The following is a 54,220-nucleotide window of genomic DNA, read 5'->3' as shown; positions in this document are numbered from 1 at the left end:
GCCGTGGCTGCGCTTCCACCCACCAACCGTTAGCCAACGTTCGCCAACGGGGATTAATTAATCTTGTCAACAACTGCAAGTCATCATCAACAACAGCAACAATAACACCAACAACAACAACAACAAGAACAACTGCAACTGCGACAGTGCATCAAATAGTCAAATTAATTTTCTTCACACTTTAATAAACGATTATACAAATACACAGTGGCTGCTAGATACATGCCGCCCTTTGGGCTGCTGCTGCAGCTGCTTCTGCTGTAGGCGGTTGAAGGTGTTAAATGTTTTGTTGACATTGCCAGCAACAACAACGACAACAACAACGGCAACAACAACACGAACAACTCGCATACCTTTCCACAGTTTGCCGCCCCCTTTGTGTTGTTCTGTGTTGTTCGGTTTTTATGTGCTGCGCGTTTCGGGGAAGAAACATTTTTCACAGCTTCCTTTGATTTTAGCGTGAAGTTTGTCGCTGACTTCGGACTACCAGTTGTTGTTCTTCTTGTTGTTGTTGTTGTTTGTGTTGTTCTTGTGGTGGTTGTTTGCGTGTTGGCTGTAAACAACTTGTGCACTTTTCCAAATCACTGAATTTCTTTTCAATTTACTTTCTGAATGCTCGAAATTGTTGGAACATTTTTGTTATGCTTTTATTATGGCATTTGGATTAGGGTAAACGGGCAACTGTGCTGGGTCTTTGTTCAATTTTGGTATATGCTAAGTCAAGGGGTTAAATGTGTTCTTTTTACATGCTTATAGGGGCGGGGGTGTTGTTGGAAGTGAATTATAAGAGAAGGAAATGATAAGAGCTTAAGAATGGGATCTTTATATTCAAGACTGATTGACTGAAGTATTGATTGATTGACTGACTTAAGTAAGGCAAGTCAAGAAGTTAATGAAACGTTTAACTTAGCAGTGGAAAGCTAAAGCTAAAAAATGTATATGCATGACAATCTGTGCAGACTGATTGACTGACTGACTGACTGATTGCTTGACTGAGTAAGCTAGGAAAACCTTAGAAAAGCAAATATAATAATATAATTACGGATGGCAAGGTGACTGATTGACTCACTGATTGTTTGATTATGCTACGGCAAGTAGACTAACATCTTACATAAATGATTGACTGATTGACTGAATGACTAAGTGTCTAATTAAGCTAGGGCAAGTCAAGAGAGAGGTTAATTTACTGAATAATTAAACATCAAATCTTTGCATACATGTCTGATTGTGTTGATTGGTTGATTGACTGACTGATTGATTAAGAAAATAAGCTTGGAGAACTCAAGAAAAACTAAATTTATAAATTCAAAGTGAGTTAAAGGCTTAAGGATCTAGCCTTTGTGTATGATGGATTAACTGACGGACTAAATGAATAACTGACTGATTAAGTTAGTCAAGAATCAAAAAAAGTGACACCTTTGATTTAATAGAGAGTAAGAAGGTTAGGAATCGAATCCTTATATGCATGACGGATTGTGCTAATTGACTGACTGATTGATTGATTGACTGAATACGCTTCAAAAAACATGGTATTCATTTTAAGCAAGTGACCAGCTTTATTTTTAAATCTCTGTATGCATGACTGATTTACTAACTGATTGACTGACTGACTGATTGATTGACTGACTGACTGCTTCAGCTAAGGCAGGTCAAAATAAGCAAAGATACTTATTTTGTAGCGAGAAGCTTAAGGACACGTCCGATTGACAGACTGATTGACTGATTGAGCTGGGAAGCTGAACTTCTCTTATAAGTTACATTTTTGCCGTAAGTAAAGTTTAAAGTTTAAAAATAAATACTCTTACGCAATGTATACAATTTATGTATATGCGTCTGATATGCGTCAGACTTACAAAGATTTATGCAATAATGAAGGCATTGCATGTTTTGACAGCAAAACAAGTGGATGAACGGGTTCGCAGCTCGACGGCCTACAAATTATTCGTTGTGAGCAAGGCAACAACAATTAATAAAGGAATTTTTGTAACTAAAGATGTTGTTAGTTGCATTTAATTAGATTAAGACAATAACGTAGTATAGTTACGTTGATTTGATCTAATTATTATTTGCAGTTATGCCAAAAGTTGAGGTAGCTTTTCTGATTGTATCTCATTTTTACTCTGGCTAGCAGAAATTGGACTGAGATGTATTTTAATGGGCAAAGTTCCCAAGAAGTTGGCTCGACAGGTTGATCTCTCTAATCGAGTTAATAATCTATATAATTTATGGCTCACTCCACAAGCAGACGCATTATTGATATATACAATTCGTTTGGGCTTTACTCATATTCTCGATTTAAATGGAGCACATGGCGAGCCGAACTAATTGCCGCTGGTTAGCTGTAAATTTTGCATTACAAAGCGCATTCATCTTGCATCAAACGATCCCCTTCTCCTCGTGCCACCAGCTACAGATACAGATACAGATACAGATACAGAGCTGTGCAAGTGTCGACATGATGTGAGTTCGTCAAATGAAGCACCTGCCGGCAGCGCAACGAATGCGACCACAACACAAGAAACACCTTGTCCTCAGCTCCGGCTGGGACACTTTTGCCAGCCACTTCCTTTTGGAGCAGGGCAATCCGCTGCCTCCGCTTCCTCCGCTCGCCCAAGCTCCTTAATGCCTGAGCCGCGCAGCCGTAGCTGTGAATAATTTTCCCATCCGCTCGCCTGCGTCTGGTTGCCCTGCTCACTCGCTCGTTTGTTCGGCATCATTGCTAATGATTCCAACGCTTCAATTTATGCTGCCCGCTCGGCATTTATCATCAAAGACCCGGAGCAGACGCTGCCCGGGCCAGACTGGAGCGGGCCATGTAAATATGATTTGTCTCACTGCGTTTTCACGATTATCAAACACAATTTTTATACCCAAGTAGAGGATATTCTATTTTTGGCACGAAAGAAAATAAATAATTCTGATTGTATTCAGTATATATGTTATATATGTAAATATATATATTCCTGATCCTGATCCTGATCAACGGATGACTCGATGACTCAATGTATCCCTATTTGTATCTGTATCTGTATCTGTATCCCTATTTGTATCTGCATCTGTATCTGTATCTGTATCTGTATCTGTATCTGTATCTGTATCTGTATCTGTATCTGTATCTGTATCTGTATCTGTATCTGTATCTGTATCTGTATCTGTATCTGTATCTGTATCTGTATCTGTATCTGTATCTGTATCTGTATCTGTATCTGTATCTGTATCTGTATCTGTATCTGTTATCTGTATCTGTATCTATCTGTATCTGTAATCTGTATCTGTATCTGTATCTGTATCTGTATCTGTATCTGTATCTGTATCTGTATCTGTATCTGTATCTGTATCTGTATCTGTATCTGTATCTGTATCTGTATCTGTATCTGTATCTGTATCTGTATCTGTATCTGTATCTGTATCTGTATCTGTATCTGTATCTGTATCTGTATCTGTATCTGTATCTGTATCTGTATCTGTATCTGTATCTGTATCTGTATCTGTATCTTATCTGTATCTGTATCTGTATCTGTATCTGTATCTGTATCTGTATCTGTATCTGTATCTGTATCTGTATCTGTATCTGTATCTGTATCTGTATCTGTATCTGTATCTGTATCTGTATCTGTATCTGTATCTGTATCTGTATCTGTATCTGTATCTGTATCTGTATCTGTATCTGTATCTGTATCTGTATCTGTATCTGTATCTGTATCTGTATCTGTATCTGTATCTGTATCTGTATCTGTATCTGTATCTGTATCTGTATCTGTATCTGTATCTGTATCTGTATCTGTATCTGTATCTGTATCTGTATCTGTATCTGTATCTGTATCTGTATCTGTATCTGTATCTGTATCTGTATCTGTATCTGTATCTGTATCTGTATCTGTATCTGTATCTGTATCTGTATCTGTATCTGTATCTGTATCTGTATCTGTATCTGTATCTGTATCTGTATCTGTATCTGTATCTGTATCTGTATCTGTATCTGTATCTGTATCTGTATCTGTATCTGTATCTGTATCTGTATCTGTATCTGTATCTGTATCTGTATCTGTATCTGTATCTGTATCTGTATCTGTATCTGTATCTGTATCTGTATCTGTATCTGTATCTGTATCTGTATCTGTATCTGTATCTGTATCTGTATCTGTATCTGTATCTGTATCTGTATCTGTATCTGTATCTGTATCTGTATCTGTATCTGTATCTGTATCTGTATCTGTATCTGTATCTGTATCTGTATCTGTATCTGTATCTGTATCTGTATCTGTATCTGTATCTGTATCTGTATCTGTATCTGTATCTGTATCTGTATCTGTATCTGTATCTGTATCTGTATCTGTATCTGTATCTGTATCTGTATCTGTATCTGTATCTGTATCTGTATCTGTATCTGTATCTGTATCTGTATCTGTATCTGTATCTGTATCTGTATCTGTATCTGTATCTGTATCTGTATCTGTATCTGTATCTGTATCTGTATCTGTATCTGTATCTGTATCTGTATCTGTATCTGTATCTGTATCTGTATCTGTATCTGTATCTGTATCTGTATCTGTATCTGTATCTGTATCTGTATCTGCATCCCACAGTACCTGTTTCGGAGCTCGTCTTTTGCTTAGACTCGGGCTTATTGACCACACCTAGTCGGCGAAACTGGTTTCTCCTATGCCAAGGCGCCAAGTGACCCATATAATACCCCCACAATACACTGCGATAACGAGCCAGCGACGCAGTCAGTCAGTCAGTCAGCCAGTCTGGGTTTTTCCTGTGCGTTTTCCAGCGCCTGGCCCTGCCATGCCCCTTCCGCTGGGCTGTCTCTGAATGCATCAATCTCCAGGCTCAAAGCCGCACTCGTGTTTGCAATTGCATTGGCCCCATTGGGCCCCGAGGGGTCATTTGGTGGGGGCAAAATGCAGAAAATGCGTTTTTAAATGGCTTTTTATGTGCGTGGCGCGGGCTTTTGATGTTCTTTCTGTTCGACACCACATGCCGAAAATTCACAGCTCAAGTCCGTTGCTGCCGCTGCTGCTGTTGATTAATGTTTGGCATAAACGCGAATGCGAATGCGTTTTTAAGAACTTTGACAAGGTCCTGACTCGCCAAGGGCCGCCCATATGTCTGGCAATGAATCGGACGCCGACTTCGACTCGGACACGGACTCGATGTACGGCGAGTCATTTGTTTTGGCTTCCTCTTTGGTATTTGGCAACAGTTGGGCTAAGGTCTGGGCCTCCCATATGGTACGTATGTATGATAAAGTTATTACCAAAATTGTGCGCAGTAGGATTCCCTCACTCTCTCCCGCTCTCTCTATCGCTCTCTCTCTGTCTCGCAACTGTCGATGCCTGATTTTCGCTTGTCTCTATACACTTTTATATGGCCGGCTTGCCGGCTTTGATCTTGACGTGGCGCGGGGTAATGGGCCGGCCAAGAAAAATGCAACTTGAGCTCAATTAGTGCTCATCAAAAGCGTGCAGGTAACACCTTCAGTGCGTTGCTTTTGCACACCTTTTATAAGGCTCGGAGTATGCGTGTGTGTGCCTGTGTGTTCGTGTGTGTGTTGGCCTTTTAGCAGGCGAGTCATTCGCTGCTGCAATTTGCTCAAAGGTCTGTTCGGACCACCCAAACGTGTGTGTTTGCGGCATGCAGCCCCGCTGCGCGGGGAGTTGCGCGCAGTGAAAGCAAAAAAAAAAATCTGTTGCCACGCAAGTCGCGTTGGTATTTTGCGAATTTTTAATGGCCAGCTAGAAATGCAAATGCTTTATGGACACACAACACGCAAACTCATATTTCTGTTGCCAATTTTTGCTTAATAAAATATTTATTTATATATGCTTTTCTCTGTGTTTTCGAACTTTTGCGCGGCTCAAACGTTAATTAGCGAATTTATGCGAGCGCCAGCTTGTCAACTTGTTTGCTAGCCAAGCCCCAAGGCAGCATTTGTTTTTTTCCAAGCCTCGGATCGCGCGCTGTTAGAATGTGTTTTCATATTTGTATACCCTTTCCAGAAGGTATTACACTTGTGTCATGAGATGTGCAGCATAAGAAGAAGTTATATGAAATAAATAAGTTATTTAAATTTATATTAATTTATATGAAAGTTGTTTGTTTTCAAAGATCTTTCAGAAAATTTATTTTATATTATTATATTTTATATGACTTTAGATATTTTTATATTCTCTTTAATTAATTAATTTTTCTAATTCCTAATATTTGTTTTTCAGTAAATGCAGAAAGGCAGAGAGGAAGTCAAGCTGTGCTTTTATAATTTTTTTCTACATTTTTTTCTGTTTTTTATTGTGTTGCCTCTGTTGGGATAAAATGTATAAAATTATTAATTGAATATTTGTATCATTTTTTTTCTAAATTATTTTTCTGTGCTTAATTGTGATTTTTTTTTTGTGTGTTTCCTGTGTTTTTCGATGAAAATGTTTAAGATTTTTTGACAAAAAGAAGCTGTTGAAGGTAAGTACATCAATTTATTATTCAATTTAATGCGAAAATTCAATTTTATAAAAATCAGATGTATAATAAAAACAAATTGCTGTTGAATTTGAACTAGCGACCTGCCGTTTTGACCTAACTCTGACTTTGACTCCGACTCTAGTACATCTATAAATTTATTTATCAAACAAGCAATTATAGTTTTTTCATGGAAAACCTTTTATTTTTCTTAGCTTAACTCATCCTTTTGACCGTAGGGTATTTAAACTTCGGCGTGCCGCAGCTACGCATTCTCTCTTTTATTAATAATGTTTTTTTTTGTGTTTTTTGCGCCTGCAGTCATCTTATTAATTTTATTGAGGCAATCGCAAGCGATTCGCGGTTTTTACTTTGTAATTTTTATGGTAGCTTTTTGTTGCTGCTTTTGTTGTTGTTATTGTGTTTTTAGCCGTTTTTTAATGTCATTAACAAATTTTTGTTGGAACCGCTGCGCTGTTATTAATCATTCGAAATGAATTGTTTTTTTCTGTTTGTGTTTTCATCTGTTTATTGGATTTTCTTTTTGTTTGATTTGATTTATGTTTGGAAATTGGTGTTGATTTTTGCCAGCCTCGTGATGTGCTCACCTTTTCACGCTAAACATTTAAATTGAATGAAATTGCATTTGTACTCGAAGGTTGCGCCGTTAACGACAATTCCCTCAAGTGTTTTTTTTCTGATTTGTTTATAATTATGCCAAAGTGTTCTTGATCGAAGAGTTAATCAATTGTTTAATAAAAAAAATAGTTATTGCTTTTTGTTCTTAATCGGAGCGAATCGAAGCCGGAACTGAAATTCTTTCCTTAATATAAACTAAACTGTAAAAGCTGGTTCAAACTGGTTGAATGAAAAGAGCTGGTTCAAACCTCAAATTGAACCAACTTCGCAAATTGAACTCAAAGACGAAGTGCTGGTTCAAGCCTCAAATCGAACCAACTTCACAACTGGAACTCAGGCAAATAGCTGGTTCAAATCGCGAATCGAACCATTCTTTTATTATATTTGCTCTGTTTATATTTAACAATCTTATCAATCGAGCCGATCTTTTATTGGGTCTCGCTAACTGCTTATTAGCTTATCCAAACTACACACAATTTCCATAATAATTAGAGACAATCCACATGGTTTTTATCAAATACTGAAATGCGGGCAAATAATGCAACCGGAATTATAAATCAAATTGCCACTAATATGCCAGATATATATCGGGCTAATGTCCGTGTGTAGACATAGCTTCATGTTCTGTGTGCATAACATCAACATGGGCGTGGCATTTGAGGGGCGTTCGATAATCAGCGCACGCCATTTTGAATGTCACGTTGTTTTAGTCTGTTGTTTGTTTTTACACAGCACGAAATTTGGTTAACTTTTTATTATTATTAAATTGCAATCAACATTTTTTAATCTTGTAGTAAAAGTGGTGGACAAAAGTTTGATGCCAACTTATTTGAAAACTATTCTTTTTGACTTAAATTTCAATTTTGGACAGTGTATTCACACATATACATATATGTCGTTTGTATGACCATGCCTGCGTTTTGTATTGGTTACGTGTGAAACTAAAGGCAATTTTCCTCAGTCAACTGTCAATATGGAATTCCATAGACTATAGATAGCCGGCATAGTTGGCTCTAAGTCGGGCATTAGCTGGGCCTGCCAATTGCTGACGTGACTGAAAATGATATTGTAAACGATGTTGGTTAAAATCCAGTTTGCATGGCACTTAGCAAACGCAGCAGCAGCTCGACACGTTTGCATTCGCCATCTAATTGCAAATTTATGTCGAGCATATTATATCTCTATACACATTAAAGAGTTTGACTTGATTGATTGATTGACTGATTGACTGATTGACTGACTGGTGATGTTTACTGAAGCTTCCTGAGACGAGGTTTTCGAAAATTGGAGCACCAAGTGGGGGAAAAAGATCAATAGCACACAAGTGCCTAAGCGTCGGACTAACAAAAGAGAGGTCGCCGGTTCAAATATAGCAGCAGAGACAACTAGTCTCTCAGTTTAAAGCTGTTGTCATGAAAGTTTGCATAAGTCCCTCTTGCAGCACATATGTCGCAACTAACTGGATCGAGCCACTATATTTTATAGCTGCCATAGAAACGATAAGTCCAAAATGAGGTTCTTGTATGAACAAGTTTTTTGTTTTTCAAGATATCTTGACCAAACTCGACATTTATTAGTTTTACTTCGGATCTCACATATTTGCCAAATCCTATCAACATCGGACCACAATAGCATATAGCTGCCATAGGAACGACGGGTCAGAAACTAAGTTCTTGTATGGAAAAGTTTTTTGTTTTTCAAGATATCATGAGCAAACTCACCCTTTATCCTTTTTACTGTGTTCCCTACATTTATGCAATATCTTATCTACATCGGACCGCTATATCATATAGCTGCCATAGGAACGTGTGGTGAATAATTAAGTTGTTGTATTGAAAAGTTTTTTATTTTTCAATATATTTCGGCATTAACTATTTTCCCTGAGCTTCTTCGATGCTGGCAAAATATAATGGGAACTATAAAAAGGCGTGATAGAAGAAGATAGCCTGCTTTCTCGTGTTTCTTTTAAACAAATGATTGCAATAAATGCCTTGTGGTATATGTATGTGTAAAGCTGGTGCGTTTTAGAGCTGGGCAACGCCGGTTGATTTTCTCTGGTATATTGTAGTTAATATGCTTTTTGGCACCCTCTTGACTGGGCATTAAGTATACGTCTAGTTGAACTAATTTGTTGCAAGTGCCTCGCTCCCAGCCCGCAGCCCGCAATACGCCACAGAAGAGCGGCAACCCGCATGTTGTAAAATGTTTACACTGCTATCTGTCAAATCAACTGTCAACTCAAGATCTTTTCTTTGTTGTTGTTAATGTTGTTGTTGTTTGAGTTGTTGTTTTATTTGTGTTTTGTGCGTTTTGTGGCTCACGCTTGGCTGGGTCGCATCTTTGGCTGCCATTGCGGCTGCCTTTTGTCAAGTGGGAAAAGTTTTTCAGTAATTAAATTGTAATTAGGGCTGCATCCGCTGCACCCCTCTTCCCCCCCTCCCTTACTTTAGCTGTCTGAGCCAATTGTCTTGGCGTTTTATCAAGAAGCAGCCCGTGCCTCGGCCATTATTAAGCATTATTTTGGGCACATAATTGACGAACCCTAACGACAATTGCATTGTCTGAAATCGCAACAACTTTTCAGCCATTTTTACAACAATTTCCCCCCCCCCATTTTCTACCATTTTGTGACATTTTTTTAATTATTATTTGTGTACAGTTTTGTCGTTAGCTAAGGCTTATTTAGCTGGAGGAACAGCCTGCTAATTACCGCCCGGCTGCTCTGGAACGGAAGTTCCAGCGCAATGCTCACGAGCTGCGCCTTTTGATCAGGCTTCTATTAGCCAAGATTGTTGGCCAACCGGATGGCCTGGGCTGCCCTGGGAAAATCAGTTTGCGAAACGTGGCGGCGCCCCGGACTGCATAATCAGAGGGAGAATCATCAACATAATCAGATTCGTAATCACAATCATAAACAGAGTCGTAAGCGCAATCATATTGCGGCCGAGGAGTCAATGCCAGTAGCTGGCTCAGTTGTGGATGCCACAAATTGTGGCTGCTACGTGCGGCGCGTAAATTCAATTTCAGTAGCTGCTTTTTTGCTTCTTCTTCTTCTTCTTTATGCAACACAATTGAGTCAGCGGACGAGCTGATGGATTGCCAAGTCCTTGTCTCCCCCTCTCTGACTCCTTCTATCTGACTGCTGTCCGGCTGTCCGTCTGTCCGACTGGCTTAACGAGAAATCAACGCCGCTAAGCAAATTATGGCGAACGATACGCATGCGCCGATGCCATCAGAGATCAGTTGGAGGCAATCAATGTGTGGGGAAACAGCTGAAAACTGAAAACTGAGAACTGAAGCCGTGTCGGCTAATGGCTAAAATTGATTTAGCCATCTCGGCTCTGGCCTGACCTCAACTACTGTTTTTACGCCTTAAGCAGAATCTCATCAGGCAGCGAGTAAGAGTGCTCTAGTCTAGGGAGTGAACGACTAGCAGATGCCCTGTAACCAAACGACAAGCTGCCTTGACAAACATTCGAGTTTCTTTTTATACATAAATGGACATTTTAGCATTCCATTTGCTTCATAAAATATTATTATAATACTCGAGTTTTATATAAAGAAACCCTGTCTGGAAATCGATATTTATCGATATTATAAAAATCACAAAAACGATAAACTTGGTCTGCTTATGGGAGAATATAATATTCTAATTTTAAGTCCCAAGCTTTTGTAGTTTCCGGGATGGAAGCTTTTACACGGATGAATATACTTAGACATTCTCCAGATCAAGAACTTATATTCCTTATAGGAGATCTGGGATATAAAATGGGATATTATATGGGATATTGCATGGGAATATACTTAGACATTCTCCTGATCAAGAACTTATATTCTTTACAGGAGATATGGGATATAAAATGGGATATAGTATGGGGAGATAAGATGGGAGACACTTTCTTTTGCCTGTCACATATGCTCACACAAAACCCGTATACCCCATTCACACATTTTCAATGGGTTCAGGGTATAGCAATTGATCAAGTCGAGAGTCGAGGTAATGGCTGATGAGCTGCCGAGATGCTCCAAATCAGTTTATATTAAAATGTAATTTACTTGCGGTTGCGGCAACACTGGTTGTAACCAGAGTAGTTGGGGCAACACTTACCCTGCTCCTCGTCAAAGTTTTTGGTCGATAGCTGAAAGAGCGCATCGAGCGGCGTATCGGCGCCCGCTGCTGGTTTCTGGCCGGGATCAGAATTCTGTGCAACTATTTGCTTTGATTTCTCCTCTGGCTTGGCCTGGCCTTGGCGGGGCGTGCAGCAGTCGGTGCTGCCATTGCTGCTGCTGGAGCGCTGCGAGCGCTCCTCGGAGCTGCCATCCTCGGAGGGTATGGGTATTCTGGCGGGATCCAGGCTCATCTGGCGCAGCAGCTGCGCCTGGAAGTGCTCCTGCAGCTGGCGCTGATAGTCCCACGCCAGGCGCTGCTCATAGCTGTGCAGCAGCGCCGGCGGCAGAAACGGATGCAGTCCCGGATGCAGCATGGCCGGCGCCGCTGTTGCCACCACGGGCTGTGGCGCTTGCAGGCGCTCTGTGGGCGCCACAGCCGGGCGCTCCTCATCCGCCCGGCCCAGTATATCGGCTATGGAGAAGCTTTTGATGCGCTCGCCGGCGCCCGGCTGGCTGCACTTGCGTATGGTCGCCGGACTGCGCAGCATACGCAGGCGTTTCATGTTGAGCGGCATCGGCGGCGGACTGGGCGAGCCCACGGAGATTTCGGATACGGCCGGACTGCTGCAGCTGCGTGTGGCGCTCATGGCCACGGGACTCGGTGTGCGTTGCGGCATTTCAATTAGCTTCAATCAAGTTCAAAGGTATAATATCTCCGTTTAGTTCTTTAATTTCTGGTACACATTTTACACATTTAGATATGTTCGATTCGGGCCAAAACCGCGTCGGCAAATACGCGCACAACGGCAACAAAAGCGACAGCGACTGCGAACGTGCAACGTTCCACATTCAACACAGCAACGCGAGCGTCAGCCGCTGCGGCTCGGCTCTCGCCTCGCTGAAAATGGTTTTTGGCAGACTGTGCTCTCCCTCTACCTCACTTGCTCTCTCTCGCTCTCGTTCTTTGGCGCTGCCTGGCCCCTGCCCCCTATTCCCTCGCTGCCAACAACCAGTTTGGAGCGAACGAAAACCAAACGAGTTTGTGTTCGATGACGTCACAGCTGCAGCTGCGCAGTTCTTCTGCTTCTAATTGGAATTGCTGCCAAACAGAGGCGTGCATTGAGCTGGCCAATCAGCGTGCGGTATGCGCTCATTACCCGCTCTCTCACTCACACACACACACATACACACACACACACATACTCTCGCATTAGCTCAACGGGGCTGTCAACGTGCGAACGTCATCAATTTGAACAATTTGACATGCGCTCGTTCGAAGCTCTCGCTCACACATTTACCCTTTACGCCCGACTCTTCACGTTGACTCACTCTCTCGCTCTCCCTCTCCCTCTCTCTCTTTTGCTCATTCTTGTGCGTTTTGGTGTCGGGCTGCCTTTCCGCGCGGCTGACTGTGTTAATTATCGTAATTGCTGCTGCTGCAGTTTCTGTCCTCTTTACTCGCTCTCCACTCTCCACTCTCCGCTCTTCGCACACGCACTCGCGCTCCTCTTCTCCTTTTTCGTTAACTCCTGCCTGTCCAGCTGCTCGCTGGCGCACTCAATTGTCATCAATAATGATGTCTAGTTTCAGCCTCTGCGCTTGTACCGTTTTGTTTTTCTTTTCGCCTTTTCGCCTTTGTGTGAGCGCCTATTTTCGCCGCTGATGTATTCGCTGACTGCGGCAATTTGCGCAGTCTTTAAAATCAGCTTTGGGAAGGTGTCGCTGTCGACGTCGACGTCGACGTCGCTGTCGGCGTCGGTGTCATAGCCCCATTCTCGCTCTTATGGCGAAGTAAAAATATATATGTATATGCATGTGTATATGTACATAGATATGTGTGTTTGTAAGTGTGTGCATTCGTATATTTTGCTTTGGCACACATTCTCGTGCTCTTTGCCTGCTCTTCTTCTGCCTTTGTCATTGCCACACTCGCTGCCCCCCTCCCTCTTTCTTGGCCCACTCGTCACCCCAGGCCCTTGTTGCATTGCATTTAAATTGATTGCAGTAAATCACATTTGTCTTTTGCTCAGCTTTTGCACTGTTACATATACGTCATGGGTGTGTGTGCTCACTTGTTCATGTGTGTGTGTGTGTGTGTGTGTGTGTGTGTGTGTGTGTGAGTGTGTGTGAGTGTGTGTGTGTGTGTGTGTGTGTGTGTGTGTGTGTGTGTGTGTGTGTGTGTGTGTGTGTGTGTGTGTGTGTGTGTGTGTGTGTGTGTGTGTGTGTGTGTGTGTGTGTGTTTGTGTTTTATTCAATTTTTGCTTCGTTGTTTGTCCTGGTTTTTTCCGACATATCTTTTGCATGCAAATGTCTATTTAACTGCAATGCGCCCCCTCCTATCTCCCCCTCCTACTGTTGCACCCACCCACCCCTCGTGGACTTAGCTAAGTGAAATGATGCAACTGTTGAACCGGAATCGATAATACATTTTATGCCCTTCTCAAGTAAACATACCTTGGCTATGTCGGCACTCTATGATATAAGAACTTGGCATATTCCAGAGTTCCAATAAGAACGAGTGCACTTCGAGACAAATCGGAGTCATCCAAGAATTTTTAAGAAATTTATTCTCATATATTTTTTGCATTTTTCAAACTTTTCTAAGTTTTTCGAAGAACAAAATATATACTTACAAATTTAAAAGCAAAACAATGAAAGTCACATTCCAGTCAATTTTCTTCTTCTATTACTACATTTCTCTCAGTGTACATACCAAATATAAGAAGAACTCTTGTAAAACGTATTTGAATCAGTATTTTATTAAATATTTTTAACTGATTTTTTCCATTTAATATCAAGTCGTTAAATACTTAATTCAAGTGCTTTTAAGAACAATATATGCTTAAAATTTAAACAAGAATATGTTATGAGAATATACTACATTTTTTTTTTATATATTTAGATAATGATCATCTTTTTGTATTTGAAGTCAAGATAAGTTCGTATATAGAAATATACTTTCAAGGTAAAAATTGTTAATTTTCTCGTAGTGTATAGACACGAGCCAGACTGACATTTATCCCTTTCTTGATTATAAGTTCCGTTTGATTTTAAAATAGAAATTTACATAAATCTATTCTAAATGAAAATAACTTAACGTATATTGTTTTCTCACAATTTACATAGGATATTCTGACTAGGCTTAAAGGGCATCAAAGGTGCGACGATTTCTGCTTCTTGTTTCGCCGGATTGTTATCAAATGCAATGCTGTTGCTTGGCATTTGCCGTTGGTTTCCTTTTGCTTCAAGATGGCCGTCTGTGGCTTGATTAATGCCTGCACTTGACTTAAATGTTGTCCCGGTTGTTGTTGTTGTTGTTGTTGTTACCGCATAGCAACGCGCCCTTCAGCTGTTGTAGCTCTATCTAGATATGTATATTCGAAATCAATTACAAAATGTGGCTTAATTGGGCGCCTCAATAGACGCGACACGCCCTGTCAATCATAATTAGCGCGACGCGCCCCTAGCCTAGCCTAGCCTCGACTTGCCCCGATTTGACACGCCTCTGAAAAATTTGTGCAAATTCATAAGCCAAATGCATGGTATCGGTATCCTTTTCATTAGTCAGCACAAGATGGCCGCAGAGTGTGTTCATTAAAACCTCATAAATAGCTGAAGTGTTTATTGTCGCAACAGACAGAGGGACAATGAGGGGACGGCGAGGTGCTGGCGAGGGTACAGCTGGCAGACCCGGGCAAGTCCCAAGGGAACGAGTACACTCCGGGCGAGTATTTGTATACAATATCAACGTTTATGGCTTGAGGGGTGTGTGGTGCGGTGAGAGGGGAGGGAGGGGAGGTAGGCTACACAGCCACGAGTGTCACTTGGTAATAAAGTCATTGGCATCGTTGTTCTTGTTGTTGTTGTCACGAATTTCGTCACGCCCCTTCGGGCGGTCTCGGATGCCGGCAATGCATTAATGTCGCCTTTTGTTTAGCTGTGACTGCGACTGCGACTGCGCCTGTGACTCTGCTTGCGGCTCCTGGTGATGAAGTTGTGTGCCACATTTTGTGGCAAATGCCCAAAATGCCGCATGCCATTTCAAATGAACAGCTCGAACAGCGCGATTCTCAGCTGTGCCCAAAAGCCTGTGACGAATGCGCTTATGAGTGCCGGGCTCTAGAACAGCGATCAGCTATCAGCTTTGGTCACACTGGTTGACAGAGAGAAAGACAGAGAGAGAGAGAGAGAGAAAGGGAGAGAGAGAGAGGGGGAGGGGGAGAGGGTCTGCAACACCTGCAGCTGTCAACATTTTGGCAAATAATTATGCAGATTTTGACCACAAAACGAAAGCGTTTTGTGTCAGGCAACAGAACATGTTTATAGCAATTACTAGCTGATCGTACACTCAGAGAAAATATCTAGTATATCAGAGAAAAAGTCTAGTATTCTAGAACATTTCTATAGCAATCATTAGCTGATCGTGCACTGAGAGAAAAAGTCGAGTATATCAGAGAAAAAGTCGAGTATTTTATAAAATTTCTATACTAATTACTAGTTGATCGTGCACTTGGAGAAAAAGTCGAGTACATCAGAGAAAAACTCTAGTATTCTAGAACATTTCTATAGCAAATACAAGTGGATCGTGCACTCAGAGAAAAAGTCGAGTATTTTGTACTCAAATGTTTGACTAACTTCGGAGCTTACAGTCCGATCTCTATGAAATTTACAGAGATTAAATATGACCAAAGGGTGAATATACCAAGGTTAAAGGCTTTACCTTTCCAATTCTAGAAGAGCATAAAAAATGTGATATATTTTGTATCTATACGAGAGTGAAACATATTCTGGGCTCACAGAACCGAATCTTTAGGCTAGGCTATGATTATTCATGTGGGAATTGTATTTAGAGCCCCGATTTTGTCGAGTGTCTTTTATTGGATTGACTTGCTTAAGTTGAGCCGAAAAGCCGCAATAATCAAACTTAAGTGACATCAACAAAGTAGTTGCTGCTGCCGCTGACCGCATTCAAATAATTGGCTCGCAGAGCAGAAGAACGCAAAGTTTAGCCAGAAGAAAGAAGAGATGATAAACGGGCAGAAGAGACACCTCGGTCTCCGGCTCGGTTAATATTTTTGAAACCCTTTGTGATAAATCAAAACATTATCAATAATAAAATCGGTAGCTGTTTGCCCCTTGGCTGCATTTTGAGGGGGGGGTCATTTTGATGCGGCTCTTTTTTGTGGTCAACAACAAAAAACCGAAACACAAAAACACGAACCTTTCAAAAAAAAAAAATAAAAATACTTTTCTGAGTGGCTCGGCTTTAATTTGTATGCAAATTGAAGTTTGAAGTTGAATTTCTCGATAAAGCTTAATGTCAAAGGGGGCAAGGGGCCAGTTCGGGTCTCTCACTTAAGTGACAGACATTAACACTTTTGTAGTTGGAGCTGTGAAACTTTTGATTTTCACAATATCTTGTGGGTCTCTCCTTCTCCACTTCTTATCGATGGATATAGCGTCTGGCGTCAACGTCAATTCATTTGGCATCAAACGAACTAACGACTCTTCGCCTGAATCATATACCCAAAAGACATAGACACACACATATATATATATATATATATATGGCTGGGGGCTGGAAACGGGCTACGTGTGTGTTCTGCACGCGCAGTATCTAATTGGTTGGTAGCTGGAAGATGGGGAATCTATATGGATATTGATCTGGCGGCTTTTGTGTCTGATCTGGCCGAACTCGGGACAGAGCATGGCCCATAACATTATCGCATTTAAATGGAGCAGTGCAACGTAAAGATAACACATTTGGCCTGCCTGCTGAATGGAGAGATCTTGAGAGATCTCAATAGATTGCCAGCTTTTATTTGGTAGCCAACCTTAAGGCTCAAATTTAAGCAGCTTCAAGTTCTTATCTTAGCAGAAGTTGTTACAGTTCTCAGTAGCTGAGTTCCCGTTGTGATTTAGGCTTGCAATCAACTAAGTCTTGGTTCGAATCCTCGACAGGAGTACAGCTTGTAGAGAATACCCAACAGCACATTGTCGACTGGGCTGTAAAGAATGTTCAAGGCTTCGCTTATAACCAAAAGAAATAACTCTGCATATCATGAATCGAATAAAATTTGTTGTAAATGTAGGCAAACATGGTTCGAATCCTCGGCTAAAGAGAGATGCTTGTACAGAATCTCAAATAGCTCGCCTTCGACGGTGCATTGCCCGGATCAAACAAATAACGCTGAAAATGGAAGATCAAGGCAATATGGAAAGCCTCTCAATGTGCCTCAACGCAACTCAACTCTAGCGACTCGTATTAACGTATTTACAAACGTTTTTCGCAATGATTTCACACACGCGGGTGGAATTTACCGAAACCCCGTCTTAACGTGGATCTTTATCACATAAGGTGAAAATAGCAGCTTCCTAGCTCTTACGGTATAATCATCAGCCAGTCAATCTGTCAGTCAATCAGTCAGTCATTTAGTCAGTCGATCAGTCTGTCAGTCAGTCAGTCAGTCAGTCAATCAGTCAGTCAATTAGTCAGTCAATCAGTCAGTCAATCAGTCAGTCAAACAGTCAGTCAAACAGTCAGTCAGTCAATCAGTCAGTCAATCAATCAGTCAGTCGATTAGTCAGTCAATCAGTCAGCCAGTCATCAGTCAGTCAATCAGTCAATAAGTCAGTCAGTCAATCAGTCAGTCAATCAGTCAGTCAATTAGTCAGTCAATTAGTCAGTCAGTCAATCAGTCAATCAGTCAGTTGGTCAGGACAAACAATTTTATACATATAGAAACATTTATCTTGCAGTCCTCGACTTGATTGATTATTGAGCTTAAAGCAGGGCTCTATGCATACAATATATTATGTAAATTACGCTAAATGTTTTTTTTTCGTGTGTAATGAAAATCCAAAGTTGCTGTAAATTCTATGGAATTGTTTTTCAGCAGTTGTTTTTTCTGTTGTTTATCCTCAGTAATTGTGGCTCTTCATAAACTGGTCTACAGCTCTTTTTGCCCTTTTCCCCTAGTTTTACTCGATGTTAATGTTGCTTTGCGTAATTTACAACTTCATTAACAATATGTTGAGATCGAAACGAATCATAAGGTTTCATTCATGCTGCGGATTGTGGATTGTGGTTTGTGGCATAGAAATGCGCCGCATCACGATCAACGCGAAGAATCAGCTGAATCAACTGGATGAATGAATGAAACAAATTGCTTTGCCTGCGAACATTGCCATTTTGTGCTGCATCATTTCCCCCCATTTCCCCTGACACGGTTATCCTTTGAGTCGAACAGACTCTAGAGCTTCCCGAGCGGCATTTTTTTGGTATTAAAGAGCGGCCCGAGGTGTCGGCTGTAAGCTAATTGGCAGCATGTTCAAAGGCGCCGCCAACAAATTAAGTATGAGTTACCAATTTAGTTTTTATATCTCTATTGCATACAGATATACACGCACACACAGATACGACACACAGATACGACACACACGAATACGGATGCACACTTGTTTAGCTGAGATCTCCGCTTTGGGGAGGCGTAAGAGAATGCACCATGTGTTCTCTCTCACTCTCACTCTCTCCTTCTCTATCTCTCTCTCAACTGGTTTTCTCTCTGGCTACAATGTTGTAATTGCAGTCCTTTGATTGCATTTGTGTGTGCCAAGCTGAATTGTTTACATTTATCATAATCAGCACTGGGCAAAAGTTGTCTGTAAGCGCCGCGGGCGCAGCTTTTCTTTTTGGCAAACGGCGCCAGTTAACCGGGCAACCGGGCAGCCGGGCAGCCGGGCAACTGGGACCTGATCTTGATGTAGGTCGACTAAAGGGCAGCACTTGATCGTCTTAGCTGCGCTCTGCAAAGGGCGTAGGGGGGGGGGGGGGGGGGGCAACGCCGGGTAATTGCTGACAATGCGACTGAGCAGGAAGTACGCAAACACTTTAACAAGCAATCAAATAAAATATGTACGAATGATACAGTCGAGCATGTTGAATGTGTAGATACCCTACTTTGTGCAAACTAATTTAATTTAAAGACAAATTGGAGTAAGAAATAATTGTAATTATTATATAATAATAACATATTAAATAAACAAATTGTTGGATTTGAACGGGCGACCTTTCGCTCGCTGGTTCGACGCTCCGAGACCAAATCCTCATGGACTCATGACTTAATCCCTTATTTGACTGCCTTGTTGTTGACGTTTTTCGTATAAACTTGAGGTCAAATTTTCTACAATTTTAAAAGAAAGTTTTTTGGGCTAATATACCCTTTCACACGATACGTTCTTTATTCCCACCGATGCATAGTTCTTTTCGTAGACTATGATAAAGCTTACCATAGTTTGTATCACGTTTTATTCAGCGAACTTTATCTATCCCCACTAAAATCGTTGCTTTTAGGATAACTTCGGGAGCTGACAGACCATTCCCAGCTATAAGTAGGGACATAGTTCGCCCAAAGGGTCGGTGATATCCCATTACTATCTCTTTATCCTATCTACTTAACAGTCTATATATCGAGTATAAATTTCTTAAATGACACAGTTAACTAAGATTCTTTTTATTTTGTACTTAAGGATTATATTTCCTCTACCTTAGCTATGGGCTCTAATAAAATCTGACAAAATTAGCTGTGAAAAGGTATTCAAATGAGGCACAATCATAATTTGTACAGGCTATAGGAGGAAAACTGAATGATATTCAAATAAGGCATCAATCGAAGCAATTTCCGTTTGCCTGTCAAGCTCCCAGACCATTTGTGCTTACTTCCTTCTGGCCATATGGAATACATAAGCTTTTCACTTAGCCGCGCAATGAACTTAACAGCGCTCGTTTGTAGCGCCATCTCCATAAAGTATCGTTCATTAAGGCGAGGCAGAAAGAGAGGGGAATAAGAGAGGGAAAGAGAGGGAGAGGGAGAGCGGGTCAACTTCTCGTGAGGTGCGTCGATTAGTCATTTTAGTCATTTTTAGTTGATTCGATTAATGAGTTTCGACATTTACGCATTTCTACTTGTATAATAGCCATGTTTAAACGGCATTTGCGGCACTCTCGCCTGGTTTTCTATTTGTTTTATACGGAAACGCCGAGAGTTTTTCCCATAATTAGAGCCGAACAGTTTGCCTCAATTTGCCCGGGCAAATTTCTCAGCTACTAAAACCAAATGCCACCGGTAATGGCCGGTCATTTGTGCCCCATACCCTAGCTCCAGCTAGCTCCGACTAGCTCCAGCTCTTTCGCACTCCCACTAATATCCACCACCTCGTGTCTCTCTCTTTCTCTTTCTCTAGCCAATGAGTTGATTTCAATTAAACGGTTACCAGTGCAACTTTCGCCCGGCACTTTCAAAACGCATTAATCACGCCCAGCTTCACAGATGAGCCAAGGGGCAGGAGGCGGAGGAGGCGGCCTGAAGAGCACGAACCCAAAAAGTTTCTTTATCACGACGCATGCGTCGCATTGTCACACATTTGAAAATGAAAATAAATTGCTTTTAACTAAATGTTGGGTCCCCCCAAATCGGCGGCTGCATTTGCCCAGCTCATGCATATGCAATCGGGACTTGGCTTTCCGTCTAGTTTACGAACTGTTAGAGACAATCGCGTCGATAAGCGCCGAAATTAAACCGAGCCGATCTGAACGCACAGCTCCGCCAACGGTCGGCATCATTAGCACCGGAATTGATAGCTTGATTATTCAAATTATTAACAAACGATCGTTGCCAGCCAGGCCAGGCCGGGCCGGGCCGGGCCAGAAGCGACGATTGATGGCGCGCTTCAGTTTCAGAAAAGCGCTCAGGTGCCGCCAGGTCACCGACAGACTATCCAGTCAAAGTGGAAGAGTTCGACTCGCATCGCATCGCATCGACTCGAGTTGAGTTTATAGTGAAAAATGTGTGCGCCGGCGGCGGCGTTCAAAGCCTTTGAACTGGCCCGCCAAACGGTAGCCAAACGCAAGCCAATGTCCGTCCGCTTTACTTTGAAATATTTGAAAACAAGTAAGGCGATTGACAGACAGACAGACTGATTGACTGCCAAATACCCTGCAAGCAGTGCACAAGTATTAAATAAAGCGCAATTTTGAATGCTCTTCAAAACGAAACAAACATATGCATAGTCTCGGCATACCCCTTTCGAAAGTATACAGGGTATACTTTTTATCATATGTGCTCATATACCCTTTGCTTTCTACTCTAGTATGCGATGTCTTCTTGAAAGTTAATATACAATCCAATATAAAATATCTATTGTTACCTATGTACCACAGCATACCCGTTTTCCAAAGTTTACAGGGTATACCCATTATATACCCTTAATATGTACATTCTCTAAGTATGCGATGTCTACTTGAAAGTTAATATACAATCCAACCTATGCGCCTCAGCATACCCCTTTCCCAAAGTATACAGGGTATATACCCTTTAATATCTACATACTTCAAGTACGCGATTTCGTCTTGAAAGTCAATATACAATATAAAATATTATTTTTTTTTACCGTCCAACCTGTATACCCGCTCGCATACTCTACGTGGTATATTGATTGCTTGAAAATTAATAAATATTGAAATAATTTAAGTATATTTTTGTATGCAAAACGCGCTCGGCTTTAAACACTTGAAGCGCTTAATTTCGAGTTTGATTTTGATTATTATTTTGAACGTGAACGCAACTCGTTTTGCGTTTCTTTGTTTTTGCCACATGATTAAATTAATAATTAATTAGTTTAAATTTTGAATAACGGTTGTAAATAATCATTAATAAAAATTAAAAAAGATTTCTTTGATTTTTAAGAGCCGAACAAAATAAGCAGCACAATTATCGAACTTTGTCAGAATTTTAAATCGAATTTTTTTTTTAACTGAATGTAAACGAAGGGGCGGAGGAAAGAGGGAAGAGGGAAGGGAGGAGTGGGGGGGGGGGGGCACGATTAAATGGAAGCTCTTACGACTTGTTTCCCTAATGACCCGCGACTTCTGTTGCGCTGTTTGCTTAAATATGTTGAAATTTATTGGCAACGGTTTCTAAATTTGCATAACCCATAAAATGGGTTAAAAAGTGTATAAGAAAAGAGCTCAGCAAATGTTTCCGAGAGAGGAAGAGAGGGAGAGAGGGAGAGAAGCGCTTAGCTGCCAGATCTTCCCTAGAAACTGAACCGATTTTGAGCTAGAAGATAAACCTGGCATTACTTAATATAGATACTAAACGCATTTTAGAGCATTCTGAGCCCTGATTGACACTTAATAGATTCAATTTTAATTAAAATACGAGAAAGAAAGGCTAAGATCTAATACCCTTGCAGACCCAAACTTTTCATAATGCTTATAGTGCTTTGCCCGTATCTAAGAAGCACAGGGAAAATAGTTAATGCCGAGTTTGGGCAAGATATATTGATAAACAAAAACGTTTTTACTCAAAAACCTAGTATTCGACCGATCGTTCCTATGGCAGCTATATGATATAGTAGTCCGATGTAAATAAGATTTTGAAAAAATGAAGGGAGCATAGTGAAATCTTTAAATGCCGTGTTTAATCAAAATATCTTGAATGACAACAAAATTTTTCATACAACAACTTAATTTTCTACCGATCGTTCCTATGGCAGCTATATGATATAGTTGTCCGATCTTAATAGGATTTTGCTTATATATGAGGAGTATAGTAAAACTAATAAATGCCGAGTTTGGTCAAGATATCTTAATAACCAAAAAACTTTTTCATACAAGAAAATACTTTTCGACCGTGCGTTCCTGTGCCAGCTATATGATATAGTGGTCCGATCCAGCTGGTTTTGACATATTTGCTGCGTGCAACAGAAAGAGGGACTTCTGCAAAATTTGATTAAGATAGCTTTAAAACTGAGAGACTAGTTCGCATAGAAACAGACAGACGGACAGACGGACGGACGGACGGACATGGCTAGATCGACTCGGCTATTGATGCTGATCAAGAATATATATACTTTATGGGGTCGGAGATGCTTCCTTCTGCCTGTTACATACATTTGGATTTTACACAAATACAATATACCCTTATACCCATTTTTAATGGGCTTAGGGTATAAAATAAGTCATATTCAGCTAAAACAATTACTTGTTTGTATAAAAGTTTATTTTATTCGATTTAATGCAAATTCGATTCAAGGAATATAAAGCTGTTCGACTTTTCTGTCAAACTTCGTGCCAAAAATGACAAAGTTTATCGCATGTACACTTGCTTTGAGTCGAGGTAAAATTTATTTGCTAAAATAAAAATACTGTCAGCTTCTGTTTCTGATCTTTATTGAAGCTGGGCTCACATTGAACGTATTTGAGACTCTTTGGCGTTTGCTTTGGTGGCTCTGAAAAGAGCCGATTGGGTATTTCAAATTGGCAACTGAGTTTGCGACTCCTTGCCCTTGTGTCGAAGCTGGTGGGTTTTGCAGATGATGGCCCGAAATTAGGCCTTGGTCCGGGTGTGGCCCAGAGGCGTGGCAAGGCGTGGCAAGGCGTGGCAAGTCGTGCCTGTGCCTCATTCGCGACCTTTGCCGGGTTGTCATTAGATTGTCACATCCGTGTCAAATAAAATCTCTAGAGAGCCGTAGCCGGAGTGTCCCGGCCTGACCTGGCGCTGAATCTGGCCCTGGCCCGGCTCCAAAATTAAACAAAATGCGAAGCGCTTGATGCTGTCGCTTGATGATAATGTCCTCCTCAATACTTTGCTCGCTTTCTGTACCGTTCATCAGGTTGCATGTGCGCTGAACGCAGCCCGCCGCCCTCCCCTTCATTTCGGGGGCGTTGCCAGCGCTGCCTGGGCTGCGGATACGGGCACGCCTACGCCCACGCCCACGCCCACCATGCCAGCGGCAGCTGCTGCGGCAGCGAGGCCAACCATATCCGCCTCATGCATGGGCTTCTTCTTGAGTATGCTCAGATCGTTGACGTTCTCCAGAAAGGATTTGTGCGCCGAGAAGACCTTGACGCTGTCGAAATCCTTCTTCAGCTCCTCAATGTCGCGCTTCTGCTTGGCGCGGCGATTCTGGAACCAGGTGATCACCTGTGCATTCGAGAGGCCCAGCGAGGCGGCGATCTCATCACGATCGGCGGGCGACAGATATTTCTGATAGAGAAAACGCTTCTCCAGCTCAAAGATCTGATGGTTGGTGAATGCGGTGCGCGATTTGCGCTTCTTCTTCGGCTGCGGTCGGTTCGAGAATATGTCCAAGTGCGATTTGTCTGCCGAGAGCGAAAGAGAGAGAGAGAGAGGGGGATTAGTTGGAGTCTGGCTTGAGTCAAACCGGTTCGAACGAATACTCGCAGCTCGAAGCTCGCAGCTCGAATACACACGAGTGTTAACAAGCGCATTTGTGAGTCGCATTAGAAATAATTTTTAATTGCGCGCGACGAGTGTCCGGCCGAGTGTTAATTAAAATGCTTTGATTTATACATTTAAATGATTTAATTGCAAGCGTTTTGCATGCTCTGTTCGCAACGAGTGCGGCGGGGTAGATGGGCAAGCGATTATCATATCAAATAAACTCTTAATGTAAATAAATGAAAACAAGAGGCAAATAAAATAATAACAAAATTTGAGAATCAGAAAGACTCTTTTCGATTGCATATCTCTTTCCAGAGTATTGTGCAGTCGGTTGCAATTTCTGTACGCGCTTCGCTTGATTAATTGCCCGAGTTGTGGGCGTCATTGACTTGGGCTCTGGTCGCACTTTGTACGGCAATCATTTGTCTCGTTTGTGGCTTGATATATATACTTCATAATTATTGACACCTACAAATCACATACAGCTATTGTTGCCTGATTAATGAGGCAGGAGCTCAGGCTATAATTTGCAATTGTAAAGGTAAGGCTTGCGTAACGCTTCCTGAAACCCAGTTGAAATCGGAGCCAGATGAGAGCTCGGCTCATTTCAAAGCCAATTTATGGACCCAACTGTGCCCTCTATTCATAAATATGCATATAGTACACATACATATGTATATATCCGGATATATTTAGCTATATTCATATGCATATGAACCGGTCTTCACGCCCATTCCATGCCGATTGCTTGTCAAACAAACTAGCTCAGCATTAAAAACTAATTAAACGCTTCGAGCACCGCCTAAATTTGTTATATATATCGTATATTTCAAATGCAAAATGCATTAATTTGGCCCATTTGTTATCTCGAGCACGTTTTGTAACCCAAAACCCATTAGGCACTTGAGCGAGTGTGCGTGCGTATATTTGTTTTTTTTTTTTTTTTTTATCAGAGACTCATTAAGTAATTTCTGTGACTTATCTAAGAAAACGAAAGGGAGAAATGTGCGCTGGCCACTTGGGTCCTGTGCCTGTGCCTGTCTGGGTCTCAGGTGTCCACTTATATGGAGAAATGTTCACTTCAGTTGAGGGGTGGTTTGTTTTGGTTGTAGTCAAAGCAAGACCTTTCACTACAATATGTTCCAGTTGTAATTTGAGTTTAACAGCCGACTGCCCACACTTTCTAAGGAACCTGTGCCCTGTTGCTCGTTGCAACAGTTGCAGTTCACATCTTATGTTTTAATTTGTGTCAATTCGAGGAATTCGAGTGCACGACGACAGTGTGTCTGGCACGTCTTCGTGGAGATGCTCATAAAAAGTTTATTGGAGTTGGTTTTTTACAATGTGAAAGAAAGTAAAGTGTCTAATAATTCCTCAATTGAGTTTGATTACAAACTAAATAAGGTCTTTTAATGTTTGGCAAAACCTTGTCTATGTATTCATTAAAATCATGAAAGTTCAGCTTTCTAGCTGTTACGGCTTAGGCTGTGCGCTAAGCATCAATCAGTCAATCAATCAGTGAGTCAGGCAAGCCGTCAATCAGGACAGTTAATATTACTTTAATATGCCTATACAATTTTACTAATATGAGCAGTTCAGTTTTTTGCTAGCACTTACGGATTGAGCTGTGCGTTAAGCATCAATCAATCAATCGGAAAGTCAGTCAGTCAATCAGCACAATTAATTGTACATATACATGTATATACATACAAGCTTTTGAAAAGTTCAGCTTCCAGACCTTAATAGCCTGCGCTGTGCGTTAATCGTCAATCAATCAATCAGTCAATCAGGCTAAAAATTGTATACAAATATCGATGGTATATAGAAATATTTTGATATTTATAGAAGATAAAGAGATATATCTATACAAATTTTTCACCGACTGACTGACTGATTGATTGGTTGATTGATTGACTAATCTATCTACATATACCCGCGTTTACTTCTTGAATCTCTTACTGTGATGAGTACGTAAGCATTGAAAACCTAAACATATATTCATATTCATATATAGAAGATATATCCATACAACTTTTCGCCTGACTGATTGATTGATTGACATATTTATCTATATCAGACCGCGTTTACTCTTTTGAATCTCCCACTATGATGCGTACTTAAACATTGAAAATCTAAAAATATTTTCATATGCCTATCGATGCAATGTCAACTCTCGCTTCCTGCTCGCCGAGTGTTAATGATATTAATGTGCACACACACCCTCAGGCTCTACTCTCGCCTAGGCCTAAGCCTCCGTAGATAGGGATGTATTATATATGCATAATATAGATTACATGTTTATCGGCTCGACTTCTTGTTGCTGATTGACTAACGATGCCAGCGTCATAATATACACAGTTGTCGTGCAGTCGTAAATATTTCGTTTTTGGTTATACAATATTTTGATAAATAGACATGTTTGAGTGTTAACACAACAACAACAACAACAACAACAACAGAAGCAAAAGATACAAATGCATTTGCCTTCAATATGCTTACGACTTTAGTAGCAGTAGACACAGCAATTTAACCAAATGGCAACGGCATGTTAACAACAATAAAAACAACAACAACTACAACAACAAATAACAACTACAACAACTGGAAAAACTCTATTAGGCAATGAACATGAACAAACTTGGCCGCCGGCTAATTGTTGCTAATCGTCGCAGAATCGACACGAATGCACAAAATATATGAGTGTACCAGCAAGAGGCGCACATAGTCACATTTATTTGTAGCTATGGCTACACTGAGAGAAAACAAATCACAGCTGTCAAAATGTAGCTGTGCACGCAAAATGTTATTCAAAGAACTGAGAGAAAAGAATAGGCAAATCAGGAGGAAGAGCTGTCAACATGTAAAATGTTACTTAAGCAAGTATTCTCTAAAATTACTGAAAACCAAATATATAAAAAAGAGTTTCAAATAGAAATGTTTTAAAATGATTTGAGCTATTTAGCTATGGCTACACTCAGAGAAAAGATTAAACTAAATGTTATTTAAAGAAATGTTCTCTGAATTATCGAAATGCCAAAAGGATTCCAATTGAAAACGTTTTAAAATGTTTTGAGTTCTAGTACGCACCTTTTTCTCTCAGTGTGCTGTATTAGGCAATAATTCGCATGAAAACAGGGGTTGAGTTTGGGGCTTGACACTAAAACCGCCCACTTACTATAGCAAATGCGTGTAAACATGAACTGTGACTTCGACTGTGACAGATGCGGCTCTCAATTCGCGTTGATATGGCAAATTGTGGCTATTAACTATGCGGGAATTATATTATAATACCCACCCCCCACCCCACCCCCCATTCGCTAATATACCATTTATAAATGTTCTCAATCAAATATTGAGTTATCTGTAATTCGTTTTGGCTTTTGTTTTTATTCAGCACATGCCGCCAATTAATTGAAAAAAAAATATACAAAAAAACTGCGAATTAGCCAAAGTCATTTGCATAGAAAACAAATAATTAAAAAATGGTCGAGAGTGAACGACTGGCAAATACCCTACAGCTAGCATATGTCTTTGCAAATATTCTGGCTAACTTTTTCTTCTGCCACGAAAGGTGCTTCTTCAGCCCTTGGCTCTATGGTACTCGAGTTAGATATCGATAGCGAAAATAATATATAATATATATATAGTATATATTTCACATCTCTAGATATCCTCAACTTGGAGATTGAAGATGCTTCCTTCTGTTTGTTACAAACAAATGCACAGGACTATTATACCCCTCTTCGTACCCCTTCAGTTTAAAAAAAAAAGAGAAATAGAAGCAGTTATCGAAATGGGAATGGAATTGCAAATGGGAACAGATGAACGTTCAATTTCAATTAGGCTGAATTCAAAATCCAAGCAAACATTTTGTTGCATTCGCTCAATGGGAAATTCTTAGAAAATTAATTGAACAGGGGCAACTAAATTAATTTCGATTTCGATAACATTTAGCTATAATCGATTGTAGATTTATCGCTTTAGCTAGGAAATTTATGGGCTGGGCTATTTACCTTGTGACTCATCAAAGTCCTTGGTTGTCATCTGGAAGAGCGCATCGAGCGGGGTGCCATTGGCCTTGGCCTTGGCCTCGGCGGCAGCGGCGGCGGCGGTGTTGTTCTGTGCGCTGCCCGCCGCCTGGGCGGGACTCGAGGCGGCATTGCCGGAGCCGCTGGATGCATGACGTTCCCGCTCTGCCTGGGCTGCTTGCGCTGAGGACTGGGGGCTATGGCTGCGGCGCAGGGCGGCGCCGGCGGCGACGGCAGCGGCAGCGGCCGAGTCTCGTGCTATTTCCGGCGAGCAGCAATCGCTGGCCGCGGAGCTGGAGCGATCCGAGCCGCTCTCGGAGGGTATGATGTCCATGCCCATGTGGCGCAGCAGCTGGGCCTGGGCATTGAAGTGCTCCTGCAGCTGGCGATGATAGTCCAGGGCCAGGCGCTGCTCGTAGTGCAGGAGGGCGGAGGGTATGAACGGCCGGACGGGCATCGGCCCCAGCAGATGATCCCACGGACGCACTATCTGTGCGCCGGGCAGCAGCATGGCGGCGGCCGCAGCCGGATGCATGTCCAGCGGTTCGCTGCGCGGATGCAGCAGACCACCAACTGGCCGGGCAGCCGGTGGCGCCAGCAGCGTGGCAGTCGGCGGTGGTGAACTGGACGCACAGCGCTGCTTCTCCGAGTGGCCCAGAATGTCGGCTATGGAGAAGCTCTTGACGCCCTCGATGGCGGACTTTGTGCTGCCCGGTGCATTGCCAGCTGCTGCTGTGGCTGCAGTTGGATTGGGTTGGGCTGGTGGCGGACTGGGCGTCTGATCGCGCGGCTCCGATGAGGAGGAGGACATGCGCAGACGCTTCAGCGGCTGGAAGTAATCCTCCGGCAGCGTGCCGACGGCACCGCGCGTCAGTCCGGCGGCAGCAGCGGCCGCCGCAGCGGCTGCAGCATGTTGTTGCATCAGCAGCTGCTGTTGCTGCAGCAGATCGCGTGGCAGCTGCTGGAGATGATGGGGATGCTGATGAAGATGTTGCTGCTGATTCAGCTGATGCTGGGCCGGCAGCGGGCTGGGTGCACCGCCGACGGAAATCTCGGATTCGGCAGGGCTGGCCGGACGCATTGTGGGCGGACAGAGCATTTAAGAACTTGGGGGGCAAATCTTTCACACACACGCGCGCACTTGAATGTCGGGGAAATTCGGTTGTTGTGTGCGTAGAATTCGGTGTGCACTTTGTGTCTGCGTCTTGTTAATAAATATATATTTAGTACTTATATCAATCAGTGTAACGCGCTACGATAAACGTTAAACGACAAACGTTAAACGACGCTGATCCAATGGGAGGACCTCTCAACTCGACGTTTCACAGTCAACTGTTCGAAACTAGATTGAAGATTGGTTTGCTAACTAGACACGTCGATATTTCTTCAGTTCTTTTGCTGCCCGCGCCGCTCACTTCACGTTTACACTCATTCGTCTGTGCGTGTGTGTGTGTGTGTGTGCGCCGTCTCTTTAACATCGTTTGCTCTCTCGTGTCGTGTCTCGTTTGTCGGTGGTTAAACTCGGCAATCAAATCATAACTGCACACAACAAGCGCTCTCTCTGCACCGCACTCTCTCTCTCTCTCTCGCTCGCTCTCTCTCGCTCTCTCACTCGGCAGTCAACCGGTTTTCTGGTCTGCTCTGCGCCGCGTTAGAGCGAGCCGGCATTAGGTGTGCGCTCTCTTGTGCGCCGGCCAATCGGCTGGCCGGAAAGCGATGCCAGCAAAAAATAACAATGGTGGCGTATACGTAACGGTAATTATGGCGTTCATCAAGCGCCACGCGCCAAGGCGAGACAGCAACAGAGCAGCGCCAAATGAGTGGAACAACAACGAAAAAAGAAGTAAAGAAAAACGCAACGCTTCTCAGTTTGTAACGAGACTGTATTTAGTATTTCAGCCTCAGCAAAAGTTTTCAAAACTTCGGCAGCGACGCCGGCAGAGACTTAACCCCGCCGTCCCCTCTTGGTCGTGGCCTGTGCCTTTAATGACGCATACTAGAGACGACTATCCACGCCGTGCCGTGTCCCCCCCGCCACCGCCATGTTTAATTATCAAGCGTTTGCATTTAATTTGTTGCAAGCAAAAAACGGTTTCATTAATTTGAGAAGCCTGTAAATGACCAGAATAAGATATCACATAAATATACGATTATTTATAAAAGGAAATTACAAAATGATTCAGAGAGGAAAACTGTGATCCATAATTGTAATTGTCAGACAAATTTAAAACGATTTATGTTTTAACTTCGCTAAAAATATTTCAAATAAGATAAACTAGATATTGGAATATTTTTATTTTACTTATAAGAAAAGTTCTAGAGAGAAATATATTTAAACTCTGCCTTAAGACAATAAGTAAATTTAGTTACCTATAATTAAATAATAACTGGTTGTTAGCTTGAAGTTGTATTTATTTCATTTATCTATCCGGGAGATCGAGAATATGCACCCTTTTAGGCGAGCATAATATGTGAACGTAGACTTAGACAAGTCAGTTTTAACTCCAATCAATTTGAATCAAATTTTATATTTTCCATAAGCTAAGTACTCAATCGAACAAGTTAAAGGAAAGTAAACCCGAATCGCACCAGGGAGTCCAACTCAAACCGAACTTTAAGGCAAAGTATTCATTTGAATCGGGAATCAAACTAATGAAATCTATATCTATAAGCCATATGTATATAAACTCTCTTGTGAATTGCACTCCGGAGACGGAGGGAGAGAAGGATAATGTCCTCATCTTATCTATCTGCATATCTAACGAAAAAACCCACAAAAATAAAAGAATGTACGTCAGAAATGTGACAGAAATTGAAAATGTTTTATGTGTTATATGTGACATGCTTGCGTGCATTATCCAATTGTCGACACATTTGCCACGACTTAAACACATTGCTGACACGCATTCTCTCTCTCTCTCTCACTCTCTCGTTCTCCCTCTCTAATCCTTTTAATTGAAACAAATGCGCATTACTCCAAGAACAATAGAGGGCCAAGAAGGCACACAAAGGGCGTCAAGGCGTCTGAGAACAATAGAGACTCGGCTTCTATTAGCTAAACGCACTTAAGAATCAGAAAGAAATCGAATACAAAATCGAAACCAATTGCCGTCGCTGCAGGATGCTAAATGAAAAAGGAATTTAGCGTCGACCACCAGCCGGCAGACGCTCGACTTTAGCCGCAGTGGGTCGCGCTTACCTGGGCTACCTGGCGGTCAGCAGCAGCAGCAGCAGCAGCAGCAGTTGCTGCCCCTGTTGATAAGGACTAATCACACAAATATTTGAGCATTCGGTTTGTGATTGAGTTTCGCCGCGGCGGCCAAACAAAGGCGGCCCGGCCCGTTTGATATCCGCGTTTAGCGCTTCTGTATTGGCCCCTTATTTGATTTCTTATATAATTCTAATTTCTTAACTTGGCTCTGTTTCTTTGCTTGGCGGCTATTAGTGTATATATTAGATGCACGCGGCGTGGGAAAGGCTGCGCTGTTAATTATGCCGCCAAAGTCCTTGGAAAATCCTACACAGAAATTATATAACAGCAAAGCCAATTTACACCTTACACCTGTGCCCCAGGTGTGTTTGTGTGTGGCTTCATTCACACGCTGATAAATTGTGGTTCCTGTGGTGAAAGTGGTGAAAAGGGTTCCATTAATATTCAAATGGCGACGATTTCATTGATTTATCGCCGGAGCCAAAGGGTAACCGGGGGCAGCTGCGGCAGCTGCAGCAGCTTCTGGCGGAAATGCTGCACCATAATTTAGCTGATTTAGCCAAACGCCAGCTATCGCTTGCCTAAATCGCTCTAAACGTTTTCAATTTTTCAGTTTTTAGCCAAATTATGCGGCGCATTTGCCTTAAAAGCAACGCGCTGCCCACGCCCACATTCAACTATTTGTTAAGAGCACATTTGGCCCCGGGGGGCAACACTTCATGGCCAACGCCGGCAACTTGTCTGTAATTGTCAATTAGCAAGCTTTCAACAGCGCCGAGTCGAGTCACAGCTTCCACTTTTTTATACCCTCAACCCAGGGAATATGTTTAGAAAGGGGTATAACAGTTGTGAAAGAGTGTGTGTAACAGAACAGGCAGAAGAAAACAGGAAGACGAATATATATATACAGGTAATTACAAAAGCTAGAGCCTGGCTTATATGAAATATTTATCTATATTTTCTTTCTCGATATCTTCTCCCATGACCATAATAACGATATTATGGATTTCGAGACATGTTTTTTAAGCACAACTCGAAAATTTTAAGAGCTGAAGACTCGTATAAAGTTAAACAGATTGAAAATGAAAAAATTGTTTGCCTGAAATGTTTGTATTTTCACACACTTGTATTTCAAATTTAATCTCGGAAAATCTTAACAAGATCCGACTATAAACACCGAAGCTTATCTAGATTACATTTTCCATAGTGTGGGACTAGAGGAAGAAGTTCTTTAGTGCATAGAATGTATAGAATGTGTAGAATGAAGCTAGAACGATTCTATCTCGACTTGTTCGCATTTTTGAGTTTTAGGGGTTGAATGGCAAGTTTAATCCACGAAATTTTCATTTAGATCGGACTATAAGCACCGAAGTTAAACAACAAATCATTTTTATATAGTGTGGGTCTGGAAAAAGAAGAATAAGCTCGATGTTCTTTAGTGCACAGAATGTATAGTATGTATAGAATGAAGCTAGAATGAATCTAACGTCAGCTGATTATGTCTATCTTCAAGCTTTGAGAGTTGGATGGAATATTTAATTCCTGAAAATTGCGTTAAGATCGGACTATAAGAACCGAAGTTAAGCAAGTGTGTATTTTCCATAGTCTGGGTCTGGAGGAAGAAGTTCCTTGGTGCATTGAATGTATAGTATGTAAAAAATGTAGCTGGAATGATTCTAACGGCAGCTGTGGCTCATTTTGAGTTGTAAGAGTAGGATGGACTATTTAATTCCTGAAAATTGCGTTAAGATCGGACTATAAACACCGAAGTTATGCAAGAATGTATTTCCCGTAGCTTGGGTCTGGAGGAAGAAGAATAAGAATGTATGTATAGAACTCAGAGTAATTCTAACTACAGGCTATCTCCAAGTTGTGCAATCCCTAGTTGTTCACATTTTCGATGTGGCTCATTTTGAGAGTTTCCCCCAGTTTCCGCCAGTTCTCTCTAGTTTCCACAGTTCTTGGTGTGACAGCGGCTGCTTATTTGCATATGCCACGAAGTCGCCTTGGCTCAGCTCCAGCTCGACAGCTCGAAATCTCGAGAGGTCTCGAGATCTCTCGAGATCTGGTCTACCCACGCTGCATTGACACATGGCTGTCATTTGCACTTGCTGTTGATTTGATTTCTGGCTCAGATATGCAGCCGATTCAGCTGCCGTTTGGTAGCGTATCGAAAATTGGCCGACCAACTCTTACAATTATTATTATGCATGTTTTATTGGAACTTATAAATTTACACGCTTGTGCTGTAATTTGACGGCTATTTCGGCTTGATTAATCTGGGTGTGTATTCATATTTTGCAATCTATTCAGATTTAGTTGAGAAATTGTTTATATTCGCAAGTATATTTGGAAGTTGGCCAATTCTAACAAGTAAGAGGTGCTAGTCGGGAGCTCCCGACTTGGGGATACCCTGAATCCTCTTCTTCCAACATCAAATGCATATATATATTCTATTTTAGAAGCTATATGTCAAGTTTGATAACTCTAGCTCTTATTATTTACCAAAATTGCCCATAAAACAGGATATCGATATCGATTTTTATCGATTGCTTGGAAACGGAGTAAGTTATTATCGGATCGATTATCGGAAACAAACTCGATCTGCGCGGGAACTAGGAGCACCTACATCTAAAATTTCAAGTCTCTATCTCTTATAGGTTCTGAGATCCTTGCGTTCATACATACGGACGGACGGACGGACGGACAGACAGACGGACATGGCTAGATCGACTCGTCTATTGATGCTGATAAAGAATATATATACTTTATGGGGTCGGAAATGCTTCCTTCTGCCTGTTACATACATTTGGATTTTGCACAAATACAATATACCCTTATACCCATTTTTAATGGGTTCAGGGTATAAATATAGTTATATAGATTTAAATTTGAATAGCAACGCCTTCGTCTCGCATGTTCGCTCTAGTCTGCGATTTGAACCAGCGTCCTCTACGTTAAAGTGCCACTTGTGCAAATCTGTTATGTGTTAATGACACACATTTTGGCATTTCACTTCTTTAGTAGCAGGCCGCGTTTTTCCATTTGACATACAAACTTTGGCCCGCGAAAAAAGAGATCACAGCCACTGTCGCGGAGAAAGTGTGCAATGTTTTGTGTTGCTGGCGCAGAAGAAAACTCATCAGAAAAGGTAGTTAGAGACACAGAGCGACCATTAACACATTGCCAATTTCACAGTAATCAGCCGCATGGCCAACTGAGCCGGGCAGCCAAACAAAGCTTGACCCAAAAAGCGACAAGAAAAAAACAAAAAGGTAGCAAATCGAACCAAAGCCGTTTAGGGCCACCCACATCGCAGTCAAAGAGCAGCCAAAGAAAATCCGAAAAGCTTTCAGGTCAAGATTTTGGTAGCGCAGCCCTCGCACGACGGCCACGCTAATCAAGCACCAAGCTCCACAATACCCGGCCAAATGTCGAACAGTTAAGAGCGTCGGCCTAAAAGCGGAGAGAAATAACGCGACGACAACAAATCAAACGCTCGCTGCAAATGGAAAGCACGAAAAATGGAAAATACAATGGAAGAAGCAAATGCTAATTAAAGCAATGCTCAAATTGAAATGTTAAACTTTTGGTGGTACCCTGTAAAACGAGAAATATACGATTGTGGGGTGTTAACGACTAGACAGTCAAGCAAGGCTTGATTTAAAATCAAAGTTAAAATTTTTAGTTTTGCTTTAATATCTGTTGCTTATACCCTGTAAATATAAAAATTGGCAGACGTAGGGTGGCTTAGACTTGAAAGCTGCTCAATAATTTGATTTAATTTTAAAGGTAAATATTTTATTTTGAAACTCAATTTGTCGTTTAACCCTGAGCCGAATCGGGTTGAGCCCCAAATTCTATTTCTTTATTTATTATGAACCGATTCTTCATATTGCGATTCAGCTGTGCTCTTCATTAAAAGAAGAACTGAGCCTGAAGAGTTTGAAAGAGTTGCAAATTTCCCAAAATGTTGATAAGGCAAATCAGAGCATAAATCAGAATAGGAAGAAAAGAAGTCCCTTACTCTTAGTCAAGCAAACTAAAACAAATCCGAGAGTTTGATAATGAGTTCTGCCAGATTTGATATCAATATGGCTAACAGGGTATTTGGTAGGCGAGCACACATCAACAGCTGTGTATCATGCTCATAGTTACGCGTATATCGAGTGGGTTTGTCTCAAATCTAGCTAGCACTGGACACAGCCACATGGATTCGGATCGTATTGGGTCGAGTTCTTGGCGGGTTCTCAGATTCTCAGGTTTTCGGGCGCAGCTACTGTTGCGTGCTATATCAATATTGACCCCTGATCCGGCTACTCACACGCTCCACACGGCACGGCGCATTTACATCTGTTGAGAACTTTGTTTAGATACTTTTTCGACTGAATGCCGCATACAAATATTTGTCCGTCGGGCAACTTAATTGAGTTAGTTGGGCTCTCGGCCAGATCTACGCGTGGCCGGCATTTATTTTGACCGATGTGTGATAATTACGCTGGCATCGATGCTGCGGCCGCTTTGATGGGGGGGAGAGCAGCTCTTAGTTCGGGACAGGGCCAGATTCGAAGGCAGCGGCCTTTTTTCTTTGACTTGAAGTTTGCGTTCACCGTGCGCAAACAAACGGTTCACTGCCATTTCCACTGCACTTTTATTGTTGTTGTTCCCTTTTATTTATTTACATTTTTTTTGTTTTTTTCGGCGGCTTCTTGTTTAAATATTGAGACTTGTGTTTAACGTAATTAATGCAAGTGGCAATTACAGTAGCCGCAACCGATCGGCCGAAAGGAAATAACGCTCTTTTTTCTCTGTGCGCTTCATAGGCGCAAATGCAATCAACATTTGCATGCAAAATACACTAATTATATGGCTGCACATTATTGTGCCAACATATACACTTTATTAAGGGCATATTCACAATGTTATGTATTAAAATTGATAAATACAAAAATTTCTAGCGTATATTTTCCATGGTGAAGATCTCTACTAAACTCATCAAAGTAACAAACTGTTCGTCACTGCGACTGTTTTTTCATGATTTACCCATTTTTAAGCCTTGCATATAAGAAACTGGATTGTGGCCCTTACGGCTTTTGCAGTAAGTCAATCATCAATCAGTCAATCATTTAGTCAGTCAGTCGAATAGCTGGTCAATAAGTAAGACGGCCAATTCAGTAAATCAGTCAGTCGATAAGTAAGTCAGTCAGTCGGTTAATTCGTCATTCCGTCAGTCAATCAGTCAGTTAATCAGTCAGTCAATTTTTAAGTCAATAAATGATTGACTGTTATTCAGTCAGTCAACTCAAATAGCTAATCAGGTAATCAATCATCAGTCTATCAATCAATGAGGGAGTTAATCACTCATTCAATCAGTCAGTCAATCATTGTCTTACTGTCAATAAGCCTATCAGTTAGTCAATCACTCAATCAATACATCAGTCAATCAGTTAATCAATCACTGAATCAATGAGTTAGTCTAAATCAATCAGTCTATGATTAAACAACCGCAACAATTAGTCAATCAGTTACTCAATCTAACAGTCTATAAATCAGTCAGTCAGTCAATTGATCAATCAGTTTATCTATCACATAATCAATCAGTTAATATAATAATTCAATCAATCAGTCAATCATTGACTTACTGACAATCAATCAGCCCGTCAGTCCATCAGTAAGTCAATCACTTAATCGGTCAGTCAAACAACCAGCACTAAGTCAATCAATCAGTTTGCTGTATATATATACATATATAGCTAATTCATGAATCATTTAATATAATAATTCAATCAATCAGTCAATCATTGACTTACTGACAATCAATCAGCCCGTCAGTCCATCAGTTAGTCAATCACTTAATCGGTCAGTCAAACAACCAGCACTAAGTCAATCAATCAGTTTGCTGTATATATATACATATATAGCTAATTCATGAATCATTTAATATAATAATTCAATCAATCAGTCAATCATTGACTTACTGACAATCAATCATCCCGTCAGTCCATCAGTTAGTCAATCACTTAATCGGTCAGTCAAACAACCAGGCACTAAGTCAATCAATCAGTTTGCTGTATGTATATACATATATAGCTAATTCATTAGTATTCTCATTACTTATCATTATATGTCTACAAATGTTTTCCAAAATAGTTCCCATTGTCCTTGCTAATCATTCTCTAAGAGTATTAATTCTTCGACTTGTGGGTCTGCCATTCATTTTGCAAATTGTTGTTACTAAAGAGCTTCGTGTACACAACTTGAAAGCGGGATAAGGGCGTAGGGGGCACGGTCAGGGGCACGGCACGTATGAATATCAAATCAACTACAATGCAGTTAAAAAGCGCATTTCAAACACATCGCAGACTCGCGCGCGAGCAGTGCACAGTCAGTTGCTCGTTTGGTGGTCCACAAACGCCCCAAGTGAGCATTAAGAAGAGCTGCCCAGAACCTGGCCCCGACTCTGGCTCCGGCCCCGGTTCTGTCTCTGGCTCCGGCTGTGGCCCTGGCCCTGGCCCTGGCCCTGAGACCACATTGCTTGATTGCCGCGCGCCGCTTGAGATGACGTTGCATTTGCGACGCTACCTCGAGACGAGCCGCGGCCCGAGCTGCGGCTGTGGCAGGAAGCGAGGAAATGTTTTTGTTGCCTCTTTTTTTCTGTTTTGTTGTCTTTTTTTTTTTTGCGCGTCCATATGTGGAAATAACAATTCCTGTTGCGGCGCACAGAACTGGCTGGCGAGGCGGAGGCTGCAGCTTGTTGCTGTTCATGAGGAAGCCAAAGAACTTGCAAGCTGGAATCTATTGCTGACCCTGCTCCCCCTCTCCCTCTTTCTCTTCCTCTCTCTCTGTGTGTGTGGAGCTGAGCGCCATCTCGTTTAATGCCTTTAAGGCGTGACCATAGTATTTTATAATATGAACTGATCAAAGGATGCCGACACGTTTCAACTTTGCCGCCTGTTGGTCCCCCCCTGCCCTTTAAGCCAACCCATCCTCCTCCCCCCCTCCCCCTTCGCAGAATCGCAGTTTTGCACGCTGTTCTCGCGCTCTCTGGAACTGGCCCTGGACCTGGTTCTGGCCAGAGGATGGGCAACTGCAACAATAACAAATTGACCAAATCGATTTGTTGGCTTCGCGTTTTTCTCTCTTTACGTATTTCAGCATTTTTTTGTTTTTTTGCCCGCTTTTCTTTAGCGGCATTTTCATTTAGCTTTATTGCTCATTAGCTGCATGAGTGTGAAAATGGCGAGTGCCAGCCAGCAGATACCCACCCGTATAGGCAGCACCGGAAATGAAGGCATCTCGCGAACTTTGCGCCCGGCGCATGCGACATGACTTAACACATTTGGGGGCATGCCCCAAGCCCCATGCGAGACGCACTCAACTGTACTTGAATTTATGGCATTTTAATGCAAACGAACGAATTAAATCCTTGGCACTCGAGTGGAAAATAAAAAAGGAGCGGGTTGCCAATTCGTGGGGGCTGGGTTGCCAGAGACAAACAATATGCTCATCGATTAGACCCGGAGGCAGATCTCGGCATGTCACACCTAATCGAAAACTCATTAGAACCTTTCCAGTTTCGAGTGCAAACGGGACACAATGGACACAATTGATTGCAGCTGGGCGTCCAAAATGCATTTATGTGTCTATTAAACTCGCCAGAGACAATCTCTCTCTCTCTCTCTCTTGAGGGTGTCTGCCAATTTGATTGACAGCGCGACCAAACGCCTCAGTTATTTATGAGGCCCTAACTATAGACTGAGCCACATTCGAGTCCACGTTTTGCAAAAATATCACACTCTGGCATTCATTAGCCTCTCGTCTGTTGCCATGGTTTTTGCGTTTATTAATTGCCTGACATGTCCATTAATTTAAATCAATGATATATATTTATATATTTATATATAGTTGTTGTTTTTTTTCTTCGCGCTCGACTGCATTAAAAGCTGCTACCCCTTGGCGACAATTAACATAATTTTTGCACAAATTGCAGCATAAATCTCATCTTCATTTTTTATTTAATGGCGTTCAGTCAATTAAATCGCAACAAAATTAAATGCACAGCAATAAAATGGTGGCCCAGTACAGTGCAGCTTGCCATTAAGTGACATTAAGAGACATAGAATCAAATCAAATCGGACGTACCCTAAAATTTTGTTCTACAAAATTGTGTACTCTACTTTCCACCCAGAGAGGTGGATTTTGCGAAATTTGTGAAATGCCCTTAAAACTAAATTTTCATAAAAATCTTTGAAAATGATTTTGAGACCGTTTGCATGGTTTTAGGAGAAACTTCAGACAACTGTTTCCGCGAATTTTTTACACTTGCGAGTGGATTTTGCCGGAACACCAGTTTTAGCTTCCACCTTCAGCCCATAACTACAGTAAACAGGTCCGACAAGCAGCACAAAAAGATTTATATACAGAGATAAATGGATTTAATGAATATATGTTTGCACTTCTTTCATGGCAGTGACTACTGTACGTTTGAGCTGAAAAAAAAAACTATAACCTTCCAAACATACTTTACATATGGAATTTACGCTGTTGATGACTTTATTTACGATATTTGATAGCAATTATATTTTGTTGTTGTTGTTGTTTGTTACAGTCGACAGCGCGATTTGATGCTGTCACAGGTGACAACAACAACAACAACAACAACGGGACTCGCTTTAAAGCTAATAAACTGTGATTAGTTGCATGAGGCCTGCCATTGATCGTTGTTGTCACTAATTTTGATCGTTATTTGAAATTTATTATGCCCAACTTTGGCTTAATCTGAGTGTGTGTATGTGTGTGTGTGTGGTGCGAGTCTTTTGCTACCGTCGAAGCGGCTTCTTTGACTTTTAGAGCAAACAATTAATTAATATTTATATACCCAAACCCATCAGGAATGGACAGAAAGGGTATATTGCTTTTGTGCAACAGGCAGAGGAAAGCCCATAAAGCATATCAATTCTTGGTCAGCATAAATACGCAAGCCAAAGCTGTCTATGAACACACGTCTAACTGGGAAAGTACAAAAGCTAGAGACACAGCTAGCATATATTTAATATTCGATTTGAGAGTAGGCTCTAGAAATATGACGGCTATCGAATTTGGAAAGTACTAAAGCTAGGGACATGAAACTTTGATTGTATACAAGCTTATCATTTTGAGTTCATATCCATAATATTGATAAGAATCTATTTGGATATATAGTTTTCTAAGAAAGGCTTGAGATATATGAGAGGTAGATATAGTTAACAAATTGTTGTAGACTGTAAGTTCTCTTATATAGTACTTAGATTATATATATTATATATATCTCTTATATACTTATACTTATAGTACTTATATTTTATATATTATATATACAGTATAGTATATTCATATATCTTATTCATATTAGGAATACTTCACTTTCCCTTATTCCTACCAAATGGAAAACAAAACTCATTTTTACAGGTAGATAATCCTTGAAAGTTGCATGAAGATCAGATTATAAGCAGCCGAGTTAATGAAGAATAAATTCCTATATGTAGGTGAAGAGGAAACTCTATCGCAGCATAAAGTGCTTATAACAGCAGCTTGTATTGGATACAGAGTATCTGCCAGTCGCTCACTGCCGACTAGAGCACTCTTACGTGCAGCGCAGTCGGTGGCATTTCATTGCTTGACTTGATTTTCGTCTCTGAATTGATTTAAATTGAATTTATTTTAATATATCGAGCTGTGGCGAGAGTTTGCGGTTTTGGTTTTTGAGCATTCATGAATATTCATATTCATTGACGAATTATTCATTTGCGTAAACATTTTAATTAGCAGCCAAAAATGGTTGATTTCCGATTAATGATTCCCAATGATTAGTTCGTTATTTATTTACCAGCACGCCAGGAACGCAGATCTGCACGGTCTACATGATCTGGCAGATTCCGCAGATCTTCATCTTCTTCTTGTACCGGACCGGAACAAATTAAAAGGTGCTTTAATTAGCAGCAATCGAGGAACATTTTGGCCAACATTTTCCCCCCCAAACACTTCTGGGTAAACGCTTCAAAAGCCGCCGTCGAATACGGTTTTCCACGAAATGAAAATCCCAAAGGGGCAGAAGAGGCATCAATGCAAACAATGCCCAGCTCCAAGAATGCAACCTAACTAGCTACCGTTTAATTTTTTATTACACACACACACACAAAAACCGAAAAGGAGGGTGTGAAATTGTCGGTGTTTTTACGATTTGTGGCTGTGGGCCCTTTGATGGCAGCAGCAGCCTCCTCCTTCTCCTCCTCCTTCTCCTTCCTGCGACTATTTGATGTTTCTATTCACACACACACACACACACACACACGGAGCCCGTTGCCAATGTCAATTTATAGATTGGTTCTTTTGCTGCTGCTTCTTCTTGAAACCCAAAATTGGCCAGCTCTTGGGCTGTGCATCATAAAAACCATAAGAAACTCTTTTAGGGATCTGACAGATCATATTCTTTTCCGCGCGCGCTCCTTTTGGCTATTTTGACGTTTATAAATATCCCACAATTTGTATCTCCCCCTCTCCCTCACTCTCTCTGTCTGTGACGTAATGCTGATGGACAAAGGTGCCGCGTGTGAGAACATATGTCGCTGCCTGGGTAGATCTCTGTGTGGCTCAGCTTCTCAGTTCCTCGGCCCTTCGGTTTTGATTGCTTTATTTGTTGTTTTAGTCTGACAACTGGGCACTCGAGTGGGCGTTTTGATTGTTATTCTACATTTGTTGTTTCTTTTCTTCTCTTATTTTTCTTCGCTTTTCTTGTCTTTTTACTGCAATTAGTTTCAAATTTTCCGCGCCTCTTTGGTGGCACCTGCTGCAAGCATGGGAAATGCATGTCCTGCACTTCCTTAAGGATGTGCCTCATTTGTGCTACGTTTAGTTTAGGCAGCTATTAGAGTACTTAAGCTGATGGCCAAGGGAAGTCAACAGCCGATTCGATTTACACAGCAAATCATAAATTGATTCCCATACACCCAAAAAAAAAACGACAAGGTTCTTATATAAAGTTTCTAAAGCAACAATTCCCATTCAATGAAGATTTTGAATTAAAGTAACAAAAAAGTATGAATATTTGCAATATGCTTATAATAATATTTCGAAATATAAATACAAAAACTTAATACCATCATTTTATGAGTAATATAAGTCTCAAATCACTTAAGGGAATTTGGTTAAAATTATTTAATCTCAAATATTTATTTCAAAACACTTTTTCGTTTTGACTAAACAGAAACATTAAATTATTGTTTTTATACCCATTAAAAATGGGTTTAAGGGTATATTGTATTTGTGCAAAATCCAAATTTATGTAACAGGCAGAACGAAGCATCTCCGACCCCATAAAGTATATATATTCTTGATCAGCACCAATAGCCGAGTCGATCTAGCCATGTCCGTCCGTCTGTCTGTCCGGCCGTCCGTCCGTCCGTCCGTCCTTCCGTCCGTCCGTCCGTCCGTCCGTCCTTCCGTCCGTCCGTCCGTCCGTCCGTCCTTCCGTCCGTCCGTCAGTCCTTCCGTCCGTCCGTTCGTCCGTCCGTCCGTCCGTCTGTCCGTCTGTCCGTATGTATGAACGCAAGGATCTCAGAACCTATAAGAGCTAGAGACTTGAAATTTAGATGTAGGTGCTCCTAGCTCCCGCGCCGATCGAGTTTATTTCCGACAAGCGATAACTTACTCCGTTTCCAAGCAATCGATAAAAATCGATATCGATATCCTGTTTTTTGGGCAATTTTGGTAAATAATAAGAGCTAGAGTCACCAAACTGGACATATAGCTTCTAAAATAGAATATATATATGCGTTTGATGTTGGAAGAAGAGGATTCAGGGTATCCCCTAGTCGGGAGCTCCCGACTAGAACCTCTTAGTTGTTTCATAATTTATTGGGGTATAAAAATATTTATAATTTTGGGTACATTTTGTTAAGGAATAAATCTATAACTAAGTATGAATAATTTTTGAAGCTTTCAATGTTTCGAAGATTAAATATAGAATTTAAGAGAATTTGTGGATTAAAAAAGTTCCTGGAATAAGAACTTTTAAGCTTCGCTGTGAAATGTGTGTTTATTTTTTTTAAATTAAATTTTCCCAGTGTTATTATTATATATATCGAGTGAATTCGCGAATTTGCTTGTCGTTATTCATGCAGAATTTGTCTGCTTGGCAGCGATGCGTGTCGCGGCCCCCGTTCAGAGAGACGCCACGGATGCGCCTCCGTTGGCTCTGACAGTTATGCTAATGACATTGCGAGTCGGATCGGGTTCGGCTTCGACTTTGGTTTCGGTTTCGGTTTCGGGGCGTTGCCTTCTTGAATGACTTTAATTTGACAGAATTTTGTCTTGTCACTTTGTCACATTTCGCATGCGAAAAATGCGCCAAAAACTGTGGGTGCGAAGGGGGAGAGGCAAATCTCCGGGCGGCGTCTTGAAACGCCACTCGATTTGCCACTTCCGCCGGATCGTAGCTGGTTGTCATGGGAATTACTTGTCTGGGAATGCCACAAACTGACGACACAAATATCACATACGGCAGAGCTTTTGTTTTTCTTCATAAACCAGTGGAAGGAGGGGTGTGGGGTGTGTGGGGGGGGGGGGGGCATTGGCATGTCATTTGGCTGCAGCGTCAGCTACCTGCCAATTACCTGGGCAGAGGCATCATTCTAGCCGAGGCTCAGCCAAGGCGACCACCAAGCTAGCCGCATCTAACAGCTAAAGCGCGCTTTGATCTTCAGCCGCCTGCTGGCCAATGGCCAGGCAATGTGATTAAGCCTGCTTTACACACACACACACACACACACGCACACACACTCAGACAGTGTTTGCTGCAGTTGCTCTCGAGCCTCAGCCTCCAGTCTGAGCCTGTTTCTTTCGCTCGTTATTCTCCACTTTGTACGCCTGTCTGCTCATTTATCAAAAGCTGCCTCTGTAGCTGTGCATCTGTGTATCTTTGTATCTGTTTGTGTGTGTGTGTGTGTGTGTGTGTGTATCTTAAGCGTCTCATATCCGCAGCCAACTGTCTGATTTTGGCTTTGAAGTTCGGCGCAGCTGTCTGATTGGCCGAGCTGGCGTTGGCTTTTTTTTTACCGGGCGCAACTAAAGTCTTTAACTGGCTTCTACTTGGGCCATATGTATCTATAAGAATGTATCTTTTGCGCTCTACTCGGCTGCTTCATTAGAAAAATGACGGCTTTGTCTTTTTTATGGCTTACTTTAACGCTTGCTGCTGCTGCCGGTTGCTTCTTCCTCTTCTTGTTGGCTTAACTCATTTGACCGCGAGGCATCTTGCGTTTGCCCATTAGCCATAATGGCCACATTGCCACCTGTGTTGCACACACACGCACACACACGCACACACACGCACACACACGCACACTCGCGCACACTCGCGGGCGAATTGCAGCATACCTTGCGGCGTTTTGGCCTGATATGCAACTTTTATTATTGATGTTTGCTAATGATTTAGTTGAGCTGCTTTTTCTGTTTTCTGTTTTTCGTTTTTCAATTTTCGCAACTGTTTTTTTTTTTTGTTTGCCGTGAGAAAAATGTTTGGGAAAGTTTTCAGCGTTTACATTAGCCATGCTGTGGGAATTATTTGCCAAAAGTTTCCGCACCTTGATTTCTACATAGATTTGCCAAATTTAGACTAATCATGGCCATAATTTATTGTCACCCAAAGCACAGACAAAGCCCAGAAAAACAGCGCAACGAATCGCGCGCAAGTCTGGCGTCCAAGTACAACAAAACAAACCGCCCCCCGCCCCGCAGGGAGCAGCCACCCTGCCAGCAGCAAATAAAAGTCCAGAGTCAACAAATCGAAATACATGTGAGTGCGAAAAACTAATGGATTGATTTATGTGGCTCAGCACCTGGAGTGCTGAAATTTATTGTGGGCCAGAGCCCATAAATCAGCCGAGGACAGTTTTGCGTGGGCGCAAACAGAGCGGGAGAGGGTGGCTGAGGGGAGGGGGGGGGGGGGGGGGGGTTATATGCTCTGGTAGAGAAAGTTTGCTGAAATTGACAAAGGGATAAGGAATTCGCCACGCCAGACAGACACGATTTGGTGGTGGGGGGGGGTGGAAAAAGATTCTGAACTCTGTTTGAGTAATTAATAGCTCCCAGCGGTATTTTTGCGATGCGACAATAAAAATATGTTTCTCGATTTGTTTGACTTCTGGCTCTGGTTGGGCTCACATACAGATATCTCAGACGAACGCAAAATTAATTGCTGTCATTAACATGGGCATTAGGAGAGACCAAATCAGTGTCTCCCAAAGTCAGGATGTAAACGAAAAGTAATTTGAGTTTTTATTGCTTCCGCGTTGAAAGAGTGAGGCGTGGGCGAATAGCGCCAAATAATGGAGATTAATATGAGGCGTGAATGGACACAGATGCACATGCTGGATATTCAGATTAGAAGCCGGGCCCAAGGAAAAATGTTCAGTTTTGAGGCGTGGAAATGGAAAATGCGGGTGGCGGGGGTGCAGAGTGCTGCAATTAACGCTGTGACTTAGCATTTTTATGCCCTGCACCAATGCTAGCTGGTTTATGAAGGGTATGCTGAATGGGTAACAGAGTGTGTCACAGCTAGATGAAGGCACAAAGTATAGGGTATACTATAGATGGAGCCACAAATATGCCCCTACAGCAGAACGAGCTAGGTCTACAGGGTATGCACGATCAGAGTCTTTCTTTCTGTATATAGCCCGGCCTTACCCATATTAGGTATTAAACAAATAAAAAAGGAGTCAATCCTTTTGAAAATCAGTTGAGTTTTGAAATAGAGGTCAAACCATGACAAAAGAACCAAATCTTGTGAAAATCTAATGAATTTTGACCGATTTATGGGGATGGGAAATTATGATTTATGTCTATATAGAATATTTGATAATAATAATAGCATAAGATTAATTAGTTAGTTAGTTATTCAAGAAAACTTTTATGATTCTGTGCAGCAGCGGAAAAATGTATTGATTTGTCGAGTTGGGTACGGGGTATTATGTAGTCGAATACTTGTGGCAGTTGTTGTGAAATGTGTAAATTAGCTTAAAATTTCAACAGCAAATAGTGTGACGCCCTCAGATCGGATCGGATCAGATTGGATTGGATTGGATTGGATTAGATGGAATCGATTGGGGCCGAGGATTCTCATGAAATGTGAGCGCGAGTTTTTAACACAATTATAAATCTCCGGCTGCATAAAGTAATGGCTGCGTATTAAGGACTAATTGCGGCCTGGCTATTGGCCAGGTCGTCTCACCTGTGTGTGAGTCGGCACTGATCAAAGATAGTGGGACATAAAAGGATCTGCTCAGCCGGAGCCCGGGTTCGGCTCTCGTTTACGATTCTTCACGCTCAGTCGCCCAGTTTGTCTTGGCCTGGACCTGGACTGGGAGGAGTAGTAGAAGGTGTGAAAGGCATTGACCAAAACTAAAGTGCAGCGAGAGTCCATTAGCCACCTACGCTGACGGTATATGAGGGTTAGTCCTTGCTGAGGTCCTTGCGCTAACTACGTGTGGCTAATGTGTCCTTTTGTGCTCGACTGCGGATTATCACACGCTTTATAATGAGTTTCTCCCAGACCTGCTGGCAAACCTGTGCCAATTCCCATTGTCAGGCGCATTTGTTACGCATCCAAAGACAATGCAGCTTCACAGTCATAGAGCAGGTCAGGCTCGGCACAGGACTATGCCCTATGACCGACCTGTGGCCTTTGTTACAGTTTCTAAAGCGTCATTAACACACGCGCTGACACACACGAACAAAAACAACAACTTAAAACTAAATCAAATTAAGTGGACTCACATTCAATTTGTGCATCAATTCTATTTTTTGTTCGATTCGATTTGATTTGATATTTTGAAAAATTGAATTTTAATTTGCCACACAAGTTGCCGGCCTAAAAGGTTTCCACCATTTTCCGATAAGACCGTGAAAGCAAAGCTGAAAAATTAACAATTGGTTCTATCTAAATGGATCTCCGGTTCTCTGCGTTCCTCTGCGTATAAAAAAACAGAATGTGGCGTTTTTTTTATTTTTTCAACTCAAGTAGGCAGCATTTTAGATAGAAATTAGCTTAAGATAAGCTCATGATTGGGTTTTAATCTAAATTGAATTAATCAATAGGTGCAATAGTCTTAGGAACATAAATTCTATGCCATTTGAATGCCTTCAACTAAATTAATTTTTAAAATGGGGGCTAATATTTGTATCCAAACGTAGAAGCACCGTTAAGTTCTTAATCAAGTGGGATTTTACTCGCTATCTTGTCTCCAGTTATTAAGTAATCTTTTTTAAAGGTTTTTTATAGTATTGTTCATTATGATTCACACAAAAAGTTACAATTTATGACTTAAGACATGAAAATCTTCTGCAGCAAGATTGGAAAATGAATGGAAAACGATTTAATGATATTTGCTGATTTTCTTCTGAACATTTTCCAGATAATTTTCTAAGAATCATGTTTCGCAGTTTTCGAAAAAAAAATGTTGTCCTAAGATTTTTCAAGCTTTTGAACGTGCAAAGCCGGGTAATATTCGCAAGTTTAGTATATACTTAATATCATATATCATGAAGCAAATTTCAATTGAATCAACAGGGAACTTTACAAGTATTTAGTATTTAGTTGATATGCAGCTCGCACACAACTGCAGCATCGAACATCGACAGTCGAACATCGACAGTCAAACATCGACAGTCGAACATCGAACATCGAACATGTTGAGGCGCGAGCGCACACTTTGCCTGCAAACGCCCTTGTTCTCCGCTCTCCCTCTCCCTCTCTCTTTCTATTGTTCTCTGCGCCGCTCTCTCTCTCTCTTGTTTTCACTCTCTTCCATGCTCACCCGCCGCGCGAAGCCGTGTTGCAGGCGTGTCTTGCACATCTCTTGCAACCGTGACGTCATCACGAGCGGGTCAGCCAATCAGCGCGGCTCGTTCAGGCGCTTGCGCTGCGCGTCGGCGCACGAGAGCACAGCGCAAGCAGAAGAAGAAGAGGAACATTTAGCCAAATTAATTGCAGGATAATAACTTACGAGCTGACACCCGCCCGACTGTGACAGCCGCTGGCCAAGTCTCTAATTGGTTTTTTTTTCCCCGTCTTGCTGTTCGGCAGAGGTAAGAGCGGGGGCGGAGGCAGGGGTAGGGGCAGACGGAGGCGACACAAAACCCACCCACAGCCGCCTACAAGAGGCAGCTGGAGAGGCTCCTCCTGGCTGCGTCGGACGACGCCATTGTCGCTATCTTCATGCCATCTGCATTTCATTTTATTTGTAATTGGATGTAATTCAATTTGAAAATAATTGTTGCTATAATTTCAGTGTAATTTTCTGTTGCCGTTTTGTTGTCGTCGTCATTTTTATACACATTGGTACGTGGCTACAGTGGAGCTTCGCTTGAGCGAATGGCAGCACATATGAACATATGAAAATAAAACTCAATTTTTTAAATACCCTCAACATTATATGTATATTAAATATGATAAATATGATATATATTTAATATGATTTTTTTTGTATTCTCACTTTCTTTAAATTTTCTCATTTTCAGGTTCGTCATAGCGAGTTTGGACCGTAAGTATTTATTTATTTTTCTTTTTGCCAATTGCGTTGCGCCTCGGCACTCGAAAATAAATTAATGAAACAAAATGAAATTGAATGCATTTCGAATGTCTGCCTTAAGACGAAGGAGCGGAGGGAGCGGCGGGAGGGGCAAGAGTCAGAGATAGGTATACCTATAATTTGTGCGCCCTCCGTTATGTAGAATCGAGCCATACATTTACTTAAATTATAGTATCATATTATTATTGATAATTGCGCGTTTTAGCTTTCAGCTCTTATTGCACTCGTTCTCGGTTTGGGTTATTCATATTCCAACGAGGCAAATGTCAGCTTTGAAGAGGCCCCAACTCAAGTTTATTGTCTAATTAATAAGCTTTGTCTACGTCTCTCTCTCACTCGTTCGTTGTTTGTCTGTCACAAATTAATTAACGCCACCACAGAGAGAGAGACGAGTACGTCTATTGTGGGCCCATTAGGCCTGATGACTGCGGGCTTTGAGTCTATGGCAAAAAGGCATTCCGAGCTGGCATTGTCCATGTTTGGGGCTCGCATTCATCCATCATTCAGCAGCGCACGAAACAATCATTCTCTATTCATAATTGAAAAAAGTAACGTTCCACTACCGTTTGACAGGCCGAAGTCTATGTGTCTATAACAGCTACACTGAGCGAAATACGCTTAACAAAATTCTAGCTTAGTTCTTCGATTGCCAAATAGATTTCGAATTCATGCTTAATTGCAAGCCAAACAACATGTTTGCAGGTTCGTTTCACGGTTCGAACAAATGATTCGCTTTGAGGCTTGATTCGTGAAGCCAGGCTTCGGTTTTGGTTCGATTCAGTTGTGTCTAGTTGTACTCAATCGATTTCGATATTGTTTTTTGTCCAGAATAACAAAAATTTGCATTTAAAAATTCAAATTTATATTTAAGATTCGGCTTATGAGGAATGAAATATGTTGAATCCGGGTTTGTTTCGGTTTGCTTCAAACCTGGTTTGCAGCAAAGTTTAATATTAGAAAAATAAGATGGAAACCTACAAAAGAGTTGATACAAGAATTTGCAAACTTGAAAGAAACATTTTATTTCTTAGCTTCTCTTTGAGTGTAAATATTTTCGGGTTGGAAAAGAATTTCGTACTTTGATTAAGAAAACCTTAATCCTTTTTATATTGTTAAAATATTCTTGATTTTTTTCTGCGAGTGTAGAAAATATAACTTTGTCTGTGTCTGTGTCTGGGCTTACTAATTGCCACCACTTAATGGCGCAATTTGATTTTCAAATAGCGGTTCGGGTCTCTCGATGCCCGATGCCCGGCAAGATCATCAATGACAACTTTTGTCAGCAGCTTTTCAATTGAAGCAACGAGCGCACGGCAAGTCGGAATTGTGTGTGTGCTCCATATATGTATATCTTTCGGTTGTATATGGAGTGTGTGGCTTGGGGCAAGTGAAATCAGCTCAACAAACTGTGGCAAGTGGTGTGCATATAAGTGCGAGATGTGGTCAAAGAGTTTAACACGAATGAAGCTCCCTTCAATTGAGGGTAATTGTGGTGCGGTCACAGACAGAGACAGACAGAGACAGACAGAGAGACCGGCCGGAGTACGTGTCGATAATAATATTTCAAACTAATTGCGTCTACAATTTGGATCGGCAACGGTAGCCACAAAAGTGACATGCAGCTGACAGCTGAGTTATGATGAGGGGGGCCGCGCGGATCTCGCTATATGGGGCTACTTAAATTAAATTTCGGGCTCGATTTCGGGTTCGGTTTTCGGTTGCCGGCGGCCATATTTGCGGGCCACAAGTGCGTACAAATTTGACTGTGAAGCTTTCACTGCGGCAGGCAGCTCGATTCTCGATCACCTCGATCACTGATCACTGATCAGCGACACTTCCTTAACAACAAGTAGTGAATTTGGCTGAGAGTCCCAATGCAGCAGCAGCAGCAAAAGCCCAGTCAGAACGTTCTGGCCAGAGACGAGACATAATTACCACCTTTAAGAAGATGATGGTGGCTTTTCGCGGGCTTTGATCTCTGCCGCCGCAACGAGACTCAAAGCCAGAGTTCGCCGCGCCTTACCTTCTACTCGACAGGGCTTCGTTGGCGACCTGGTCCCCGTCCCGGTCCCGGTACCGTTCCTGTTCGCCGTTCCCGCTCTCAGCAGTAGTTGGCAGTTGGCTCAATCTATCTATCGATTTTTAACGCGAGGCTGACGTTAATGGAGCTGCGGCCCTCTCCATAGGTTCTGGACGCCGCGTGAGAATGAGAATGCGATTTGCTTAACTTGCAAGTTGCAACAACGACGACGACGACGACGACGTAGACGGCGACGCATCGCGTCAGCGGCAGACAACAATGCGGGCCATATAAATAAGTCACGTAAACAGCAATAATGGCCGCGACCCTTCGCCCGCTAGTTTGGTGTTGACGTTGTCTTATACACTTTCAAAAGGGTATTTTCTTTTTGTTGCCAATTATGTAACGCATAGAATATGAGCTAGTCTGGCTGTAGTTATATGTTTATTAAGGTAGGAATCAGTAAATAAGTCAGACTTGGCCCAAAAAGGGAACAATTTGTCGAAAGATGAGCTCTCTTTTAAGGAATCTTTATGAGTTTTGACAAAAATTTCAAATAAATTCTGAAATTAAGAATCCTACTTTGACGTTCAATCAATGAGAATATAAAAACCATAATTATAGCCTTGTTCCACTGTCCACAAATCTAACATTTTTTGGTGAATGTCACATTTTATCGAATTTCATATTGATATTATGAAAAATATAAAAGTAATTACCTCTATTGCAACGAAGGCAAGCGGAAACTTTAATTTCTAATTTTACATTTTACTAATCTCACAGTTTTGAACATTTCAAGATAGCCAAATCCCACAAAGAGTCCATTAACTGGAAAACCTACTTCAAGCTCGTCTTATTTGTTCTTCAGAAGGAAAACTCTCTTAGAGAAAGTAAATCATGCCAAATCATACTTTTGCCAGTCATTTGTTACCGACAACTGACATTTGCCAATGGAATCGCAGAATATGAAGTTTGAAAACGTAACATTTTTTGAGCATTATTGTCTAGGCATTTGATAGAACCTTGAAACGAACTATCCAAAATTTGTCTTTACTTTGCAGTCGAGTAATATACTGCCTATCTATCAAAGGGGGGTTAGTTTTCCCGCCCGAAAAGAAAACAATTTTTCTCGTTTGCTACAACAATTTTTCGTGCTTTTTTTTCGTGTGCGTTGCCGCAATTAGGCGCATGCGTCATGGTTGGCACCTCTCCGTGTCCGTGTCCGTGCCCGCGTCCCTAGTTCGGATCTCGTCTGGGTGTGCATGTTTATAATTACGGCGTACTTTTGCTTTTCAGCTAAAAAGCTACAATTAAACTTTCTCGCTCTTTTGTCTGTTGATTGCATTGCCATCAAATGCATCGTTTGCGCTCATTAATGAGCCCACTTGGGCGGCTCCAGAGGTTCGAGCGCCAGCAGGGCGAGGGGTTTAATCAGTCAACTATGTTGTGCAACAGTTGAAATATGGCTGAAAGCTTTAAAAAATAGATTTAATGTGAGCCTAGGTTTAAATTTATCCATTTTGCTAGATAAGTTGTCTTATTGGTTCGATAATTCGGGCAGCTGAAAAGGAAGGTTCCTGGTTCGAATCTTAGCCTGGAGTGAAGCTAGTGCATTTTTTAAAATGAGGTTGCGCGTTATTAATTAAAGTTTCTATAATAATAATATGCTCATGTACTTCTCAGTAGATATAAGCTAACTTAATAATTCAGTCATTCAGGCAATTTAAAAAGGAGCTTACTGGTTCAAATCTTCTCTCTCTCTCTCTCTCTCTCTCTGTCTTTCTCTCTCTCTGTCTATACCTCTCTCGCTTTTATCTCTCTTCTCCCCCTCTCTCTCTTTCCTCTCTCTCGACTCTATCCTCTCTCTCCTCTCTATCTCCTTTGTCTCTCTCTCCTCTCTATCTCCTTTGTCTCTCTCTCCTCTCTCTCCTCGCCCTCTCTCTCTCTCCACGCTCTCTCTCTCTCCTCTCTCCTCGCCCTCTCTCTCTGTCCCCTCTTCTCGCTCTTTCTCCCTCTCTCCTCCCTCTCTCTCACTCACTCTCTCTCGCTATCTCTTTATCCTCTCTCTCCTCTCTCTCTCTCTTTATCTCTTCATTATCTCTCTCCTCTCTCTCTCTCTCTCTCTCTCTATCTCTCTCTACCTCTCTCTCTCTTCTCTCTCTTTCTCCTTCTCTCTCTATCGCATCTCTGTCTCTCTCTCTATCTCTGTCCCTCCCTCTCTCCCTCTCTCTCTCTCAGCTAAATGTTGAATAACTATATTCTTCAGCAGTCCCAATTTTCGGAGTTGGGTTACACTTGTAGGTTATATATAAACGACGGTTAATCTTCAGTCACGGCACGTTCATAAATCACTTGACTTTCTAATTTCAAATTTCACCGCACACACAGAGAGAGCAGAAAGGAGATTGTAATAAATGTTGTTTGAAATTTCAAGTTCATTAAGTTGTGCTAATAAAAATAAAGTCACTTGACTGCATTAAATCGGATTGGACACGCGCACTTGTACCACACACATACACACACACACACACACGTACACCTCAGGCAGGGCAATGTCAACCCCAGGCCCAGCGCCTGATCCGACTTCATTATGCGGCATACATAAAAACTGACAGCTAAAACTTAGTTACGCACAACAAAAAACAACAACTACAACATGAAATGTACTCCAGGATAATGAATGCAGGTGCGAATGGGAAACGGAAATACGTCACGCTTTTTCTGCGGCTGCCTGATGGCAGGGTGGGCCGTGGGCCATGGGCATAAACTGCTCCTCGGCCTTGTCCCCCCTACCCCCGTCCCCCTCTCTCTCAGATGACTATGAGGAATTTTCAATTCCAAGCGCTGCCCGTCCTGTTCCTGTGCCTGTTCCTGTTCCTGTT

At 41.7% G+C, this 54,220-nt stretch overlaps 2 protein-coding genes across 2 annotated transcripts; both read right to left on the bottom strand.

The window, feature by feature from the left end:
• Window positions 1–11,206: 11,206 nt before the first annotated feature.
• On the bottom strand, window positions 11,207–12,107 carry LOC115759658 (the record flags this gene model as incomplete). The annotated part of the gene is made up of 1 exon (XM_030700647.1): window positions 11,207–12,107. A coding segment is annotated over exon 1 (679 nt), but the record flags the coding sequence as incomplete, so codon positions are not given.
• An 11,196-nt stretch (window positions 12,108–23,303) lies between these two features.
• LOC115759502 (homeobox protein HMX3) lies at window positions 23,304–29,774 on the bottom strand. The gene is made up of 2 exons (XM_030700443.1): window positions 28,469–29,774; window positions 23,304–24,373 (listed from the first exon to the last, which is right to left on the bottom strand). The coding sequence occupies exons 1-2, from the start codon at window positions 29,580–29,582 to the stop codon at window positions 23,922–23,924; spliced, it is 1,566 nt and encodes a 521-aa protein (XP_030556303.1). The 5' UTR covers window positions 29,583–29,774; the 3' UTR covers window positions 23,304–23,921.
• Window positions 29,775–54,220: the final 24,446 nt, after the last annotated feature.

This window comes from Drosophila novamexicana, unplaced genomic scaffold, assembly GCF_003285875.2.
Source record: "Drosophila novamexicana strain 15010-1031.04,08,12 unplaced genomic scaffold, DnovRS2.1 tig00000308-arrow-arrow-pilon, whole genome shotgun sequence".
NCBI classification, from domain to species: domain Eukaryota; kingdom Metazoa; phylum Arthropoda; class Insecta; order Diptera; family Drosophilidae; genus Drosophila; species Drosophila novamexicana.
This window is presented reverse-complemented; position numbering and strand designations above follow the sequence as displayed.

Bases quoted from the DNA above. Each gene is read 5' to 3' on its own strand.
- LOC115759502 (XM_030700443.1), bottom strand. From the start codon at position 29,582: ATGCTCTGTCCGCCCACAATGCGTCCGGCCAGCCCTGCCGAATCCGAG. The intron at 24,374-28,468 runs GTAAATAGCCCA...CGCTCTCGGCAG, and splicing joins GGACTTTGATGAGTCACAAG to ACAAATCGCACTTGGACATA.